Here is a 72,089-nt window from a genome sequence, read left to right as displayed (position 1 = left end):
GCATATTTAAACAGTGACTTAGGTAAAACAAGATTCCCTTTATGCCAAATACCTCCTCTATCTACAGCTCCCATTCTGACCCATTTAGAAACTTATTTACCCACTATGTTATCTTTTTGCTCTTCCTGGCCCCCCTCTAACTTCTCTGCTCTCCCACCTTCAAGGTCTCTGCGGTGCGTGGGAGGGCTCCTCTGTATGTTTCTCATGTTTTCCAAATTTGAACTACATGGGAACTACAAACCCATGGACCCTCTTTTAGAAAAAAAAAAAAATGTCTATGAGCGGCTTTTCTCCAAATTCCTTAATCAATCTATCTTAATCCCAACAATAATCCTAACTCCTCATAGATGTCCTATATTCCTGTTAAATATAATACTATTTAAAAACGTATAATCTAATAGATGCTAACCATATTAAAAATCCTTCCTACGCTAACAAGCCCTCTCCTTGGGGACCCTCAGTATTCTATCTGACAATAACATGGGTTTAATATGTGTTGCAAAGTGTGGAATAAAACTTTGGTCCTGGAAAACAGAGTAAAGCAGAACAAAGCATTCTTATAACCCATCTGGTCCTCTCAGCTATTCTTATCCAGCATCAGGTGGGCACCATGCCACCCTTCACGACAGGGAGAACAAACATACATGGGTCATCCTCAGTCAGTAAATAATACAGGAATTAGGGTCAGAAATCCAGTAACCACCATACCGGTATACTTACCAAACCAGTCTCCCAACCAGGGTGGACAGTCAGACTCCTCTACCCCCGCCATGGTCCTCATCTCAGCAGATAGCCCATTTAAGGCCCTTAGATATACTACCATCTGGACTGGTGTTATTAGGGATATACGTACAACATTGTTCACTGAACATTTTGTAGACTCCCCCCTGACTAGCAAGAAGCATATTCTAAGCAAGTCCATTCTGTATAAGACAGCCACAAATTGTCCCTACCATCAAAACCAGTCTCCGTGCCTCATTGATCAATAGCTGAATAGTCTAACATTAATTACCTGAATGGGATTTTTAGCATAGTGGTGACAGGTTCGGTCCAGGGGTGATAGAGGAGTGTGTCTGGCCCCGGTCCGTCTGAGACCTCCGGTTTTGGCAGTACCTTAATAGAAAACACACCCACCGTGTCTGTCCCGGTCCTTTGTAGTCCGGGGTGCAAGTGCCTGCATCAGAGAGCTTAATAGTTTTGATGGTTAGTAGGATTTCATCACCTTTACAAAGTTCAACAGTGCTCCCAGGTTTCCCCCATATCATGGAAAGCCTATCCACCTTTGTGGGATCCCCTTTCTCCAGTCCCAAAACTGTCCCAAGTTGGTTATCATACGGACACCCTCCCCTATTACACAGGTAATGTCTCCCGTCTTTTGACACTCCTGTAACCGAGTGTTAAAACCAAACAAAAATATCTCAATTTCTTCCCTGCCCTGTTGGCTCAAAATATGTTATCTTCCCCTATTTATTCTCAATGATAAATATGACTTTCTCTCTGTTACAATACCAAATCCCTAATAGCCCATTCAAAAACTTCACAGCTAATGTTATAAGACAGAATCCTGAACCACTTTCTCATTTGCAGTTCAAACAGTAATTCTAACCCTCAACCAAAACTGCTTTATTTCTAATGAATTTACCTTAAAACTAGTAACTCAATATGACCCCATTCATTATACAAATGACTCTCCCCGAGGCTGATCAGACCTTGGGAGCCAGTCATGATAAGGTCAAAAGGTCATACCATATTAGGCATAAAGAACCCTTTATCTTTTGAATAGAAATAGTCACCTGTATAATTCAAAGTTATAATCTAAAGTGAGCCACCACACCCCTAACTATCATTCCCTAATGCTATTTCGAATCAGAAACTCAATAAGTGAACTATAACTAAACCTAATGATAATTCCCCTTTGACTCAAATCATTAATCATAAGTTTTAAACACCGTCTACGGATATGTTTACTTAAATTGTCATGTTTTGTCTTATATTGTCTTGTCATTTTGCTTTCCCTTCTGTTCGTTTTCCCCCTGCTGGTCTTTTTAGGTTCGTTCCCTTTTTTCTCTCTCCCTCCCTCTCTCTCTTCTCTCTATCGTTCCGTTCCTGCTCCCAGCTGTTCCTATTCCCCTAATCAATCATTTAGTCTTTCCACACCTGTTCTGTCATGTTTTGTCATATATTGTCTTGTCATTATGCTTTCCCTTCTGTTCGTTTCCCCCTGCTGGTCTTATTAGGTTCGTTCCCTTTTTCTATCCCTCTCTCTCCCCCCTCCCTCTCTCTCCTCTCTCTATCGTTCCGTTCCTGCTCCCAGCTGTTCCTCATTCTCCTAACTCACTCATTTAGTCTTTTTACACCTGTTCCCTATTTTGTCTTCTGATTAGAGTCCCTATTTCTCCCCTTGTTTTCCACTTCTGTCCTTGTCGGATCCTTGTCTATTGTTCACCGTGCTGTGTCTGTGTATCGCCCTGTCGTGTCGTGTTTCCCTCAGATGCTGCGTGGAGAGCAGGTGTCTGAGTCTGCTAGGTTCAAGTGCCTTCCCGAGGCAACCTGCAGTTCTTGATCGAGTCTCCAGTCTGTTCTCGTCATTACGAGTGGAATTATGTCTTATGTTTGTAGAATTACTTTTCTGGATTAAAGACTCTGTTTTCGCCAAGTCGCTTTTGGGTCCTCATTCACCTGCATAACAGAAGGATCCGACCAAGAATGGACCCAGCGACTATGGATTCTCTCTACTCTACTCTCGAGCTCCAGGGAGCGATGCTCGGCAGACACGAGCAGGAATTGTCTGCTGCTCGGCTTGCCGTTGAGACCCTGGCCGCTCAGGTCTCCGACCTCTCAGGACAGTATCAGAGTCTTCGTCTCGTGCCACCAGCTACTTCCGGGTCTTCCGAGCCTCCGGAACCTAGGGTTAATAACCCACCATGTTATTCTGGGCAGCCCACTGAGTGCCGCTCCTTTCTCACCCAGTGTGATATAGTGTTCTCTCTCCAACCCAACACATACTCAAGAGAGAGCTCGGATTGCCTACGTCATATCACTCCTTACTGGTCGGGCTCGGCAGTGGGGCACAGCTATCTGGGAGGCAAGCGCTGAGTGTACTAACAATTATCTGAACTTTAAAGAGGAGATGATAAGAGTTTTTGATCGCTCAGTTTTTGGGAAAGAAGCTTCCTGGTCCCTGTCTTCCCTATGTCAAGGTAATCGATCCATAACGGATTACTCTATAGAGTTTCGCACTCTTGCTGCCTCCAGTAACTGGAACGAGCAGGCGTTGCTCGCTCGTTTTCTGGAGGGACTCCACGCTAAGGTTAAGGATGAGATTCTCTCTCGGGAGGTTCCATCCAGCGTGGATTCTTTGATTGAACTCGCTATTCGCATTGAACGACGGGTAGATCTTCGTCACCGAGCTCATAGAAGAGAGCTCGCGTTAACTGTGTCTCCCTCTCTCCGACACTACCGTCTTTCCCCACTGACTCAGGTGTTGAGCCCATGCAGCTGGGGGTATTCGCATCTCGACTAAGGAGAGGGAACGGAGAATCACCAACCGCCTCTGTCTCTATTGCGGTTCCGCTGGTCATTTTGTCATTTCATGTCCAGTTAAAGGCCAGAGCTCATCAGTAAGCGGAGGGCGACTGATAAGCGCTACTAGACGGTCCTCTCCGTCAAGTACATGTACTACTTTATCGGTCCATCTACGCTGGACCGGATCGGCAGCTTCCTGCAGTGCATTAATAGACTCTGGGGCAGAGGGCTGTTTTATGGACGAAGCCTGGGCGCGGGAACATGACATTCCTCTCAGACAGTTAGGGAGCCCACGGTCATGTTTGCCTTGGATGGTAGTCCTCTCCCCAGTATATTATGTGAAACACTACCTTTAACCCTCACTGTATCTGGTAACCATAGTGAGACCATTTCTTTTTGATTTTTTGTTCACCTTTTACACCTGTTGTTTTGGGTCATCCCTGGCTAGTGTGTCATAATCCTTCTTTTGATTGGTCTAGTAATTCTATCCTTTCCTGGAACGTTTCTTGTCATGTGAAGTGTTTAATGTCTGCTATTTCTCCTGTTTGTTCTGTCCCCTCTTCTCAGGAGGAACCTGGTGATTTGACAGGAGTGCCGGAGGAGTATCATGGTCTGCGCACGGTCTTCAGTCGGTCCAGAACCAACTCCCTTCCTCCTCACCGGTCGTATGATTGTTGTCCTGTTCTCTTCAAGAAGCGTTTTGCATCCGCTCCTATCCTTGTTGCACCTGACGTCACTAAACCGTTTATTGTTGAGGTTGACGCGTCGGGGGTGGGCGTGGGAGCCATTCTGTCCCAGCGCTCCGATACTGACGATGGGGTCCACCCTTGTGCGTATTTTTCTCATCGCCTGTCACCGTCGGAACGTAACTATGATGTGGCTAACCGCGAACTGCTCGCCATCCGTTTAGCCCTAGGCAAATGGCGACAGTGGTTGGAGGGGGCGACCGTTCCTTTTGTCGTTTGGACTGACCAAAAGAATTTTGAGTACATCCGTTATGCCAAACGACTGAATGCGCGTCATGCTCGTTGGGCGTTGTTTTTCGCTCGTTTCGAGTTCGTTATTTCTTATTGCCCGGGTACTAAGAACACCAAGCCTCATGCTTTATCCCGTCTCTTTAGTTCTTCTGTGGCTTCTACCGATCCCGAGGGGATCCTTCCTGTTGGGCGTGTTGTCGGGTTGACTGTCTGGGGAATTGAGAGACAGGTTAAGCAAGCACTCACGCACACTGCGTCGCCGCGCGCTTGTCCTAGTAACCTTCTTTTCGTTCCTGTTTCTACTCGTCTGGCTGTTCTTCAGTGGGCTCACTCTGCCAAGTTAGCTGGCCATCCCGGCGTTCGGGGTACGCTTGCTTCTATTCGCCAGCGGTTTTGGTGGCCTACTCAGGAGCGTGACACGCGCCGTTTCGTGGCTGCGTGTTCAGACTGCGCGCAGAAGAAGTCTGGTAATTTTTTTCTGCTTCTGCTCCTGGTCTTGCTGGGTCTCAGTCTGTTCCCTGCCATCGCATCTCTCCTGTTCTTGTTCCTGCCCTTGCTGTGTCTCAGTCTGTCCCTAGTTGTTACTCTCCTGGCCTGTTTGGTTCTGTTTGCTCTTAAGCTTTCAGTTCTCTACCCGTGTCTCATTTTTTTTTTAGAGTAGTACCCTAGTTTCCCTTTTTATCGTTTTCCGTTACGGTCCTGAGGAGAGGAGTTGGGTTCTTTCTCGGGACGTGCTGGACCGTTTGTGATCTATGATTTCCTCCGTTGCCGCCAGTGTTCCTCCTCGAGAGCGCCAGGAGGCGCTCGGTGAGTGGGGGGGTACTGTCATGTTTTGTCATATATTGTCTTGTCATTATGCTTTCCCTTCTGTTCGTTTCCCCCTGCTGGTCTTATTAGGTTCGTTCCCTTTTTCTATCCCTCTCTCTCCCCCTCCCTCTCTCTCCTCTCTCTATCGTTCCGTTCCTGCTCCCAGCTGTTCCTCATTCTCCTAACTCACTCATTTAGTCTTTTTACACCTGTTCCCTATTTTGTCTTCTGATTAGAGTCCCTATTTCTCCCCTTGTTTTCCACTTCTGTCCTTGTCGGATCCTTGTCTATTGTTCACCGTGCTGTGTCTGTGTATCGCCCTGTCGTGTCGTGTTTCCCTCAGATGCTGCGTGGAGAGCAGGTGTCTGAGTCTGCTAGGTTCAAGTGCCTTCCCGAGGCAACCTGCAGTTCTTGATCGAGTCTCCAGTCTGTTCTCGTCATTACGAGTGGAATTATGTCTTATGTTTGTAGAATTACTTTTCTGGATTAAAGACTCTGTTTTCGCCAAGTCGCTTTTGGGTCCTCATTCACCTGCATAACATGTTCCCTATCTTTTCCTCTGATTAGAGTCCCTATTTCTCCCCTTGTTTTCCGTTTCTGTCCTGTCGGATCCTTGTATATTGTTCACCGTGCTGTGTCTTTGTCTCGCCCTGTCGTGTCGTGTTTCCCTCAGATGCTGCGTGGTGAGCAGGTGTCTGAGTCTGCTACGGTCAGTGCCTTCCCGAGGCAACCTACAGTTTATGGTCGAGTCTCCAGTCTGTCCTCGTCATTACGAGTGGAATTGTTTTTTATGCTTTGTTTACCGCTCCGAATTGTCTAGGAGTATTGCATATTTCCTTTACTGGAATAAAGACTCTGTTTTCGCCAAGTCGCTTTTGGGTCCTCATTCACCTGCATAACATAAATGACCATGCTACCTTTAGATACAATTAACCCGATAACATTATTATCCAATGCATTACTTTTTCTCTCTGCCGCAAATGTCATACATTTCACAGCGTAATTTAATCCCCGATATTTAATAAATATGCATTCGCATCCTCTCATGGCTCCTTTAATTTACTTATCTTGGGTAACTCTCATCCGTTCCGGAACAAAGAGTTCTATCTAAAACCGCCAGAACACACTGTTCCAGTTTTATCAACCCCTAAAATTGGCCATAACCATTAAACAAATAACCAAAACATTTTTATATCACTTCTGGAAACCTAGATACGATTTGCTCCGTTATCCCCAGTCCCTGGTGACAAAAGTGTCTCGCTAGTGACGTCATCAACAAGCGTTCAACCTCGACTCATATTGGCAACGATTTTCAACTCATTGTAAATAATGGTTGGCTGTCTGTAACAACAGTATTTCGGGTTCGATAAACCAAACCTAATTTATCACCTCTGTTGAACCCTGAATTAGTCTACAACATCAATCAACATCTCTCAATTCGCTAATTTTATAAAAACATTTCGATGGGCATAATGGGCATGAATTATAGTTGTCTCTTTGTTATCATTTAGAATCCATTTTGCTCTAAGTACCTGTCTCGTCTTTGACTTAGAGTGTATTTTTAATTACAACTCTATTCCCAATACATTATTCACTTGTCTAATTACAAACTCAGACCAGCATTAGTGAGTGTACGCCTTTAAAACGTTTACTACAAAAACTAAACCTAATAATTATGATAATCCCCTCACATCGTTTATTTTAAATCCCTTGAGGTATCATGTAACTTATTTTTCTATCTTCGAATTGTCGTCCCACAATATTTTCTACTGTCATTCACTCAAACCACTGTGATTACCGTGCACTGTCCCTTTAAGATAAGACTTTTCATTTGTTCCCCACAATGAGGTCGGAAATCAGATCATTTTTAGAATACGTTACTTTTCGTTCAATTTCACTGGCGTTACCTTAACCAAAAATCAATAATTAGAAAAACAATCACAACTTCTTACGATTACTATTCTCACCTAATTTATAGTCCAAAGCGTTGCACTATATAGCCCCATTTGAGTGTCTAGCAATTCCGTTGCTTGGCTATAGACACAAATCTGCCTGCCTTTGTAAAATATATATTCCCTATTCAGATTGAGTTCAGTTTTGAATTCTAATCATCAGAGTAAACCCAACCAAACTTCTCAACTTACTATACCCTAACATTTAACGTACCATGCTATAACGTCCAGATAGCCCGAAATTGTATCGTATCTCTCCGTTATTCCCTACATTTAAATTACAACCTGTTGACGATTTTTTCGTGGAGTGTTACACTCCCGGGCGAAATGTCCAATTTTGTTACAATTAAAACATCTTGTATTTTTCTTTTGACCCACCTTATTCATTTTCTCGACTTTATTTCCTTCTCTAACTTCATCATACCTCTCTTAGTTTCCGCGGGATCCACATACTTGGGTGGTAATTTCACCGGTTGCTCCAGCACCCGTATTCTTATAATCACAAATTCGTCAACTGGATTATCTCTGCATTGTTGGTATAATCTAGGAAGATATAGTTTGTTATCCTCGCCCCCACTCAATTGGTTAACTTCTCTATCTGCGGGAGCAGAGGGTAGTGTCTCTCGAACCTTGTTAGATTTAATCTCTTTTTCGGCGCGTCCCATTCTCTTTTTGCTTCCGAAAGCCAAACTCCGGCCGTGTATAACCCCTGTTTATTCTACTTTTTCACATTATTACCACATTCCTTATGTATCTGTTTTATAAGGGATTCCAGCTTTTCTACATTTAGACTGCCATCAAAATCGTATTTCTTTTTCCATCTTAGACAGAAATCGATGTTTCTCTTGTCTTTCTGTGCCATGTATCGCTCATCTCCCGTTAGTTCTGGGGCTTCTTTCGAGGCATTCCTCCCCATTCTTAATCTTATGTATCTAGTAGCAATGTTTTTAAACACTTATCTATGCCTTTCTATATCATTTTAAATTATATGTGCGTGCAGTTCTATAAATGTGTAATTTACCGTTACTACTATCCTGTCTACCTATGTGTGTGTTCCTTTAAAAATAATCAGTATGTATTTTCCATCCTGTGAACCGCGTCCATAGAAGACTTTTGATCGGACAATAATATTTCACCCAAAGGATATTCCTTTGGGACTTTCAACGTAAAATGTCTCAAATCTCACTACTCTAGACTAAGTTGACCTCTCCTGTGAACCACGTCTATAGAAGACTTTTGATCGGACAATAATATTTCACCCAAAGGATATTCTTTTGGGACTTTCAATCGTTAATGTCTCGAATCTCACTAATCTAGACTAATCACTTATCATTTGATATTAATTTCTTTCAGCATTGTACAGGTTCATTTATTCTGTTCGCCTAGAATTACCCTGCCTTCTCACCAAGCCTAATTTATCTCACCTTTTTTAACATACCTATCTGCTACTTTCCGCAGTCAGCTTCCCATATACAGATAGACTATCAGGTAAAACTTTATTTAGGTATGTTTATTGAATTATTGGCCATCCTATTTGTACGGAACAAGCGTCCTAATTCTCCAATGCGTACTATATCACTCCTTAATAATCCTTCTGGCTTGCAAGACCAGGCTTTATTAAGCTCTAGTTTATTTGGTGGTAGTGCACCTTACCTCAGGGTCAATTTCGGACCCTGCTTCCTTTTTTATCGATATCCTGGTTAATACCCCCGGTAGAAACCCATTTTATTTGTTCGGGAATATTCAAGCACCTATTATTGATCAAATTCAACTCCTTTATAACATTTGAATCAATAAATATCCTAAATAATCCCTCCCAAATTCGAGAATAAAGGCTACTTTACCTGCTGCCGACTGGGAAAAGCATTGTTCGTTGTATCTAGTCACCCTTCCTGTCCTCCGTGATAATACGCAGGCCTGTTTTAATTTTAACCTCAATTCAGAGGTCAGGTCTTTAGTAAAATGAGTCAAAAACTCGTCCGTGCACGATTTTCAGCGTATTACCTTCAGATAACAGGTAGAGTTGTTTAGATCCGGCTCGAAGGACCAAATTGATAGAGGAATTCTAAATTCCTTTAATGTTTTAATTGCCAATACCAATTAGCACTCATTTCTAATTCATTTAATGAGTTGTAAGTTCATTAATTATGCATGAAGTAGATTGAGACCAGTCTTAAAAGCCAGGTTAAAGAGCGTTTTAATTCCAGAGAGTACTGGCCCATACACAGATTTCCACAGGTTATAAACTCAAAATGACATCATCAGTTTCCCACGATAGCCCCGTTGTTTTTTTGTTTAGGTCCGGAGATGCTTTCTACTCCCCTCATAAACCAGACATTACAACCTGTCTAAAAGATACAGATTTCTCTCAACAATGGAATAAAACCCAAACATTCTTATCTTGTCTGAAAAGCTTTTTCTCCCCCTTGACCTTCCCAAGAGGCACAGACAATCAAATTAGTTCTGCTTACATTTTCAGTAACAGCTTAACCAATAACCTTTACTTTTCATATCATAACATAATAGTATTAGAATAAATGGTTTCTAATCATTAACGAATACATAATTGATCATCTAAACTATATTTTCCACTATCAATGCCCCATTACCTGAGTCAGGAATATCTTCATTTGGAATCAAATTTAGGCTGTTCAAATCAGCTCTGGAAGGAGTTGGGGCTGGAGTGCAATGTGTAAGGTGGTGTCAAGGTGCGCCTGATTTACCTTTGACCTGGACTGAGTGTGAAGTAACCTCCTTCACTTCGTACTGTCCAGTCCACCTGGGTTCCAGCCACTTTCTCTTGTGGACTTTAACCCTCACCCAGTCACCAACCTTTACCTTCAGTGGTGGCGTGTCCCCCGGCAGCTCCCCCTCCTGGACCTTGTGAACCTGGGTAGAGTGTGCTGCAGAGAGAACCGTCAGTTTTTTCACATAATTAGACATTACAATTTGTTGTACATCAAGAGCGGGCATATGACCTCCCTCCCTTGGTGGACCAGGCATGACTCTTACCAGTCACTTTTGCTATCTTAGCTTTCAAAATCTGATTTAGCGTTCCACCAGACCTTAGGACCGGGGGATGGTACACAAAGCTGAATCTGTGTGTTATGCCAAATCTTTCTTCCACCTGTCTCAGGTGTTTGTTAAATGTGAGCCATTTGTCAAATTTGATTTGTCTTGGGATGCCATACCTGGGTATTAGTTTGGTTTGTAGCCACTTAACGACTGACCTAGCATCCTCCTTCACATACCTTAAGGGAAGATTTCGGCAGTACCTGTATGGTTAGTGAGAAAGTCCATATAGCAAATGTACGGTCCCTTACTAGACGTCCGAAATTGTTTGTAAAATTCGCGGACGGCGTCGGGCCGAGCGGCAGGGCCGGACCTACCAGGAAGTCATCAAATGACCTTTGTCAGACATTCGGTTTCCGTTTTACAAAAATAATAAGATTTAGGTCATTTTTCCGCTGTCCCGGAAATTCCCACAAGAGGGCATAAGCAATCATATTGCTATTGGACAAAACATCACGATTCACGACGGGGCATTATCTCGAAAACTGAAAATATTTAGAAGCCGAAACTCGGTGAGCGTAGGGGCGGCATAATGGGCAGTTGGCCCCGAACAAGATGGCGTCTAGGCCTCAACGGTTTTTGAGTTATGGCCATTTATCTGGGATTAAAGGTCCAAAATGAAAATAGAGAAATTATTTTTCCACTTCACGTCAAAGTCAAGGATCCTCCGGTGTCAATAAAAAAAGAACCAGCCATTTATCTATCGTCATTTAAGAGAAATCGTACAACGACACCTTGGTTATGTTCACGGATAGGTGTTTTTTTTCTAAGGTTACAGATCCAGTTGCAGGGTGTTCTTACGAATCTTTTTAAAGTGTGCTGCGGAGCTCTGCGAGATTTCTGTGATTTTCTATGATTTTCTGAAATAACACACACTCACTAAACCCTCCGTAAATAACTCAGTTCTTAACGTAAAGACTGAAAACTCAGGATTCTGTAAAGGCATACCCCAATCATGATATGAGTTTAATTATAGCTTCCTGTGCCAACCAGAAGTGCCTTAAATGGTGTCACAGTGGCAGTTTCCAAGGGTTAAAAAGGTCAGATCTTTTCAAAACTTCATATGTGTGATTAGGCAACCCCCATAAACTGTAAGTCAGTCATTTCTCCCAACAGATATCAAAGAAAAGCTCTCTCTCACACACACACACACAGAAACACACACACAGCAAGGATGGAGTGACAAAGTGCGGTGCTTAAAGACACACAAAGCCTAAAAAGTGGGTTTGGTGTCAATTGGTATCAGTTTGGTGTCAGAATGACATCTAATTGACTGATGGACACTGACTTGCTAGTTGACTTTTGTACATTAGCAATATGTTTAAACGGAGAGGGACCATCACCAAAATGGCATTCTGAAATCAACACAAAAAATTGCATTACCATAGTCTCCAGACTGTGCCGAGTTCAACGAGACGCCCCGCTTGACCGTAGCTCGCTCTGAGTGCAGTGACCTTGAAAAAAAGCAGAACCAAAATGAAGCCTGGCCCTCAATGTCATTTGCTTTTAGGTGACAGTGAGAGAACCGTTAGGGTGAGAAGCACAATTCAACCTCAGGTACGTTCCTAAGGTCCTCCCGATCCGTGCAAGCCTAACCTTGACCGTGTAGCATTAACCCTTAATGGTTAAAAGAAGGTGTTTACTTCAAAGAGTTTGCATTGACTTCTCTCCCCATAGGAATACATTGCCTGCACCCCTAAATTCAACCTGAAGCCTATGTGGGTTATGAATGTCGTATGAACCTGTCTTCGATGACAGTCCATCAGGCCACTACGAGGTATACTTGTGTTGATTCTAAGCTTCCTGGACCAACCGGAAGTGGTTAAAATCACCCTAAAAGTGTATATCCATACCCTGCCTGCAGTTTGATAGACATAGTGCATTCAACCCTGTGTAAATCAGTCAATTCTTAACGTAAGGACTTAACTCAGGATTCTGTAAAAGCATACCCCAGTGAGGATATGTCTTGACTTATAGCTTCCTGTGCCAACCGGAAGTGCCATAATTGGTGTCTCAGGGGCTGTTTCGAGGGGTTAAAAAAGTCAGATCTTTCCAAAACTTCATATGTGTGATTAGGCAACCCCCATGAACTGTAAATCAGTCATTTTTCCCATAAAATTTCAAAGGAAAACTAAATCACACATACACACAGCTTGGAAGTAGGGACCCATTGGGGTGCGTAGAGACATACACTGCCTGCATTAGTTAACCTTGTTGGAACTTTTAAAGAACCGTCAGACAGTGTCTCCTGACCCCTCCTGTCTCAGCCTCCAGTATTTATGCTGCAGTAGTTTATGTGTCGGGGGGCTAGGGTCAGTTTGTTTATCTGGAGTACTTCTCCTGTCCTATTCGGTGTCCTGTGTAAATCTAAGTGTGCGTTCTCTAATTCTCTCCTTCTCTCTTTCTTTCTCTATCTCGGAGGACCTGAGCCCTAGAACCATGCCCCAGGACTACCTGACATGATGACTCCTTGCTGTCCCCAGTCCACCTGGCCATGCTGCTGCTCCAGTTTCAACTGGCCTGGGCCCTAGGACCATGTCCCAGGACTACCTGACATGAGGACTCCTTGCTGTCCCCAGTCCACCTGGCCATGCTCCTGCTCCAGTTTCAACTGTTCTGCCTTACTATTATTCAACCATGCTGGTCATTTATGAACATTTGAACATCTTGGCCACGTTCTGTTATAATCTCCACCTGGCACTGCCAGAAGAGGACTGGCCACCCCACATATGCTCTCTCTAATTCTCTCTTTCTTTCTCTCTCTCGGAGGACCTGAGCCCTAGGACCGTGCCCCAGGACTACCTGACATGATGGCTCCTTGCTGTCCCCAGTCCATCTGACTGTGCTGCTGCTCCAGTTTCAACTGTTCTGCCTTATTATTATTTGACCATGCTGGTCATTTATGAACATTTGAACATCTTGGTCATGTTCTGTTATAATCTCTACCCGGCACAGCCAGAAGAGGACTGGCCACCCCACATAGCCCGGTTCCTCTCTAGGTTTCTTCCTAGGTTTTGGCCTTTCTAGGGAGTTTTTCCTAGCCACCGTGCTTTTACACCTGCTTTTACACCTGCATTGTTTGCTGTTTGGGGTTTTAGGCTGGGTTTCTGTACAGCACTTTGAGATATCAGCTGATGTACGAAGGGCTATATAAATAAATTTGATTTGATTTGATTTGATTTGATTTGATTTAGAGTTCTGAAACTTTAGAATCCTGTTCTAGACCTCAGGTCGATTGTGCGTGGTGAGTTACGTGGCTCTAGACGGTTCTCGGACCGAGAAACAGCTTCGTACATTTGCAATGACTTCAATTCATTTTGACCATTACGAAAATGGCGACATTTAGAAATGTCTCAGAGACACAAGACTAGGTGCATTGCGACCGTCACGGCCCATATAGACAGACCCCAACGTTTCGGTCCGATAGCTCATTCAAGGACCCCGTAGCTAGTCATAGAAAAAAGTTGATTTTCAGCACCAATTAGGGTTTTGCTCGGACACCAAATGACCGATCGAGCCGAAACTTGGGATTCGGGGTCGCCTCAGCTAGGCCTACACGTAACATAAGAAATGGACCCGCAGCTAGAACGTAACATTGTGTTTTATGTTTTTTTTATGGTTTGAACCGAAGGCGTTGTGAATTTTGGGCCAGCTGAGGCGACCCCGAATCCCAAGTTTCAGCTCGATCGGTCATTTGGTGTCCGAGCAAAACCCTAATTGGTGCTGAAAATCAACTTTTTTTTGGCTACTAAACGAGTTGGAAAAAGTGGGTTTAGTGTCAGTTTGTATCAGTTTCGTGTCAGAATGATATCTAATTGACTGATGGACGATGACTTGCTGGTGACTCTTGTCCATTTGCAATATGTTTAAACAGTGAGGTACCATCACCAAAAGTGACATTCTGAAATCAACCCTAACGAGCCATTGAGATGAACCAGAATCACTGCCCAGCCATCCCGAGTTCATCGGGCCAGTCAATTTCACATTCCTGCAGGATTTTTATAGCATGACAAAATCGTGATGGTACATGCCCATTGAACCATATTGCAAATGCACAGTGACTTTGCAAAAGTGAGAAAACATAAACAAATGGACATGATGAAATCAACACAACGAGTGATGGAAAGGTACAACTCTCACTGCTCGACCATCCTGTGTTCATCAGACCAGTCAATTTTTCATTTTTGAGCATGTCAAATTTCTTATGGTAAATGCACATTGAAACATATTGCAAATGCACGTGCATTTGCAATATGATTCTATAGTGTAAAAATATCACCAAATGGACATGATGAAATCAACACAACGAGTGATGGAAAGGAACAACTATCACTGCCCGGCCATCCTGTGTTCCCATAGCGGGCATTAATATCAGAATGACCGGTAAATGCATTCACAACCATATTTTTATTTTTGGGTTACCAGGTGCCTATTTTCAATCACCAGTTGCACAACAATGCGTATCCATCAGAATATTTTAAACAGTCCATAAAGCACTCAGGACTGCCCCCATAGATAGTGGGCCGTAGTAGGGTACTCCCATAGCGGGCATGGATAATAGGAGTCCCGGTAAATGCATTTACAACCATATTTTTTGTTTTGGGTTACCAGTTGCACAATGTTTGCACAAAAAAAATTATATGATAATAAAATTGGACAAAAGTATATTCATACAGTTCTTACACATGTGTAATTGACAAAATAAATCGAAAGAATTTCGAAAAACGGTCCAGAAAGCACTTTTTTAAGGGGTGATAAGTTTTTGACAAAAATTCATTTTTTCAAAATTTTGCTTTTGGACGTTGACTTGGGTTACATTTCCAATATGAAAAACCACGGTGGAGCGGATTCGCCCCCTGTTGAATTTTTAAAGTGTTACAACTGGTAATTGCCATATGGCATTTGCAATACACTTTGCATGAATCAACGCCGAATTGAGTGGTATTGGACAATGTGTATATGGTTTGTCCGATGCCAATGACTTCCCATTCATTTTTGTCCAATACAGGGGGGTATTCCCTTACTGTTGATATTGCTTCTACCCATTTGGAGAACCTATCTATCATAACTAGGAGATAGCGTTTGCCTTTAGATACATTGTCGGGGCCCATGTCGGTGTAATCTATACTAATATCCTGAAAACATGCATTAGGTACTGGGTATGAGCCCATTGGTGTTTTGATATGGTTTCTTTGGGTTGTGGCTGCCACATATGTAGCATTCGTCACAAAATAAGTCAGTTATTTCCTTCATGTGAGGGTGACACCAGATGTGCGAGGCCTTTTGGAGGGTCTTTAGTTTGCCTTCGTGTGTGTGGCCATGTGCTTCTTGTAAGAGTTCTGGGTCCATCAGTGTGGACTGCTCCATGGGCATAGGCTGAGTCTGTATAGATATTCACAGTCTTTCCTTTTCCTCTGATGAGAGCCTGCATCAATCCGATGATTTCAGCTAATTGGGCCGATGCTGGTTGAGGGATGATGGCTGATTGAAGGGTGACATCACGAGGTGAGCTGTTTTTTCAATAGCTTTTGCTACTGCAGCAACGTATCTGGAGCATGTTGTCTGTCCTACCTCAATGTGGTCAAGTTTGGAAGAGTAGTACATCAAGACCCTTCTCTCCCCCTCTTGTTTCTGGAATAGGACGGATGAGATGAATCCTTCCTTTTCAGAAACATCCAAATGGAACTTGTTCTTGTAGTCAGGTGCAGTCAGAGCTGCTGCCGCTGATAGATCTGTTTTCAGGAGTGCTATGGCTGTTGATGCTTCAGCCGTCCACGCCAGGGGTGCATGGAGGTTCCTTGATCGCTACCACCCCCTCTGGGCCACACACAATGGTACAACATCTGATAGGTGGGGTCAGGTGCATCATGTCTTCGTCCCAGTCTTCAGTGTAGGGGCAGTCATCAGTTTCTGTTGCATTGAGTGTGCAATGGATCTCAGCTTGGGGAGTCTTATATGGGTGCAGAGTGTAGATTTGAGCTTTCAGTTGGTTGAACTTAAACTGGATCTGAGGGGTGGCAGGCCCTGTGGGTAGGCATTTTAGCCAGTACACTTCTTGGGTTTCAGACAGTGTGGGCATCGGCAGGAGTGGCATCATCATAATTCTTACTGGGCGATCAGGTGTTGAAGTGGGAGGGTTGGTGGATACTTCCACTCCACTTTCAGTAGTATGTGAGGGAACTTGATAGTAGAATAGGTGCATCCTGTGTCTACCAGGAACTGATGGGGGACACCCTCAACTTCGCACATCATTGTTGGTTCAGCGTGCTGTTGAAAGTGTTTTCTCTCTTCTCCTGCCGTGGGTGGTGGGCATTTTTATGGCCAGGGCATGGTGTTTCCTGCCATACTTTGGAACTGTGGTTGGTTGTAATCTTGCTGTTGCTGCTGCATGTGATTAGGAGAGGGTCCTCCTCTTCCTCTGCCACTTCCTGGTGCTCCTCCTCCTCTTTCTCTCCATTGCTGTTGCTGCGGGGAGAGTGGTTTCCTGCCATCTCTGGCAAAGTGACCGGGAATTCCGCAGTTATAACACTGGTAGTTTCCCCCTCTGTATGGTCCAGTGTAGGGGCCTCGTTGAGCCCGTTGCTGTTGCAGGATATACCGCTGTGGGGGAGGGTATTGGGGTGGTGGGGCTGCCTGCTGTTGGATCGTCTGAGAGACAGTCTGTGCTACGATCTGAGTGATATCTGGCTGCTCCCCTTGGTCTTGAGTTTCTTCTGCAATCATTTGTTTGGGCGTGGTGGCTGCAGACATTTTATCTAATTCGTCTGATAATGTGTATAATGCGCTTATCTAAGTTTTAGTCAGTCCTTTGTGTGGTGTTTATTTCTATCTTTGTATACTTAGCCCGTCCTTGGTCGAAACCAAGGATGTATTCGCGGTGCCGGGACAGACTCAACTCTTGTACCCCACCCTCGTATTCAAAAGATTTATCAGTGTGTGTTGTCAGCTACGTGTGTTTCTCCGGTAGTAATTTGAAATTGTTCAGCGATTTGTTTAGGTATTTTCTAGAAATGATTCGGCGATTTCCTTTTGGAACAATATATTAGTGAATATATGCTGTTCTATAACAATTGTCAGAGTAATTCTAGCTCTGTAGGAAATATAGATAGAATTTCTTAGAAAACTAAAAGTTGTTCTGCGAATTATTTAAATACTTTCTGTAAATAATTCAGTAACTTCCTTTATGAACTTATATCAGTAAATTCCAGCGATTCTATAGCAATTGTCAGAATAATTCTATCTCTTTAGGAAATATGGATAGAATAGAAAAAACCCCAAAATCAGTGTGTAGCTTAGCATCTGTCAATCAAAGTCTGTACTTAGCTCGGCGGCTTATTTAAATACTTTCTAGAAACAATTCAGTAACTTCCTTTTGGAACTTATATTAGTAAATTCAAGAGATTCTATAACAATTGTCAGAATAATTATATCTCTTTAGGAAGTACCAACAGCAGAAAGAGGGAAAACAGAAGCAGTCAATATTTTAGCACTCCGGCTGGGTTAATTCACAGCTCGGCGACTGAACAGTATTTGGCTCAGCGACCGTCAATATTACCCCGTTTATCTATTCACAGTATGGCAATCATTCCCCAACAAATGTTTTCTCTGAATTGGGCACAACAAAATCGCGGAACGTCAAAACTGGTTATATTATGTTATAGTGTGATGTGCAATGGGCACATCATTCCCGATCTCTGTCTCGTGGAACACTAAACTTACATATACTATGTCTATTCGACTACACCTCTAACATAACCAATTAAATAGTCTACAACTTATTTAATAGGATCTTTTTATGCAGATTCAGTCGATCTATTAATTAACTACACCTCTAACACAACCAATTAAACAGTATACCACTTATTTAATAGGATCTTTTACATGCATTAACTACACCTCTAACACAACCAATTAAACAGTATAGCACTTATTTAATAGGATCTTTTACATGCATTAACTACACCTCTAACACAACCAATTAAAATAAATCACGCAATTCATTCACTCAGTTTACATTAATCTCAGTATCCATTATACACTAGAAAACAGCCTCGATTTAACCTCACCTCAAACACAACCTATATATATTATAGGACAGTTTTCTATGCAGATTTCGATTTAACAGGCTCTGCTCACCTTTTAAGTAGAGCGCTCCAATCAGATTTCCTGAGGCAAGACGAATGGCTGTGGACAGGTCACTCTTCCGCCTGATTTTGAGCCGCTGATCTGTTTTGTCCTCTCACACTAACTTATCATAGATCGAATCCAGGAATAACCATCCTCATGCTACCATTTTGTTAGTGTTTCATACTGGAGAGGGAATGCAAATCAACGACGCTGGACAGAGTAGAATCAGGTGTATCAAAAAGGCGGTTTATTGGTCAAAGATATCTTGTCCTGCCGTTTATCGTGCACAGACCTAAGCAATGCGACTCTGTGAAGAGTCAGAATAATTAGGCTGCTCAGCCAGAGTTTACAGCAGAATGTATACACAGAATAATGTAGGTGGAGTCTCGTCGTGTTGGTCTTCTGACTGGTCCTGAAGAGTTTGAGGCGGGCCCTGCTCTAGCCAGAGCAGGAGCCCCATTGGTGCACAGCAAAGTCCTTTGCTCTTGGCACCCGACCAGTAGGGGGGGTAGAGTGTGAGTGTACAGTGCTCATGAAATGTATGTGTGTCAAGGAAGTGTGGATATTGGTAATGTCTTCTTTAAGCTCAGGTGTTTCCTGTCTTTGCAGGAGTGCATGCAAGGGTCAATGTCAGTGAGATAGCTTGGCACTTCTAAGCTCGTTAGTGTTGCAGGCTGCTCTTTGTAGTTTACAGGGGAGTATATTTGCGTGATGGCAGCTGTGTGTCCTTCGGATAATCATGTTATTGCACGTAGGCTCTAAACTTGACTGAGGACACTGGGCCCAAAGTTATCTGAGGGCATCCGGTTTAACCAGAGCTTTGGTCCGCTAGTAACGCTTTATATTAGATTATTTATATAACACCTTCAATCTTCTTCCTTCCTCACAAATCAAGTACACTATGTTTGTAGAACCCGTGTAAGAGAGGTAATCACAGCACTGGACATTATCAAGACGCTTGAATCTGACTTCAACGAGAGCGCTGCAGAAGAGGACCTTCAAGAGGATATACGTTTCCTGACAAAAATGACGCAAGGACAATGGACATTATGAGATGCCGCTGCCGTTTAAGGAAGAAAGACCCAACCTGCCGAACAATAAAACATGTGCAGTTCACCGTCTCAAGTGCCTGGAAAGGAGGCTAAGGAAAAACAAGCAGTACTACAAGGACTACACAGCATTCATGGAAGAGACCATATCTTGTGGAGATGCTGAGAAGGTCTCCAAAGAGGAAATTAACAAGCATCCAGCATGGTACATCCCACACCATGGGGTTTATCACCCACAAAAGAGTGGGAAGATATGAGTGGGTGCAAAATATAACACATAGACAAATGCATAAGATATATAGAATAGTTGAACACTAAAACAGACTACATGAAGGGAAGGTGACACAGGTGCTAGGATAGCTGGACATACCAAGGCCAGAGGGATATACAAAGGAGGGGGTCAGTCAAATGACTAACTGATGACCAATAGACATAGTTCGCATATTTTTAGGACGTAGAGATGCAGAAGGAATAACAGAGAAGACACATAGTCTGTTGCTCTGAGATAAATACACACAAAGGAACATATTGAGCTAAGTGCAGAGCCAAAGCATAGGGCTGTAAAATAGAGGAATGTATAGTATTTTTAGTATAGCTGGACACGCTAGAAACTGAGGAGACACATAATCTGCTGATCTTAGATAATACACAAACAAAAGAATGCATTTAGTTAAGTGCAGGAACAAAGCAAGGGTCTTGTCATCATTATAATCTGATGGAAAGCAGGTATGAGCGTTATTAAGCTGAACAAGCAGGATGCACGGATTGGAATGCAACGTAATTTACATGTGGGATGGGCTCATGCAATATGTGGATAAATACTGGAGCCAGGGCTCTGGAAAAGGTGTGGGTCCCGCGGGGCTCTCCGGCTTGTTATACTGTTGTATTAAAGCCTGATTGATTTCACAAAGTTCTGGTATGCGTTGTATTTGATCCGATTTTCCACTACACTGCTCAGCTAAGTTTCGAGAGACGTCCTTGAATGACCATCTCCTTGGTGGTCCAGAGTTGACAAACACATTGCTGGGCGTCCTTTGTCATTTTCGTAAGGGTCCAGTTGCAATCATGTGTGACGTAGAGCGCATTTTCCACCAGTTTCATGTGAAAGCAGAAGACCAAGATTATCTACGGTTCCTTTGGTGGGAGAACGGAGATCGAGAGTCTCAACCTTCAGTGTATCATATGAAGGTCCACTTGTTCGGCGCAGCTTCATCTCCTGGTTCTGCCAACTATGGTCTCAAACATCTTGCTGCCGAAGGACGACGAAGCTTCAGCGAGAAGTCTATCCAGTTGATAGAAAGGAACTTTTATGTTGATGATGGGTTGACAAGCGTATCGTCTGAAGCTGAAGCGGAGCTGGTGAAAGAAGCAAGAGAGCTTTACAGCATCTGCAAACTTCGGCTGCACAAGTTTATCTCTAACAGCAAGGAAGTTATAGCCATAATTCCCAAGGAAGAACGTGCCGAGGGTGCCAAAGACCTTGATATGGCTCTGGGTGAACCACACATGGAGAGAGCGCTTGGTGTACTGTGGTGTGTCGCATCAGACAAGATCCAGTTTAGAGTAGTTGTCAAGGAACGCCCACTCACAAGAAGAGGAGTGTTGTCTACAGTAGCCTCTGTATATGATCCACTTGGCTTTGTGGCACCCTTTGTCCTGGCAGGGAAGCAGATCTTGCAGCAGATGTGTCGTGACAAGATTGACCGGGATGACCCCCTTCCAGATGACCTAAGTTTCCAGTGGGAATTCTGGCTCCAAGGTCTACAAAACTTGTCTGAAGTAAGGATCCAACGAGGCTACTTGCCATCACGTTTCAAGGAGGTGCAGAGTAATGAGTTTCATCACTTCTCCGACGCTAGTACCTCAAGTTATGGAGAGTGCTCATACCTCAGAACAATCAGCACAGCAGGAGAAGTTCATTGCTCCCTAGTTATGGGGAAGTCGAGAGTCACCGCTTCCAAGGTTACGATCATACCACGACTGGAACTTTCAGCAGCGGCGGTAGCTGTTCGAACAAGTGACATGCTCAAAAGGGAGCTAGAGATACAAGGTCTACAGGAATACTTCTGGACAGACTCGAAGGTAGTTCTTGGCTACATCAACAATGAAGCCAGAAGATTCCACGTCTTTGTAGCTAACCGTATTCAACGCATTAAGCAAAGCATAGATCCCAAACAATGGAGATATGTGACCTCTGAAGAGAATCCTGCAGATCATGCTTCCAGAGGTCTCACATCAGAACAGCTCATGGCTTCCAACTGGTTCACAGGTCCAGACTTTCTTTGACAAGAAGAACTTCCAAAAGGACAAGTCAAGGGGGAAGAGTTCTCAGACAATGATCCAGAGCTACAGAAATCCCTGGTCCATGATACCCAGGCAAAGGAAGAAAGATCCTTACTAGATCACCTTCACATGTTCTCAGACTGGGCAAGAGTGGTAAAAGCTATTGCCAGGCTCAAACGACGTGTCAAAGAAGCCATGGGCTTAAAATTGAGGTCCAGTGAAGCTACAAGCATAGAAGAAAGGAGAGAGGCAGAGCTCACCATTATAAAGATGGTTCAAGAAGCAGCCTTCTCCCATGAGATACACAACCTTAGACACCAGAAAGACATCAAGACCAAAGATAAAGCAAGCAAGTTGCATTTCTGGATGAGCAAGGTATCCTCAGGGTGGGAGGTCGCTTGGCTCATGCAACTCTTCATTCCCATGTGAAGCATCTTGCAATCCTGCCAAGAGATAGTGCTTGACGAGCAGCACTGACAAGTGGCTATCATGAAAGAGTACGACACCAATGGCGTGGAATGACTATCAATGAGCTGCGATGGATCCAAGGATGCAGCAATGCAGTTTCCTCTCACATCTACAAATGTGTGAAATGTAGGAAATTCAGATATGCCAAGGACGGAAGAAGAGAGTTAAAGCGTTATGGGCTCCTACTCCTGCTTGATGACTTAACCACCGACGCTTTTATCAATTCCCTGTGTTCATTCATACGTGGTAATGTTCGTCAAATCAGACGTGATCAAGGCAGCAACTCCATTGGTGCAAGACGCGAGTTTGTGGACGCCCTGAAAGAAATGGATCAAACAGGACTGAAGGAACTTGGATGCGAGTTTATCATGAACACCCTATCTTTAAGTCACAAGTGTTTGGGAAAGACAAATCCGCACGATACGAAGTGTCTTAACATCCATTCTTGATCAGTCAGACGGAAGACTCGACAGCGCTTCTCTGCGTACCTTTCTCTATGAAGTCATGGCAATTTTAAATAGTAGACTCCTAACTAGGGTATATCTGAATGATCCATTAGGTCCAGAACCTCTCACCAAATCATATCTTGACAATGAAGTCCACAGTTATCTTAACGCCACCTGGACAGTTCATCAAGGAAGATCTTTATCTCCGCAAGAGATGGTGCAGAGTACAATTCTTAGCCAATGAATTCTGGACAAGGTGGAAGAAAGAGTACCTCCTAAACCTCCAACACAGACAGAAATGGAATAAAGAGAGAAGAACCGCAAGGATTAATGACATTGTCATCTTGCAAGATGATATTGTACCACGCAACCAGTGGAAATTGGCAAACGTTACAGAAGTGTACCCGGGACAGGATGGACGGGTGAGACGATTCAAGTTACTGATCAGTGCCTCAACCCTGGATGAGAGAGGTAAACACATCACCAAACCGGCCTATCTGGAGAGGCCCGTCCATAAGACAGTCACCCTCCTGGAAGCCGATCAAGAAACATACAGACCCCTTTCACAGAAATCACCAGTGATTGGTGGGAGTGTAACTGACAGTTAACCCTTAAGTCTATGTCGTTGTCCTTTGTTTGAATTGTTTACGTGTTCGCTGTGTGTGGGAAATGATAACACAAGCGTAACTACATAGCTAATACTGTTGTAACGGGGATCCTTATTGTAGCAACACACTTTTGGAGGGAAGGCAATCCCGCACTGTGTTAGCTAAGTTTTCATGTCATCGGGTGTAGTTCATAAAGGTTGAAGCGTGTATGTGAGGATGGTAACGTTATAATAATTAAGGATGAAGTGTGAATTAATGCCAGGAATAATAAATGTGAAGTTTGATTCCTCCCTTCTGTAATAAGCAGCCAATGAGGTATTTTACCATTATTCATGTGTTTAATCTGATACTGTTATAGCACCGGCTAAACTATTTATGTATGTAAGCACTTCAGAGTTATACCAAGCTAATATGTCACTCGTAAGATAAGGAGGATGTAAGAGTGTGCTTAACTGTATTTTTCATTTACTTTATAGTTCTCACGGAAGGTGATAATTCTGACTAAATCTACAGGATAAAGCGGCCAGTTAAAATCAAGGAGCGGTTGTGCTTGTGGTTACCGTAGGGAACTACACTACTCCCTTCACAAAACAGCGCAAACTGGCACTAACCAGAATAGAAACAGGAGTGGGAGGCCCCGGTGCACAACTGAGCAAGAGGACAAGTACAGTACATTAGAGTGTATAGTTTGAGAAACAGACACCTCACAAGTCCTCAACTGGCAGCTTCATTAAATAGTACCCGCAAAACACCAGTCTCAACAGTGAAGAGGTGACTCCGGGATGCTGGCCTTCTAGGCAGAGTTCTTCTGTCCAGTGTCTGTGTACTTTTGCCCATCTTAATCCTTTGTTTTTATTGGCCAGTCTGAGATATGGCTTTTCCTTTGAAACTCTGCCTAGAAGGACAGCATCTCGGAGTGGGGTCAAATTGCCATAGATAAAATGCAATTGTGTTCGTTGTCCGTAGCTTATGCCGCCCATACCATAACCCCACCGCCACCATGGGCACTCGGTTCACAACGTTAACATCAGCAAACCACTCGCCCACACAACGCCATACTCATGGTCTGTGGTTGTGAGGCCGGATGGATGTGGCTTATGATAGAGAAAGGAACATTCAATTCTCTGGCAACAGCTCAGTTGGACATTCTTGCAGTCAGCATGCCAATTGCACTCACCTTCAAAACTTGAGATATCTGTGGCATTGTGTTGTGTGACACATTTTAGAGTGGCCTTTCATTGTCCCCAGCACAAGGTGTACCTGTGTAATGATCCTGCTGTTTAATCAGCTTCTTGATATGCCACAGCTGTCAAGTGGATGGATTATCTTGGCAAAGGAGAAATGCTCACTAGCAGGGATGTAAACAAATTTGTGCACATAGAAAGCTTTTCGTTCGTATGGAAAATGTCTGGGATCTTTTATTTCTGCTCATGAAACATGGAACCAACACTTTACATGATCCGTTTATGTTGTTATTCAGTGGAGATGGAAAACACATCCTAAGAAAGGAGGAAGGAGAAGAGATGAGGAGACGAATCCACTTCAGACTATTTAGCTGTGCCCCTAGGCTCTGGCAAGATGACCAACCATGTGACCCAATTAGCTAATTAATTACCTCAATCGCAGCACCACCCCCATATAAAAGTGCCAGAGAACATGCTACTTATCAACTGTTGTTTTGACTAGGATACTGTCAGTACGTGATAGTTGATGTTGTGTCAACTAGCAGGTGTAGTTTAATAGCTGTTCCTGGCTAGGGTTAGACACTTCTACGGAGCAATGGCTTTTGGGTGTTGGATGGGGTAAGTTTGGTGGTGGGCTTAAATGTTTTGAATAAGTGTTTTGATGCTGGCAACCTTTATTGACCTGTGCTATTGTTTTTCTTACAGAGTATTTGTACTCCTGTCTGTATGGCCTAGTGTAAGATGTTCTGACCTTCCAAGAGGTAAGAAACTTAAATTGAGTCAGCTTAGCCTTTATACAAGCTGTAGAACACTTGTTTGAATTGTTGGTCAGAATCTTTTAGTTTCCACCCTTCAGATTCTCACCTTGTGTGTCTATATAGGGGCCATTGAGACTGCATGCCGGGATCGATACCTGTTGGTAACAACCCAACTCTCATTTGCTGGGAACGAACCTCGCTTTGAAGCGGTTGGTAAGTAGGCTTTTAACGTTAAGTCTGCTGCAAAATGGGTCTGAAACCAGGTTTGGTCAGCTCATGAACTTGGCATCTTAACATGTCTTGGCCAGGGTTTGGTAGCTGGTGCTGACAAGTCTCTCCCTGCAGTATATTTCAGTCTCTCTGTGCCTGTTGGACCACTTAAGAATAAACTGATTTTTATTTAGTATTGGACTTGAGCATATTCAAATCATTTGATATGACCCAGTTCTTTACCCCTATCTAGATTCTGATGGCGTTCACCCCATCACTAAGCAGTATGGGTCAGAGTGTGGCTACATGTTCAGTATCCTCCCTCTGCCTGGCCTTGCTGAACTCAGAGCCTCCTACTTCTCCTGCCACACTGACAACCAGGTTCATATATTTTCTGTGCATTGTGGTCTTTTAAAAGCCACAACCCATGGGCACACTGGTTAAATCAACATTTCAATTACATTGAACCAATGTGGAGTAGCCATTGAGTTGATATCTGTGCCCATGGGAAGGGCTTTTAAACTATATTTTCTAGTTAAATTACTACCAGGTATCTCAGTTGAAGGTCTTGTTTTTGTATCTTAGGATGATGAGGTGTTCACTTTTAGCTTTAACTTGATCACAATTGATGTGAATGGAGTGGAAGCCACCTACTCTGTGAATGCAACCTGCCCCCTCCCTCTACCCTGGTCCCCCAGAGAAGTCAGCTGTGAGGAGAACTATATGGAGGTACTTATGCATGGATCTAGACTGTATCAGGGCTCGTGGAGGTGGGCTTGTGTATTTTTATAGGAGAGTGTTATGTTACCCTGTAGGTGTCAATGAGGAGTGACGTTTCTTGTCTGTCTGGTACAACGGATGCCTGGACTGCTGCCCTTGCTAAAGTAAGCTAAAGGCTATTTGGCAAATTGTCAATTAGATGAGCTCCACCAGTTTGTCCCCAATACCACCATGCATGCCCTGTCTCTTGTTCCCCATCAGGCCCACAGCTCTGCCACGTCTACCTGGCAGGTGATGTTCCAGCAGGAGGGGCAGCAGCTGATTCCCATGTCATTCTCAGAGGCTCGGGAGCTGGGCTACGTGTTCCACCTCACCCAGGGGAGACTGGTGTTCCGCTCACCCTACACACCACGGTCTGTTATGGGGTCTGTCTCCATGGTGAGGATTTAAATGTCATGTTCAATGGCTTCCTTTATCTTGGTTGTCTTCAGGCTTGCTTAATTTGACATTAACGACCTAGACTGGTGGCTGTAATCCAAGAGGGTCTTACATTGCGTAATGTTTAAAACCAGGGTTATGCAGGATGGGAAGGAAGCCACTTATTTAGACTACTGAAATGCCCCTTTTGTACTATTGGCAAGTACACTTCATCCTTTATTCAATTCCAGATCAATGGTTCAGTGGTGGAGGTGGTCCATACTGTTCTCCAGGCAGAGATGGGTGGTTATGATGGTGGACTGGATTGTTGCGTGCAGCACAAGTAAGTTCCAGTGCAATATCAGGTTCCACATTATCATGGTTCAGACCTGAAGGGACTGGCTTGTCTTAAGCAATAGCGATGGCACAGTTAAGCAAATAATACTTTCACCTATGAAGTTATTTCAGATCGGTGAGATGTTTCGATCACTCAGTTGCAGAGGAAGAATTGCTCACAGGGTCTTAACACTTGTAATTTCTTTCCAGATGAAGGGATGTATGATGGGACGGGGCTGGTCTGGCAGACCCCCACGCTGCTGTCCCCGCTGGTCTCTGGCCTCTCTGGTTTGGAGAGCAGCAAGATCTCAATGGGGGTGGATGGGCAGCTCCTGGATGAGCCCATCACAGCAGAGCGAGGCTACAGCCTGGACATAAGTGACACCACTGTCCAGATCAGCATCCCTTTCAACGCTGCCGGAGGATACAGAAAAGTCAGTAGCGTACTAGACTGGCATCTCACCATTCACATGGAGACACTTACCTTGTATTCTGATGCAGAGAAGCTGCAAATGGCTTCAGTCACTCATGTCCTCTGTACACCTTGAATATTCTACTTTGTACCATATAACCTAATGGCAGATGCTTCATAACGGTTTCAACTCTTCCAGAGCTTTGTGATGGGCAACATGTACCATGAATTCTATGTGGTCCATCTCTACTATGAACAAATCTTTCTTGATGACTGTGGTGTGGAGACCAGACTCCGCCTCCACAGGCCCATGAACACACCCCTTCTGATCCAGCACCTCACCATCATTAACGGTAAGTTTTACTAACCTATCCGAAGTGGCTCTTCAGCTCCATGGTCATGATTGCTAACCCTGTTGTCCTTCTCCCACCACAGAAACAGTCCTTGAGGATCGTGTGTTTACTGTTTACCTGGGGAATCTCTCCTACGATGTTGACCTGGTGGCTGTGACGATCAATGGTCACAACTTCACCATACTAGAGGCGAATAAAAGTGGCCTCGTCATAACCATGGTCCCCCAGCCCAATAGTACCCTACATGCCTACATTCTCAGGGTACCATTTGAGGATGCTGTTGTTCACAAGCTGGTAAAGAGAAATACTTATTTTTACTCTAATGAACTGTGGTTTTCCTCAGTATTTCCTCATGGCTTCTTGATAAGGGAATTTATGTTTAATGTAATAAGATTATCTGAATGACATTAAGAGTTATGACTGAAGTATTTCACCCTAATAGTTACAGAAGCTTAGACTATGTGTTTAGACACAATACTAGAATATTGTGGGAACATTGTGTTTGTGTGATAAAGAGGAACTGACAACACATGTATTCTGCCCTTGAGTTGCGTTCCCATGCAAAACTAGACAGATAGCTAACAACTAAGTCTTCAATAAAACTCCCAAGGCGTGACTTTTCTTGAATGAATATATTGAAAACGTTTATGTTGTGAAACTGCAAAATACAGAAAATAATATACTTTAGTGTTCAATTCACACCGACATACTGTAGCTGTACATTAAACTGTAGCTGTACAAAGCACGCGCTAAGGTACCATGCATCTGGCATGATGCCAAACCATATAGCTAATTGTTAACCATATGGTAATTGCTCCTTTCATTACTCTAATAATAACAATCTATGTAGAATAACAAAGCATATTACACTAGAAACAGTAACAAAACTACAGTATTGTATATTTTACAATTCGTTTGCATGACGCATGAGCAAAGTAATACAGCTAACGACATACACAAGGCATTGCAATATGTGAGTAAATGCAACCAACATTGATATGTAAGAAACTCTATCAATAACAAGATGATCATCATTAGCTAAATGCTTGAATCGAACTTACAAACAAATGTTTTTCCAAGGCTGAAGCGTGACAAATAACTACATTGAAAGACCTGCACCGTAGCGTTTGTAGCTGCTTCTATGCGTGCAAAACAAATTCTGAACTTCCCGTTTGCGTTGTCTTTCTAAGTACCAGAAAGCGCCACTAAGGGGCAAATGACACCATTGAACACAATGTAAATCCAATTTAACCATTGTAATAAAATAATCTGTTACCTTCTAACAGGATGGCAGCACAACATGTGTTAGTACTGTGAGACCAAGGACAGGTGAAAGTCCCCCCCCATACACTTGTAGGAGTTATATAGAAGGCTGTGCGCATGATAGGTTTCTTAGCACCTTCTCGTGAATAAAGGACTACCTTTGGCTTAAGCTGAGTCTTTTCCTATTTATAAAACCCAGGGTCTTACAAACCTCGGGAATTGGTCAAAGCTTGATTGTGGTTATAATCATTGGGATAGAAAATTCTCATGACACTTGTTATTGGAAGAGATCCCAGGTTCCTCAACATTTTTCAATGTGTTTTGGGGACCTCGGCTTCACCCCTAATATGTGGATGTAAGATTTGTTTCTAAATGAGTTCATATCCATAGTACTCGCCAGAGGGGCTTCTTCAGTTCTCGTTGGCCATCAACTACACGTTGGTAATCCTGCCTCAAGAGGAGCCCTTCTACTACCTGGCCTCAGTCGTGGCTCAGTTTAATGATGTCTGTAAGTTGACTTGAACTTTATTAAGAGACCTAGGCTGGAAGTGATATTTCTCAGTCTTCCGAGCCTCCTGGTTCTGACCACTGCCTTAACGTGGACACAGCCCAGTGATCTACCACTGTTTACCCCTGTCATTTTGGCACTATTGACTAAACTATTGGGCCGATCTTTTCTTCGTCAGTTCCTCCGGTCTTCAAAGGCGTCTGCAATGAGAAAAGCATCCGTTTCCATATGGACCATAAGCCATTTGACTACCTGTGGGAGGTGGGTGTTGGCCCCTACATTCTGACCACAAATCTGGCAGCCAAGCGGGGCTACATCATGCAGAATGACAGCAAGAGTCTGACCCTGGAAGTGCCCCTCTTCTCTGTTGGCTACACTTATAAGGTGAGATGCTCATTGGTCAAGTGCTTAAATTGGCTTGTCGTTGGCTCAAGTAGGAGTTATAATTATTTAAAATGTACCTTTTGCTTTTTTCCCAGGACATCAATTTGAAGCAGTTCAACGGCTCATTTGAAATTCACTCACGACTTCCTAAGACCTTGGAGGTCAAGAGTTCCTTGGCCAAAGCTTGTCTCTTCCAGACTACTGAGGTCATAGGTAACTACTAGTGCCTCATCTTTGCCTGCAACTTAATTTATTGCCTGACTGTTTAGTGTTAATCGTTCACCTTGTTCTAGCCCAGCTCTAACAACTTTCTCTAGTGTGTTCCACTGAAGGGGTGGTGACAGTGGTTACTGATGTGACTCTGGCCATCCCTGGAGCTGAACCCAATGGAACCTTTCTCCTGGACTCCACCTGCAGGCCTCAAGAGACTGATGACACCAGGGCTCTCTTTAGCTTTGGACTCCACACCTGTGGTACCAGGGTCCAGGTATAACTGTCCAACCCATACAATTTGACTCATTCAAGTGACTGGCCCTACCAGTGACTACTTCAAATAAGTTTGTCAGCATCTAACCTGGTAACCCAGAACTCATCTGGCTTAATTTGTTCAGCTGCATGACTTAGTTCTGGTTACATTTGTCTTAGAATTTGCCCAATCCTGATGCGTCCAAATAAACGCTGGAACTACTGCTGTTATCATTGGTTCAGGCGCAGAATCGGTCCACGAGATCAGCAAGCCGCCATCTCAAACTGTCAACATACAGGCTGAATATTTAAATTAATATTCAGACATTGACTGACAGGTGTCTATATTTCTCACGAGGCCTGACAAGGGAACAGCCATTTAGGTTTTTTTTGGCTTGCAACAGTTTGATATTCAATGAATCATGTTCAGGCTTGTGACATCCTCTTGTCATCTAGGTTGACCATCAGCATGTTACCTACGAAAATGATATCAACATTGAGCACAAGAGCCAATCTGTGAACGCACCAGTCAAAACCAGGGATACTGCCTCTGTGTACGTGACTTCACTGATAATCTACCTCATTGGTTGAATTAAAAATATTTACGTCAGTCATTAACTCCCACTACAGGCACTTGTGGCTTTAATGTTCAGTTCTCTTTTTAGGGTGACAGTTCGGTGTGTCTATCCACTGAGTGACCTATACAAGCTGTTTGCATATTGGCGGTTTGAGGCAGACTCTCCAGGAGTTGGCACCATCTTGACTAGAGAAGCTGTAAAAAGTAAGTGTTCGGTAGTTGTGCAGCTAAAGAGGGTGGTAAAACTGCTACAGCTTTTTAAACCTGACTCTCTGTCCAATCATAGCATTTCAGCCCACCTTTCCACCCACCACCAGAAGACCGTTGACCTCCACAACTACTTCCAACACGGGCCTTAGTCCTGGGAGGGAAATGCCTGGCATCAACCCTAGGGCTAAATACGTCAAAGTCTTCAGCTGGCAAATGAACCAACCTAAAGGAACCACTTAGGCCCAGACCCCAGTCACTCTCCATACAATGGTATGAGATGGAGAGATCTGTTCTACATGTCATATTCCTAGATGAGATCTAGCTTCATTTTATTCTCTCCACAGGAACAAATGAAACCACTGACTGAATCGGGAGTGATTGCGGTGTTTTTGAATATAAATAAGTCTGGTTCTTAATAAAAAATGTCTTCCAAGCTGTACCTTGTCCTGATTGTTATGGGATGTGGCTGCATCCAGTTTGGGGATTATATCACAAGTGAGGACTTTGTTTGGTAACTAAGTTGGCTAGGTAAAGTCTTTGTGTGCGACGCATTTGAATATCTTTCATCTCAGTCACTTACGACACATGTTGGCCTTTAAGGGGTGATCAGCAATTCTAACTGTGGCCACCCTGCCACTTTTGGTCAACTGCTGCAGGATGGGGCCTGAATCTAAGCACACAGATCCATAAACTGCATTTTGGCAGCAAGGTGTGACCATGTTGAGGCTAGTTTTACTAGAAATGGATTAAAGCAAGCTCGTGGCATTACGCTATATTAGTCCAAATCAATGGGTAACTACAGATGACTCCTACTCATCCTAGAACTTAAAGCCTCTGTAGACAGAACAATATAAGGCTATTGCTGCTTTTTTTTACCATGCTGTTTAAATGTCTGAATTCAAAGGGTGTTAGAATGAGTGGCTGACCACTTGGTTATGCCTATAATTTAAGGCTCATACACTGTCGAGTTATACACATTTTACCTGGATGCTGTTAACATGTACCCCAATTTTGACCTTACACAACACACTGCATCAGCCAGTGTCAAGTTGTGTGACTGAAATGCTAAATTGTAATTCGTCCCATCAGAATGTGGCATAGGTCTAGATTACACTACGACAGTTGGCACAAGTCATATCCTGGTAGAAGTGATTCAGCCACTTAATCTTTAAAGTTGACGGTGGTCCAGCTTGTTCATTGATGGAAGTGTCATTAACAGGCTATTTCAGTGTCAGCTTAGATTTGATAATCAGAATCACATTTGACTGGTCAAATTGCTCCAGACAACTAGCCTTCAGCTAGACATCAATGCTCATCCAACAATGGTAGGCCTATAGTTTACTTTTGGGTGGAAGCATTTGATTATCCAATGGCATAGGCCTATTTTTGGATTTGTGTACACAACTATTCTCACAGCGAGCCATGTGACCGACATTTTCATAGCTCCAGGAATCGTATATTATATTTCCTAATTCTAAATTTAATTACAAAACAATGTAATGAAAGGTTTTGTCACATGATCGGTGAAAACGCCACGCATTCAACTCATGACTGATGGACAGCTCAAGAACTAGGGTGTCGACGTTTGATTGAACTCGTATATTTAATGTCGGCTACCTGTTTTGCATGTGTTTGTGTAAAATTGCCTCTGCTGAGAGAGTAGGCAGTTTACCCACTTTCAGACAAATATATTGTGGGTTTAGGGACTGAAAATGAACAAGTATAAATAACATTAAGTGTTGGTCACATGTTTCATGAGTTGAAATAAAAGATCCCTGAAATGTTCCATACACAACTTATTTCTCACGTTTTGTGCACAAATGTATCTTACCAGTTAGTGAGCATTTTAACTTTGCTGAGATAATCCATCCACCTGGCATGTCAAGAAGCTGATTAAACCGCTGGGGATAAAAGGCCACTAAATGGTGTAGTTTTGTCAACACAATGCCACAGATGTCTCAAGTTATGAGGGAGTGTGCAATTTGCATGATTGCAGGAATGTCCACCAGAGCTGTTGCAAGACAATTACATTTTCATGTCTCTACCATAAGCCGCGTTCAACGTCGTTTTACAGAATTTGGCAGTTCGTCCAACCGGCCTCACAACCGCAGACCACGTGTAACCACGCCAGCCGTGACCTCCGGCTTCTTCATCTGCAGGATCATCTGAGACCAGCTACCCGGACAGCTGATGAAACTGTGGGTTTAGACAACTGAAGAATTTCTGCACAAACTGTCAAATACAATCTCAGGGAAGATCATCTGTATGCTTCACCAGGGTCTTGACCTGGCTGCAGTGTGGCATTGTAACCAACTTCAGTGGGCAAATGCTCACTTTCAATGGCCACTGGCAGGCTGGAGATGTGTGCTTTACAAGGATTAATCCAGGTTTCAAATGAACCGGGCAGATGGTAGACATCTTGTGGGTGAGAGGTTTGCTGATGTCAACAGAGTGGCCATGGGGTTATGGTATGGGCAGGCATAAACTACGGACAATGAACACAATTGTATTATATCAATGGTAATTTCAATGTGCAGAGATACTGTGACGAGCTCCCGAGGCCCATTGTCGTGCCATTCATCAGCCGCCATCCCCCCGTGTTTCAGCATGGTCATGCACGGCCCAATGTCGCAAGGATCTGTAGCCAATTTATGGAAGCTGAAAATGTCCCGTTTCTTCCTTGGCCTGCATACATGTTTGGGATGCTTTGGATCGACATGTAAGACGGCGTGTTTCAGTTCCCTCCAATATCCAGCAACTTCGCACAGCCATTGTGGAGAAGTGGGACAACATTCCACAGGCCACAATCAACAGCCAGATCAACTATATGAGATGTGTCGCACCGCATGAGGCATATGGTGGTCACACCAGAAACTGATGGGTTTGCTGATTCACGCTCCTACTTTTTTAAAGGCATCTGTGAACAACAGATGCATATCTGAATTTATGTGAAATCCATAGATTAGGGACTAATTCATTTATTTCAATGGACTGGATTCCTTATATGGGGCGGTTGCAAGTTCAAATCCCCGAGCTGACAAGGTACAAATCTGTCCTTCTGCCCCTGAACAGGCAGTTGTAACCCACTGTTCCCTAGTAGGCCCTCATTGAAAATAAGAATTTGTCTTAAAACCTCATAAGCCCACCCGACACGCAGGCGTCCCATCTAGCCATCAGGAAATGCAAATGCACCACGCCAAATGCTAATAGCACTCGTTAAAACTCAAACGTTAATTAAAACACACATGCAGGGTACTGAATTAAAGCTACACTCGTTGTGAATCTAGCCAACAAGTCAGAATTTTAAAATGCTTTTCGGCGAAAACATGAGAAGCTATTATCTGATAGCATGCAACACCCCGAAATACCTGAAGGGGACGTAAACAATATAATTAGCATAGACGGCGCTACACAAAACGCAGAAATAAAATATAAAACATTCATTACCTTTAACAAGCTTCTTTGTTGGCACTCCTATATGTCCCATAAACATCACTATTGGGTCTTTTTTTTCGATTAAATCGGTCCATATATACCCAAAATATCGATCTATGAAGAGTGTATGATCCAGAAAAAACACAGTTTTAAAACGCAACGTCATTTTTTTAAATTAAAAAAGTTGACGATAAACTTTCACAAAACACTTCGAAATACTTTTGTAATCCAACTTTAGGTGTTAGTAAACGTTAATAATCTATCAAATTGATCACGGGCGATGTGTATTCAATAGCTCCATGTCTTTAAATCATGGTCGGAAATCTCTCTTCCAAAACATCCTGTCGGAGACCGGAAGGAATGGGGTCTCTCTTCCTCGTTTGACCAAGGAAGATGCCAAGACTGGCGACATTGTGTGGAAGCTGTAGGACTTGTAATCTCGGCCCCATCTAATTTGCTGTGCCATAGACAATACATGCAGGTGGCGCATTTATATTTTTTCCACTTTTTGGTGATCAGTTTTCCTTCTGTTATAGTCACAGCCGTGATTTAAACAGTTTTAGAAACGTCAGAGTGTTTTCTATCCACACATACTAATCATATGCATATACTATATTCCTGGCATGAGTAGCAGGATGCTGAAATGTTGCGCGATTTTTAACAGAATGTTCGAAAAAAGTAAGCCCTAAGCTTAAGTGGTTTTAACTGACTTGCATAGTTAAATAAAGGTCAAATAAAATGTTCAAAAAAATATGAACTGTAACTCGGTAAAATCTTTGAAATCATTGCATGTTGGGTTTATATTTTGGTTCAGTATAGAACCATAGATCAGTACCTCTGTGATGTGCTCACAGCTAACTTCTCTGGAGATTAGGGCAGAGGAGACCAGGTGTTAGATATGGTGTAGCTTGTCTCCACTGTTGTTAGTCATGAACAAGTTGAAGTTAAAGCTTGTCCTCCTAAGAGGGTAGAAAAGCATTTTTTTAATGGTGTGGTTGGAAGCCCATGGGCTTATAGAAAACCACACCTCAACAAAAACTATACACAATATATACACTACCGTTCAAAGATTTGGGGTCAACAGCGCCGACAGAGATGGCCGCCTCGCTTCACATTCCTAGGAAACTATGCAGTTTTTTGTTTTTTTACGTGTTATTTCTTACATTAGTACCCCAGGTCATCTTGGCTTCCGGTTTGGAGCGAGTGGTCGCATCGGCGCTTCGCTCCCGCAGGTAGTATAACTTTTTACATTTCATTATATTTCATTATAGCACAACGGTTTGATTTGTCTAATCTTAGCAATTTCTTCTCAGCTAGCTACATAGCCGTCTTTGTATCAAAGATAATTGCGTAACTATCGTATTTCGCCATCCTAACGTAGTCTTCACTAGCCAGCTAGCTAACGTCCACTGATTAGCTGCACTGGGAAAACTATTACACTCAACTGAACGACTTGATCAGTGTAGTGTTAGCTAGCTACATAGCTGTCTTTGCTGTCTTCGTATCTTCGTTCCAAGATAATTGTGTTGTTTAGGTTTAGAGTGTGTAGTCTTAGAGTGATTATCTTAATTTACCGAGGTTAGCTAGCCAGCTATTTGTCGTCCTTAACGTAGGAGACTCTGCTAGCTAGCCAACAGCTTGCCAACGCTAGCCAACGTCTTCTGAATAGAACTCAACAACCCGGTCGCATTCACAGGTAGTATCACATTTTCATTTCATTTCATTACAGTACAACGGTTTGATTTGTTTGATCGTAGCTAGCTACATAGCTAGCTACATAGCCGTCTTTGTATCAAAGATAATTGTGTAGCCTAGAGCGATTTTCTAGGTTAGCTAGCCAGCTATTGTCGTTCTTTTAACGCAACGTAACGTAAACAACACTACTAGCTAGCCAGCTAGCCCCCGAATAGCAGCACTGTAGAAACTATTACACTCAACGGAACGACTTGATTAGTGTAGTGTCAACAACGCACCCACTGCCAGCTAGCCTACTTCAGCAGTACTGTATCATTTTAATCATTTTAGTCAATAAGATTCTTGCTACGTAGCTTAACTTTCTGAACATTCGAGACGTGTACTCCACTTGTCATTCCAATCTCCTTTGCATTAGCGTAGCCTCTTCTGTAGCCTGTTAACTATGTGTCTGTTTATCCCTGTTCTCTCCTCTCTGCACAGACCATACAAACGCTCCACACCGCGTGGCCGCGGCCACCCTAATCTGGTGGTCCCAGCGCGCACGACCCACGTGGAGTTCCAGGTCTCCGGTAGCCTCTGGAATTGCCGATCTGCGGTCAACAAGGCAGAGTTCATCTCAGCCTATGCCTCCTCCAGTCCCTCGACTTCTTGGCACTAACGGAAACATGGATCACCACAGACAACACTGCTACTCCTACTGCTCTCTCTTCGTCCGCCCACGTGTTCTCGCACACCCCGAGAGCTTCTGGTCAGCGGGGTGGTGGCACCGGGATCCTCATCTCTCCCAAGTGGTCATTCCTCTTTCTCCCCTTACCCATCTGTCTATCGCCTCCTTTGAATTCCATGCTGTCACAGTTACCAGCCCTTTCAAGCTTAACATCCTTATCATTTATCGCCCTCCAGGTTCCCTCGGAGAGTTCATCAATGAGCTTGATGCCTTGATAAGCTCCTTTCCTGAGGACGGCTCACCTCTCACAGTTCTGGGCGACTTTAACCTCCCCACGTCTACCTTTGACTCATTCCTCTCTGCCTCCTTCTTTCCACTCCTCTCCTCTTTTGACCTCACCCTCTCACCTTCCCCCTACTCACAAGGCAGGCAATACGCTCGACCTCATCTTTACTAGATGCTGTTCTTCCACTAACCTCATTGCAACTCCCCTCCAAGTCTCCGACCACTACCTTGTATCCTTTTCCCTCTCGCTCTCATCCAACACCTCCCACACTGCCCCTACTCGGATGGTATCGCGCCGTCCCAACCTTCGCTCTCTCTCCCCCGCTACTCTCTCCTCTTCCATCCTATCATCTCTTCCCTCCGCTCAAACCTTCTCCAACCTATCTCCTGATTCTGCCTCCTCAACCCTCCTCTCCTCCCTCTCTGCATCCTTTGACTCTCTATGTCCCCTATCCTCCAGGCCGGCTCGGTCCTCCCTCCCGCTCCGTGGCTCGATGACTCATTGCGAGCTCACAGAACAGGGCTCCGGGCAGCCGAGCGGAAATGGAGGAAAACTCGCCTCCCTGCGGACCTGGCATCCTTTCACTCCCTCCTCTCTACATTTTCCTCCTCTGTCTCTGCTGCTAAAGCCACTTTCTACCACGCTAAATTCCAAGCATCTGCCTCTAACCCTAGGAAGCTCTTTGCCACCTTCTCCTCCCTCCTGAATCCTCCTCCCCTCCCCCTCCTCCCTCTCTGCAGACGACTTCGTCAACCATTTTGAAAAGAAGGTCGACGACATCCGATCCTCGTTTGCTAAGTCAAACGACACCGCCGGTTCTGCTCACACTGCCCTACCCTGTGCTCTGACCTCTTTCTCCCCTCTCTCTCCAGATGAAATCTCGTGTCTTGTGACGGCCGGCCGCCCAACAACCTGCCCGTTTGACCCTATCCCCTCCCCTCTTCTCCAGACCATTTCCGGAGACCTTCTCCCTTACCTCACCTCGCTCATCAACTCATCACTGACCGCTGGCTACGTCCCTTCCGTCTTCAAGAGAGCGAGAGTTGCACCCCTTCTGAAAAAACCTACACTCGATCCCTCCGATGTCAACAATTACAGACCAGTATCCCTTCTTTCTTTTCTCTCCAAAACTCTTGAACGTGCCGTCCTTGGCCAGCTCTCCCGCTATCTCTCTCTGAATGACCTTCTTGATCCAAATCAGTCAGGTTTCAAGACTAGTCATTCAACTGAGACTGCTCTCCTCTGTATCACGGAGGCGCTCCGCACTGCTAAAGCTAACTCTCTCTCCTCTGCTCTCATCCTTCTAGATCTATCGGCTGCCTTCGATACTGTGAACCATCAGATCCTCCTCTCCACCCTCTCCGAGTTGGGCATCTCCGGCGCGGCCCACGCTTGGATTGCGTCCTACCTGACAGGTCGCTCCTACCAGGTGGCGTGTCGAGAATCTGTCTCCTCACCACGCGCTCTCACCACTGGTGTCCCCCAGGGCTCTGTTCTAGGCCCTCTACTATTCTCGCTATACACCAAGTCACTTGGCTCAGTCATAACCTCACATGGTCTCTCCTATCATTGCTATGCAGACGACACACAACTAATCTTCTCCTTTCCCCCTTCTGATGACCAGGTGGCGAATCGCATCTCTGCATGTCTGGCAGACATATCAGTGTGGATGACGGATCACCACCTCAAGCTGAACCTCGGCAAGACGGAGCTGCTCTTCCTCCCGGGGAAGGACTGCCCGTTCCATGATCTCGCCATCACGGTTGACAACTCCATTGTGTCCTCCTCCCAGAGCGCTAAGAACCTTGGTGTGATCCTGGACAACACCCTGTCGTTCTCAACCAACATCAAGGCGGTGGCCCGTTCCTGTAGGTTCATGCTCTACAACATCCGCAGAGTACGACCCTGCCTCACACAGGAAGCGGCACAGGTCCTAATCCAGGCACTTGTCATCTCCCGTCTGGATTACTGCAACTCGCTGTTGGCTGGGCTCCCTGCCTGTGCCATTAAACCCTTCAACTCATCCAGAACGCCGCAGCCCGTCTGGTGTTCAACCTTCCCAAGTTCTCTCACGTCACCCCGCTCCTCCGTTCTCTCCACTGGCTTCCAGTTGAAGCTCGCATCCGCTACAAGACCATGGTGCTTGCCTACGGAGCTGTGAGGGGAACGGCACCTCAGTACCTCCAGGCTCTGATCAGACCCTACACCCAAACAAGGGCACTGCGTTCATCCACCTCTGGCCTGCTCGCCTCCCTACCACTGAGGAAGTACAGCTCCCACTCAGCCCAGTCAAAACTGTTCGCTGCTCTGGCCCCCCAATGGTGGAACAAACTCCCTCACGACGCCACGACAGCGGAGTCAATCACCACCTTCCGGAGACACCTGAAACCCTACCTCTTTAAGGAATACCTAGGATAGGATAAGTATTCCCTCCCCCCCCTTTAAGATTTAGATGTCCTATTGTAAAGTGACTGTTCCACTGGATGTCATAAGGTGAATGCACCAATTTGTAAGTCGCTCTGGATAAGAGCGTCTGCTAAATGACTTAAATGTAAATGTAATCTTAGGTTTCATTACATACAGTCGAGAAGAACTACTGAATATAAGAGCAGCGTCAACTCACCATCAGTACGACCAAGAATATGACTTTCGCGAAGCGGATCCTGTGTTCTGCTTTTCACCCAGGACAACGGAATGGATCCCAGCCGGCGACCCAAAAAAACGACTTCGTAAAAGAGGGAAACGAAGCGGTCTTCTGGTCAGACTCCGGAGACGGGCACATCGTGCACCACTCCCCAGTATACTTCTCGCCAATGTCCAGTCTCCCTCCTCATTCCAGAGGGACATCAAGAGACTGTAACGTTCTTTGCTTCACGGAAACATGGCTCACTGGAGAGACGCTATCGGAGTCGGTGCAGCCAGCTGGTTTCTCCACGCATCGCGCCGACAGAAACAAACATCTTTCTGGTAAGAAGAGGGGCGGGGGCGTATGCCTTATGGCTAACGAGACGTGGTGTGGTCACAAAAACATACAGAAACTCAAGTCCTTCTGTTCACCTGATTTAGAATTCCTCACAATCAAATGTTGACCGCATTATCTACCAAGGGAATTCTCTTCGATTATAATCACAGCCGTATATATTCCCCCCCAAGCAGACACATCGATGGCTCTGAACAAACTTTATTTGACTCTTTGCAAACTGGAATCCATACATCCTGAGGCTGCATTCATTGTAGCTGGGGATTTTAACAAGGCTAATCTGAAAACAAGACTCCCTAAATTGTATCAGAATATCGATTGCGCAACCAGGGCTGGCAAAACCTTGGATCATTGCTATTCTAACTTCCGCGACGCATATAAGGCCCTACCCTGCCCTCCTTTTGGAAAAGCTGACCACGACTCCATTTTGTTGATCCCTGCCTACAGACAGAAACTAAAACAAGAAGCTCCCACGCTTAGGTCTGTCCAATGCTGGTCCGACCAATCTGATTCCACACTCCAAGACTGCTTCCATCACGTGGACTGGGATATGTTTCGTATTGCGTCAGACAACAACATTGACGAATACGCTGATTCGGTGTGCGAGTTCATTAGAACGTGCGTTGAAGGTGTTGTTCCCATAGCAACGATTAAAACATTCCAAAACCAGAAACCGTGGATTGATGGCAGCATTCGCGTGAAACTTAAAGCGCAAACCACTGCTTTTAATCAGGGCAAGGTGACCAGAAACATGACCGAATACAAACAGTGTAGCTATTCCCTCAGCAAGGCAATCAAACAAGCTAAGCGTCAGTATAGAGAAAAAGTAGAATCTCAATTCAACGGCAATAGGTATGTGGCAGGGTCTACAGTCAATCACGGATTACAAAAAGGAAACCAGCCCCGTCACGGACCAGGATATCTTGCTCCCAGGCAGACTAAATAACTTTTTTGCCCGCTTTGAGGACAATACAGTGCCACTGACACAGCCTGCAACCAAAACATGCGGCCTCTCCGGAACTACGTAGCTAATACTGTTGTAACGGGATCCTTACATACCTTAAGGGAAGATTTCGGCAGTACCTGTATGGTTAGTGAGAAAGTCCATATTGCAAATGTACGGTCCCTTACTAGACGTCCGAAATCGTTTGTAAAATTCGCGGACGGCGTCGGGCCGAGCGGCAGGGCCGGACCTACCAGGAAGTCATCAAATGAACTTTGTCGGACATTCGGTTTCCGTTTTACAAAAATAATAGGATTTAGGTCATTTTTCCGATGTCCCGGAAATTCCCACAAGAGGGCATAAGCAATCATATTGCTATTGGACAAAACATCACGATTCACGACGGGGCCTTATCTCGAAAACTGAAAATATTTAGAAGCCGAAACTCGGTGAGCGTAGGGGCGGCATAATGGGCAGTTGGCCCCGAACAAGATGGCGTCTAGGCCTCAACGGTTTTTGAGTTATGGCCATTTATCTGGGATTAAAGGTCCAAAATGAAAATAGAGAAATTATTTTTCCACTTCACGTCAAAGTCAAGGAGCCTCCTGTGTCAATAAAAAAAGAACCAGCCATTTATCTATCGTCATTTAAGAGAAATCGTACAACGACACCTTGGTGATGTTCACGGATAGGTGTTTTTTTTCAACTGTTACAGATCCAGTTGCAGGGTGTTCTTACGAATCTTTTTAAAGTGTGCTGCGGAGCTCTGCGAGATTTCTGTGATTTTCTATGATTTTCTGAAATAACACACACTCACTAAACCCTCCGTAAATAACTCAGTTCTTAACGTAAAGACTTAAAACTCAGGATTCTGTAAAGGCATACCCCAATCATGATATGAGTTTATTTATAGCTTCCTGTGCCAACCGGAAGTGCCTTTAATGGTGTCACAGTGGCAGTTTCCATGGGTTAAAAAGGTCAGATCTTTTCAAAACTTCATATGTGTGACTAGGTAACCCTCATGAACTGTAAATCAGTCATTTCTCCCAACAGATGTCAAATAAAATCTCTCACACGCACACACAGCAAGGATGGAGTGAAAAGTGCGGTTCTCAAAGACACAGAGAGCAGGCAATGGCATAAACATAATCTCTAGGCCGTGCCGAGTTCAACGAGATATCCCGCTTGACCGTAGCTCGCTCGGTCTAAGCGCAGCGACCATTAGAAAATTAGGCCCAAAATGAAGCCTGCCCCACAACGTCATTTGCTTTTGGATGACAGTGAGAGAACCGTTAGGGTGAGAAGCACAATTCGACCTCAGGTATGTTCCTAAGGTACTTCCGATCCGTGCAAGCCTAACGTTGACTGTGTGGCATTAACCCTTAATAGTTAAAAGAAGGTGTTTACTTCAAAGAGTTTGCATTGACTTCTCTCCCCATAGGAATACATTGCCTTTACCCCTAAATTCAACCTGAAGTCTATATGGGTTATGAATGCCGTATGAACCTGTCTTTGGTAACAGTCCATCAGGCCAGTATGAGGTCTACCTGTGTTGATTCTAAGCTTCCTGGACCAACCGGAAGTGGTTAAAATCACCCTAAAAGTGTTTTTCCATTACCTGCCTGCAGTTTGATAGACATAGTGCATTCAACCCTGTGTAAATCAGTCAATTCTTAACGTAAGGACTTAAAACTCAGGATACTGTAAAAGCATAGCCCAGTGAGGATATGTGTTGACTTATAGCTTCCTGTGCCAACCGGAAGTGCCTTAATTGGTGTCTCAGGGGCTGTTTCGAGGGGTTAAAAAAGTCAGATCTGTCCAAAACTTCATATGTGTGATTAGGCAACCCCCATGAACTGTAAATCAGTCATTTTTCCCATAAAATTTCAAAGGAAAACTAAATCACACAGACACACAACTTGGAAGGAGGGACGTATTGGGGTTTGTAGAGACAGACAGTGCCTCCAATAGTTAGCTTTGTTCGAGCTAAAAAAGAACCGTCAGACCTAGAGTTCCGAAACTTTAGAAACCTGTTCTAGACCTCGGGTCGATAGTGCGTGGTGAGTTAGGTGGCTCTAGAAGGTTCTCGGACCGAGAAATAGCCTCGTACATTTGCAATGACTTCAATTCATTTTGACCATTACGAAAATGGCGAAATTTAGAAAAGTCTCAGAGACACAAGACTAGGTGCATTGAAACCGGCTCGGCCCATAGAGACGGACCCCAAAGTTTCGGTCCGATAGCTCATTCAAGGACCCCATAGCAAGGCATGGAAAAAAGTGGATTTTCAGCACCAATTAGGGTTTTACTCGGGCACCGAAGGACCTATCGAGCCGAAACTCGGGATTCGGGGTCGCCTCACATAAGCCTTCACATAATGTCTGACCTGGACCCGCAGCTAGAATGTAACTATGTGTTTTACGTTTTTATTATGTTTTAAACTAATGGCGCTGTGAATTATGGGCCTGCTCTGACATATGTGATAGTTGGCTTCTAAATGAGTTGGAAAAAGTGGGTTTGGTGTCAATTGGTATCAGTTTGGTGTCAGAATGACATCTAATTGACTGGTGGACACTGACTTGCTAGTTGACTTTTGTACATTAGCAATATGTTTAAACGGAGAGGGACCATCACCAAAATGGCATTCTGAAATCAACAAAAAAAATGGCATCACCATAGTCTCCAGGCTGTGCAGAGTTCAACGAGACGCCCCGCTTGACCGTAGCTCGCTCTGAGTGCAGCGACCTTGAAAAAAAGAAGGCGCAAAAGGAAGGCTGGCCCTCAATGTCATTTGCTTTTGGGTGACAGTGAGAGAACCGTTAGGGTGAGAAGCACAATTCGACATCAGGTACGTTCCCGAGGTCCTCCCAATCAGTGCAAGCCTAACGTTGACCGTGTGGCATTAACCCTTAACAGTTAAAAGAAGGTGTTTACTTCAAACAGTTTGCATTGACTTCTCTCCCCATAGGAATACATTGCCTGCACCTCTAAATTCAACCTGAGGCCTATGTGGGTTATGAATGCCTTATGAACCTGTCTTCTATGACAGTCCATCAGACCACTATGAGGTCTACCTGTGTCGATTCTAAGCTTCCTGGAGCAACCGGAAGTGGTTAGATTGACCCAAAAGGAGTTTTGATGTACATAACCTTCAAAGGTGAAAATGACTGCATTCAACACTGTGTAGATCATAGATCAGTCAATTCTTAACTTAAAGACTTAAAACTCAGGATTCTGTAAGTGTTTATGCCAATCAAGACATGTGTTTACTTATAGCTTCCTGTGCCAACCGGAAGTGCCTTTAATTGGGTCACACTGTCTGTTGTGTAGGGTTAGAAAAGTCACATCTCTCCAAAACTTCATATGTGTGACCAGGTAACCCTCCTAAACTGTAAATCAGTCATTTCTCCCAGCAGATGTCAAAGAAAAGCTCTCACACACACACACAGCAAGGATGGAGTGAAAAAGTGCGGTTCTCAAAGACACAGAGAGCAGGCAATGGCATAAACATAATGTCTAGGCCGTGCCGAGTTCAACGAGATATCCCGCTTGACCGTAGCTCGCTCGGTCTGAGCGCAGCGACCATTAGAAAAGTAGGCCCAAAATGAAGCCTGCCCCACAACATCATTTGCTTTTGGGTGACAGTGAGAGAACCGTTAGGGTGAGAAGCACAATTCGACCTCAGGTACGTTCCCGAGGTCCTCCCGATCCGTGCAAGCCTAACCTTGACCGTGTGGCATTAACCCTTAACAGTTAAAAGAAGGTGTTTACTTCAAAGAGTTTGCATTGACTTCTCTCCCCATAGGAATACATTGCCTGCACCCCTAAATTCAACCTGAAGTCTATATGGGTTATGAATGCCGTATGAACCTGTCTTTGATAACAGTCCATCAAGACAGTATGAGGTCTACCTGTGTTGATTCTAGGCTTCCTGGACCAACCGGAAGTGGTTAAAATCACCCTAAAAGTGTTTTTCCATTACCTGCCTGCAGTTTGATAGACATAGTGCATTCAACCCTGTGTAAATCAGTCAATTCTTAACGTAAGGACTTAAAACTCAGGATTCTGTAAAAGCATAGCCCAGTGAGGATATGTGTTGACTTATAGCTTCCTGTGCCAACCGGAAGTGCCTTAATTGGTGTCTCAGGGGCTGTTTCGAGGGGTTAAAAAAGTCAGATCTGTCCAAAACTTCATATGTGTGATTAGGCAACCCCATGAACTGTAAATCAGTCATTTTTCCCATAAAATTTCAAAGGAAAACTAAATCACACAGACACACAACTTGGAAGGAGGGACGTATTGGGGTTTGTAGAGACAGACAGTGCCTCCAATAGTTAGCTTTGTTCAAGCTAAAAAAGAACCGTCAGACCTAGAGTTCCGAAACTTTAGAATCCTGTTCTAGACCTCAGGTCGATAGTGCGTGGTGAGTTACGTGGCTCTAGACGGTTCTCGGACCGAGAAACAGCTTCGTACATTTGCAATGACTTCAATTCATTTGGACCATTACGAAAATGGCGACATTTAGAAATGTCTCCGAGACACAAGACTAGGTGCATTGCGACCGTGTCGGCCCATATAGACAGACCCCAACGTTTCTGTCCGATAGCTCATTCAAGGACCCCGTAGCAAGTCATGGAAAAAAGTGGATTTTCAGCACCAATTAGGGTTTTGCTCGGACACCAAATGACCGATCGAGCTGAAACTTGGGATTCGGGGTCGCCTCAGCTAGGCCTACACGTAACATAAGAAATGGACCCGCAGCTAGAACGTAACTATGTGTTTTATGGTTTTTTCATGGTTTGAACCAAAGGCGTTGTGAATTTTGGGCCAGCTCTGAAGTGTGTGATAGTTGGCTACTAAACAGGTTGGAAAAAGTGGGTTTAGTGTCAGTTTGTATCAGTTTGGTGTCAGAATGATATCTAATTGACTGATGGACGGTGACTTGCTGGTGACTCTTGTCCATTTGCAATATGTTTAAACAGTGAGGTACCATCACCAAAAGTGACATTCTGAAATCAACCCTAACGAGCCATTGAGATGAACCAGAATCACTGCCCAGCCATCCCGAGTTCATCGGGCCAGTCAATTTCACATTCCTGCAGGATTTTTATAGCATGACAAATTTGTGATGGTACCTGCCCATTGAACCATATTGCAAATGCACAGTGACTTTGCAAAAGTGAGAAAACATAAACAAATGGACATGATGAAATCAACACAACGAGTGATGGAAAGGTACAACTCTCACTGCTCGGCCATCCTGTGTTCATCAGGCCAGTCAATTTAGCATTTTTGAGCATGTCAAATTTCATATGGTAATTGTCCATTGAACCATATTGCAAATGCACGTGCACTTGCAATATGATTCTATAGTGAAAAAACATCACCTAACGGAGATGATGAAATCAACACAACGAGTGATGGAAATGTACAACTATCACTGCTCGGCCATCCTGTGTTCCCATAGCGAGCATTAATATCAGAATGACCGGTAAATGCATTTACAAGCATATTTTTTGGGGGGTTACCAGGTGCCTATTTTCAATCACCAGTTGCACAACATGCGTATCCATCAGAATATTTTAAACAGTCCATAAAGCACTCAGGACGGACCCCATAGATAGAGGGCCGTAGTAGGGTACTCCCATAGCGGGCATGGACAATAGGAGTCCCGGTAAATGCATTTACAACCATATTTTTATTTTTGGGTTACCAGTTGCACAACAATGCACGTACATTTGCAATATGATTCTATAGTGAAAAAACATCACCAAATGGACATGATGAAATCAACACAACGAGTGATGAAAAGGAACAACTATCACTGCCAGGCCATCCTGTGTTCATCAGGCCAGTCAATTTCACATTCCTGCAGGATTTTTATAGCATGACAAATTCGTGATGGTACCTGCCCATTGAACCATATTGCAAATGCACAGTGACTTTGCAAAAGTGAGAAAACATCACCTAATGTTCATGATGAAATCAACACAACGAGTGATGGAAATGTACAACTATCACTGCTCGGCCATCCTGTGTTCATCAGACCAGTCAATTTTGCATTTTTGAGCATGTCAAATTTCATATGGTAAATGCACATTGAAACATATTGCAAATGCACGTGCACTTACAATATGATTCTATAGTGAAAAAAAATCACCTAATGGAGATAATGAAATCAACACAACGAGTGATGGAAATGTACAACTATCACTGCTCAGCCATCCTGTGTTCATCAGACCAGTCAATTTTGCATTTTTGAGCATGTCAAATTTCATATGGTAAATGCACATTGAAACATATTGCAAATGCACGTGCACTTACAATATGATTCTATAGTGAAAAAACATCACCTAATGGACATGATGAAATCAACACAACGAGTGATGGAAATGTACAACTATCACTGCTCGGCCATCCTGTGTTCATCAGACCAGTCAATTTTGCATTTTTGAGCATGTCAAATTTCATATGGTAAATGCACATTGAAACATATTGCAAATGCACGTGCACTTACAATATGATTCTATAGTGAAATAAAATCACCTAACGGAGATAATGAAATCAACACAACGAGTGATGGAAATGTACAACTATCACTGCTCGGCCATCCTGTGTTCATCAGACCAGTCAATTTTGCATTTTTGAGCATGTCAAATTTCATATGGTAAATGCACATTGAAACATATTGCAAATGCACGTGCACTTACAATATGATTCTATAGTGAAAAAACATCACCTAATGGACATGATGAAATCAACACAACGAGTGATGGAAATGTACAACTATCACTGCCCAGCCATCCCGAGTTCATCGGGCCAGTCAATTTCACATTCCTGCAGGATTTTTATAGCATGACAAATTCGTGATGGTACCTGCCCATTGAACCATATTGCAAATGCACAGTGACTTTGCAAAAGTGAGAAAACATAAACAAATGGACATGATGAAGTCAACAGAACGAGCGATGGAAAGGAGCAACTATCACTGTCAGGCCATCCCGAGTTCATCTGGCCAGTCAATTTTGCATTTCTGCAGGATTTTTGAGCATGTCAAATTTCATATGGTAATTGTCCATTGAACCATATTGCAAATGCACGTGCACTTGCAATATGATTCTATAGTGAAAAAACATCACCTAACGGAGATGATGAAATCAACACAACGAGTGATGGAAATGTACAACTATCACTGCTCGGCCATCCTGTGTTCCCATAGCGAGCATTAATATCAGAATGACCGGTAAATGCATTTACAAGCATATTTTTTGGGGGGTTACCAGGTGCCTATTTTCAATCACCAGTTGCACAACATGCGTATCCATCAGAATATTTTAAACAGTCCATAAAGCACTCAGGACGGACCCCATAGATAGAGGGCCGTAGTAGGGTACTCCCATAGCGGGCATGTTATGCAGGTGAATGAGGACCCAAAAGCGACTTGGCGAAAACAGAGTCTTTATTCCAGTAAAGGAAATAGGCAATACTCCTAGACAAATCAGAGCAGAAAACAAAACATAAAGAACTAATTCCACTCGTAGTGACGAGGACAGACTGGAGACTCGACCATAAACTGTAGGTTGCCTCGGGAGGGCACCGACCGTAGCAGACTCAGACACCTGCTCACACGCAGCATCTGCGGGAAACAAATCAAATCAAATCAAATCAAATTTATTTATATAGCCATTCGTACGTCAGCTGATATCTCAAAGTGCTGTACAGAAACCCAGCCTAAAACCCCAAACAGCAAACAATGCAGGTGTAAAAGCACGGTGGCTAGGAAAAACTCCCTAGAAAGGCCAAAACCTAGGAAGAAACCTAGAGAGGAACCGGGCTATGTGGGGTGGCCAGTCCTCTTCTGGCTGTGCCGGGTAGAGATTATAACAGAACATGACCAAGATGTTCAAATGTTCATAAATGACCAGCATGGTCAAATAATAATAAGGCAGAACAGTTGAAACTGGAGCAGCAGCACAGTCAGGTGGACTGGGGACAGCAAGGAGCCATCATGTCAGGTAGTCCTGGGGCACGGTCCTAGGGCTCAGGTCCTCCGAGAGAGAGAAAGAAAGAGAGAATTAGAGAGAGCATATGTGGGGTGGCCAGTCCTCTTCCGGCTGTGCCGGGTGGAGATTATAACAGAACGTGGCCAAGATGTTCAAATGTTCATAAATGACCAGCATGGTTGAATAATAGTAAGGCAGAACAGTTGAAACTGGAGCAGGAGCATGGCCAGGTGGACTGGGGACAGCAAGGAGTCCTCATGTCAGGTAGTCCTGGGACATGGTCCTAGGGCCCAGGCCAGTTGAAACTGGAGCAGCAGCATGGCCAGGTGGACTGGGGACAGCAAGGAGTCATCATGTCAGGTAGTCCTGGGGCATGGTTCTAGGGCTCAGGTCCTCCGAGAGAGAGAAAGAAAGAGAGAAGGAGAGAATTAGAGAACGCACACTTAGATTTACACAGGACACCGAATAGGACAGGAGAAGTACTCCAGATAAACAAACTGACCCTAGCCCCCGACACATAAACTACTGCAGCATAAATACTGGAGGCTGAGACAGGACACAGACACGACAGGCTGAGACAAGACACGACAGGGCGAGACAAAGACACAGCACGGCGAACAATATACAAGGATCCGACAGGACAGAAACGGAAGACAAGGGGAGAAATAGGGACTCTAATCAGAGGGCAAGATAGGGAACAGGTGTGGAAAGACTAAATGAGTGAGTAGGAGAATGAGGAACAGCTGGGAGCAGGAACGGAACGATAGAGAGAGGAGAGAGAGGGAGGGAGAGAGAGAGGGATAGAAAAAGGGAACGAACCTAATAAGACCAGCAGGGGGAAACGAACAGAAGGGAAAGCATAATGACAAGACAATATAAGACAAAACATGACAGGGCATGGACAATAGGAGTCCCGGTAAATGCATTTACAACCATATTTTTATTTTTGGGTTACCAGTTGCACAACAATGCACGTACATTTGCAATATGATTCTATAGTGAAAAAACATCACCAAATGGACATGATGAAATCAACACAACGAGTGATGAAAAGGAACAACTATCACTGCCAGGCCATCCTGTGTTCATCAGGCCAGTCAATTTCACATTCCTGCAGGATTTTTATAGCATGACAAATTCGTGATGGTACCTGCCCATTGAACCATATTGCAAATGCACAGTGACTTTGCAAAAGTGAGAAAACATCACCTAATGTTCATGATGAAATCAACACAACGAGTGATGGAAATGTACAACTATCACTGCTCGGCCATCCTGTGTTCATCAGACCAGTCAATTTGGCATTTTTGAGCATGTCAAATTTCATATGGTAAATGCACATTGAAACATATTGCAAATGCACGTGCACTTACAATATGATTCTATAGTGAAAAAACATCACCTAATGGACATGATGAAATCAACACAACGAGTGATGGAAATGTACAACTATCACTGCTCGGCCATCCTGTGTTCATCAGACCAGTCAATTTGGCATTTTTGAGCATGTCAAATTTCATATGGTAAATGCACATTGAAACATATTGCAAATGCACGTGCACTTACAATATGATTCTATAGTGAAAAAACATCACCTAACGGAGATGATGAAATCAACACAACGAGTGATGGAAATGTACAACTATCACTGCTCGGCCATCCTGTGTTCATCAGACCAGTCAATTTTGCATTTTTGAGCATGTCAAATTTCATATGGTAAATGCACATTGAAACATATTGCAAATGCACGTGCACTTACAATATGATTCTATAGTGAAAAACATCACCTAACGGAGATGATGAAATCAACACAACGAGTGATGGAAATGTACAACTATCACTGCTCGGCCATCCTGTGTTCATCAGACCAGTCAATTTTGCATTTTTGAGCATGTCAAATTTCATATGGTAAATGCACATTGAAACATATTGCAAATGCACGTGCACTTACAATATGATTCTATAGTGAAAAAACATCACCTAATGGAGATAATGAAATCAACACAACGAGTGATGGAAATGTACAACTATCACTGCTCAGCCATCCTGTGTTCATCAGACCAGTCAATTTTGCATTTTTGAGCATGTCAAATTTCATATGGTAAATACACATTGAAACATATTGCAAATGCACGTGCACTTACAATATGATTCTATAGTGAAAAAACATCACCTAACGGAGATGATGAAATCAACACAACGAGTGATGGAAATGTACAACTATCACTGCTCGGCCATCCTGTGTTCATCAGACCAGTCAATTTTGCATTTTTGAGCATGTCAAATTTCATATGGTAAATGCACATTGAAACATATTGCAAATGCACGTGCACTTACAATATGATTCTATAGTGAAATAAAATCACCTAACGGAGATGATGAAATCAACACAACGAGTGATGGAAATGTACAACTATCACTGCTCGGCCATCCTGTGTTCATCAGACCAGTCAATTTAGCATTTTTGAGCATGTCAAATTTCATATGGTAAATGCACATTGAAACAAAACAATCAATTTTGCATTTCTGCAGGATTTTTGAGCATGTCAAATTTCTTATGGCATTTGGCCCACAAAAAAATTCCTTATGCACAATTTTTAAAAAAATATTTAAAAAATATGATAATAAAATTGGACAAAAGTATATTCATACAGTTCTTACACATGTGTAATTGACAAAAAAATCGAAAGAATTTCAAAAAACGGTCCAGAAAGCACTTTTTTTAAGGGTGTGTGAAGTTTTTTAAAAATTTTGACATTTCTGACTTCTGACTTTTGACTTCCTATGAAATCATATTGAAATTGGACAAAACATATTCCTTATGCGCATGTAAAAAAAAAAAATTATGATAATAAAATTGGACAAAAGTATATTCATACAGTTCTTACACATGTGTAATTGACAAAATAAAATCGAAAGAATTTCAAAAAACGGTCCAGAAAGCACTTTTTTTAGGGTGTGTGAAGTTTTTTACAAAATTATGACATTTTTGACTTTTGACTTTTGACTTCCTATGAAATCATATTGAAATTGAACAAAACATATTCCTTATGCGCATGTAAAAAAAAAAAATATGATAATAAAATTGGACAATAGTATATTCATACAGTTCTTACACATGTGTAATTGACAAAAAATCGAAAGAATTTCGAAAAACGGTCCAGAAAGCACTTTTTTAAGGGGTGATAAGTTTTTGACAAAAATTTCATTTTTTCAAAATTTTGCTTTTGGACGTTGACTTGGGTTACATTTCCAATATGAAAAACCCCGGTGGAGCGCATTCGCCCCCTGTTGAATTTTTAAAGTGTTACAACTGGCAATTGCCATATGGCATTTGTAATACACTTTGCATGAATCAACACCGAATTGGGTGGTATTGGCCAATGTGTATATGGTTTGTCCGATGCCAATGACTTGCCATTCATTTTTGTCCAATACAGGGGGGTATTCCCTTACTGTAGCAACACACTTTTGGAGGGAAGGCAATCCCGCGATGTGTTGGCTAAATTTTCATGTCATCGGGTGTAGTTCCTAAAGGTTGAAGCGTGTATGTTAGGATGGTAACGTTATAATAATTAAGGATGAAGTGTGAATTCATGCCAGGAATAATAAATGTGAAGTTTGATTTCCTCCCTTCTGTAATAAGCAGCTAATGAGGTGTTTGTTCAAGCCTTTGTTACAAGCATTATACATGTTTATACCACGTACCTGTCACGAATACCACCGAAGGTGGCTCCCCTTCCTGTTCAGGTGGCGCTCGGCAGTGGTCGTCGCCGGTCTACTAACTGCCACCGATCCCTTTTTCCTTTTCGTTTGTTTTTGTCTAATTGTTTTCACCTGTTCCTTGTTGGGGTTTTGGGATGGGTGTTATTTAAGTTAGTTTAGCCCGCTGGTGTTTGTGCAGGCTTGTGGTTATTCCACATCAGTGGTGTTTGTGTTCATTTGGGTTTTCGCTGTCCGGTATTTTAGTAACAGTGGGTTTGGGTTTTGTTGCGCCTGAGTTTTGGGCTTCACCCATGTTTGTCCCTGTTACTGTGCTTGAGGACATCAAAGCGTTTTTTCCCGTCTACCTTCTGCTCTCTGCGTCTGACTCCACACCCATCACTATCCCGACGTTACAGTACTAAGGTTTAAATTACAGTGAATTAAAGAGTTATGGGCTCCTGCTCACTTGCATGGGCTCTCGAGCAGTTCACATTGAAATGCTTGATGACTTAACCAACGACACTTTTATCAATTCCCTGCTTTCATTCATACGTGGTAATGTTCGTCAAATCAGACGTGATCAAGGCAGCAACTTCATTGGTGCAAGACGCGAGTTTGTGGACGCCCTGAAAGAAATGGATCAAACAGGACTGAAGGAACTTGGATGCGAGTTTATCATGAACACCCCGTCTTTAAGTCACATGGTTGGTGTTTGGGAAAGACAAATTTACATTTACATTTAAGTCACTTAGCAGACGCTCTTATCCAGAGCGACTTACAACCGCACGATACGAAGTGTCTTAACATCCATTCTTGATCAGTCAGACGGAAGACTCGACAGCGCTTCTCTGCGTACCTTTCTCTATGAAGTCATGGCGATTTTAAATAGTAGACTCCTAACTACGGAATATCTGAATGATTCATTAGGTCCAGAACCTCTCACGCCAAATCATATCTTGACAATGAAGTCCACAGTTATCTTACCGCCACCTGGACAGTTCATCAAGGAAGATCTTTATCTCCGCAAGAGATGGTGCAGAGTACAATTCTTAGCCAATGAATTCTGGACAAGGTGGAAGAAAGAGTACCTCCTAAACCTCCAACACAGACAGAAATGGAATAAAGAGAGAAGAGCCGCAAGGATTAATGACATTGTCATCTTGCAAGATGATATTGTACCACGCAACCAGTGGAAATTGGCAAACGTTACAGAAGTGTACCCGGGACAGGATGGCCGGGTGAGAAGATTCAAGTTACTGATTAGTTACTCAACCCTGGATGAGAGAGGTAAACGCATCACCAAACTCACCTATCTGGAGAGGCCCTGTCGTGGAAAATCGGTTCAAATACGCCGCTTTCCAGAACTTTGTGAAATCAATAGGCTTTTAATATAAAAGTATCGCAAGCCGGAGTGGTCCGCGGAACACACACTTTTTCAGAGCACCCGCTCTGATTTTATACACATACAACATCAGTCCATCCCACATGCAAATGCAGTTACATCCCAATCCGTACATCCTGCTTGTTCAGCCCAATAACGCCCATATCTGCTTTCCGTCAGATTATAATGATGACAAGACCCTTGCTTTGACCTAAAAATAATATACGTCCCTCTATCCTATGGCCTATGCTTTGACCCTGTAATTAACATATTACATTCAACTCCATGTGTTCCTTTGTATGTGTGTATTTTATCTCGTATCAGCAGACTGTGTGTCTCCTCTAGTTTTAGTGTGTCCAGCTGTCCTGGAGCCCATGTGTCGCCTTCTCTTCATGTGGTTGTCTAAGATCAGCAGACTATGCGTCTGCATTTTTAGTGTTTCCAGCTGTCCTATACATTTATGGCCTCCTCTGGTCTCCTCTCCTATTGTAACGGCGTTCGTCTGTTGAATGAAGAGAGTCAGACCGAAATGCAGCGTGTAGGTTACTCATGACTTTAATGAAAGTACCGCGGTACATGAAATAACTGAACTAAATACAAAAACAACAAACGGAAAATGAAACCTATTACAGCCTATCTGGTGAACACTACACATAGACAGGAACAAACACCCACAAAATACAACGCGAACTCAGGCTACCTAAATACGGTTCCCAATCAGAGACAACGACAAGCACCTGACTCTGATTGAGAATCGCCTCAGGCAGCCAAGCCTAACTAGACACACCCCTAATCAGCCGCGATCCCAAATATTACAAACCCCAATGCGAAACTCAACATATAAACCCATGTCACACCCTGGCCTACCCAAACATATAACAAAAACACAAAATACAATGACCAAGGCGTGACAGAACCCCCCCCCCCCCTAAGGTGCGGACTCCCGGACGCACCTCAAGAGCATAGGGAGGATCCGGGTGGGCATCTGTCCATGGTGGCGGTTCTGGCTCGGGACGTGGACCCCACTCCATTAATGTCCTAGTTCCTCCCCTTAGCGTCCTAGGATCATCCACCTTCTCCGCCGACCATGGCCTAATAGTCCTCACCCAGATCCCCACATAACTGAGGGGCAGTTCGGGACAGAGGGGCAGCTCGGGACAGAGGGGCAGCTCGGGACAGAGGGGCATCTCGGGACAGAGGGACAGCTCGGGACAGAGGGGCAGCCCGGGACAGCGGGGCAGCTTGGGATAGAGGGGCAGCTCAGGACCGAAGCAGCCCGGGACTGAGGGGAAGCCCGGTACTGAGGGGAAGCCCAGTACTGAGATGAAGCTCAGGGAGGTAGTAGGCTCCGGTAAATCCTGGCTGGCTGGTGGAACTGGATGATTCAGGTTGTCTGGCCGATCTAGAAGATCTTGGCAGACTGGCACTTCTGGCAGATCCAGGCAGACTGGCGACGCTGGACCAACTGGCGGCGCTGGGCAGACTGGCGGCGCTGGGCAGACTGGTGGCACTGGGCAGACTGGTGGCGCTGGACAGACTGGCGGCGCTGGGCAGACTGGCGGCGCTGGGCAGACTGGTGGCACTGGGCAGACTGGCGGAGCTGGCGGCACTGGGCAGACTGGCGGCGTTGGGCAGACTGGGAGCACTGGGCAGACTGGGAGCACTGGCGGCGCTGGGCAGACTGGGAGCACTGGGCAGACTGGGAGCACTGGCGGCGCTGGGCAGACTGGGAGCACTGGCGGAGCTGGGCAGACTGGGAGCACTGGCCGCGCTGGGCAGACTGGGAGCACTGGCCGCGCTCGGCAGACTGGGAGCACTGGCCGCGCTCGGCAGACTGGGAGCACTGGCCGCGCGGGGCAGACTGGGAGCACTGGCCGCGCGGGGCAGACTGGGAGCACTGGCCGCGCGGGGCAGACTGGGAGCACTGGCCGCGCTGGGCAGACTGGGAGCACTGGCCGCGCTGGGCAGACTGGGAGCACTGGCGGCGCTGGACAGACTGGAAGCACTGGCGGCGCTGGACAGACAGGAGACTCCGGCAGGGCAGGAGAGGAGAAAGGCTCTGGCTGCGCTAAACAGGCGGGAGACTCCGGCAGCGCAGGAGGGGAGAAAAGCGCTGGCTGCGCTGAACAGGCGAGGCGCACTGGAGGCCTGGTGCGTGGTGCTGGAGCTGGTGGTACTGGATCGAGGACACCCACAGGAAGCCTGGTGCGGGGAGCTGCTACCGGAGGACTGGTGTGTAGAGGTGGCTCTGGATAGACCGGACCGTGCAGGCGCACTGGAGCTCTTGAGCACCGAGCCTGCCCAAGCTTACCTGGCTCGATGCCCACTCTAGCCCGGCCAATAGGAAGGGCTGGTATGTGCCGCACCTGGCTCTGCACCCGCACTGGAAACACAGTGCGCTCCATAGCATAACACGGTGCCTGCCCGGTCTCTCTAGCCCAACTGGGAGCACAGGGAGTTTGCGCAGGTCTCCTACCTGGCATAACTATTCTCCCTTCTAGCCCCCCCCCCAATAATTTTTTGGGGCTGTTTTTCCGGCTTCCTTGCCAACCGTGTTCCCTCGTATCGTCGGCTCCTATCTCCCGCTGCCTCTGCTCTCCTTAGTGCCTCCACCTGTTCCCATGGGAGGCGATCTCTTCCGGCCAATATCTCCTCCCAAGTGTAACAACCTTTACCATCCAACACGTCTTCCCATGTCCATTCTCCGAATAATTCATCCTCCCTTTGCTGCTCCAGCTGTCGCTGCCTGTTTAAACCAGCGTTTTAGCCGGCGTGTCTTTTTCTTTGACTCGATTCGCCTGTAGCCCTCTTCGCACTGCTGAAGCGAATCCCAGGCAGGCTCCTGCACTCGCTCTGGGTCGGCCGCCCACCTGTCGATTTCCCCCCACGTCGTATACTCCATGCCTCTACCGTCCATAACGTCCTCCTTTAGCTCCTGCCAGTTTACACACTGCTCGGTCTGTGAGTGGTGGGTGTTTCTGTAACGGCGTTCGTCTGTTGAATGAAGAGAGTCAGACCGAAATGCAGCGTGTAGGTTACTCATGACTTTAATGAAAGTATCGCGGTACATGAAATAACTTAACTAAATACAAAAACAACAAACGGAACGTGAAACCTATTACAGCCTATCTGTTGAACACTACACAGAGACAGGAACAAACACCCACAAAATACAACGAGAACTCAGGCTACCTAAATACGGTTCCCAATCAGAGACAACGACAAGCACCTGACTCTGATTGAGAATCGCCTCAGGCAGCCAAGCCTAACTAGACACACCCCTAATCAGCCGCGATCCCAAATATTACAAACCCCAATGCGAAACACAACATATAAACCCATGTCACACCTTGGCCTACCCAAACATATAACAAAAACACAAAATACAATGACCAAGGCGTGACACCTATACAATAGACAATGTATTTTATCAGAATGGGAAATGAACTCTATAAGTGTATCTCTCTCTTGTGTTACAGTATTTATGTTCCTCCATATATGTACATAATTTCTCCCATAGCCCGCCCATAAGACAGTCACCCTCCTGGAAGCCGATCAAGAAACATGCAGACCCCTTTCACAGAAATCACCGGTGATTGGTGGGAGTGTAACTGACAGTTAACCTGTAAGTCTATGTCGTTGTTTGAATTGTTTACGTGTCCGCTGTGTGGGGGAAATGATAAGACAAGCGGAACTACATAGCTAATACTGTTGTAACAGGGATCCTTATTGTAGCAACACACTTTTGGAGGGAAGGCAATCCCGCACTGTGTTAGTTAAGTTTTCATGTCATCGGGTGTAGTTCATAAAGGTTGAAGCGTGTATGTTAGGATGGTAACGTTATAATAATTAAGGATGAAGTGTGAATTAATGCCAGGAATAATACATGTGAGGTTTGATTCCTCCCTTCTGTAAAAAGCAGCCAATGAGGTATTTTACCATTATTCATGTGTTTAATCTGATACTGATATAGCACCGGCTAAACTATTTATGTATGTAAGCACTTCAGAGTTATACCAAGCTAATATGTCACTCGTCAGATAAGGAGAATGTAAGAGTGTGCTTAATTGTATTTTTCATTTACTTTATAGTTCCCACGGAAGGTGATAATTCTGACTAAATCTAAAGAATAAAGCGGCCAGTTCAAATCAAGGAGCGGTTGTGCTCGTGGTTACTGGAGGGAGCTACAGTACTCCCTTCACAAAACAGCGCAAACCTGCACTAACCAGAATAGAAACAGGAGTGGGAGGCCCCGGTGCACAACTGAGCAAGAGGACAAGTACAGTACATTAGAGTATATAGTTTGAGAAACAGACACCTCACAAGTCCTCAACTGGCAAATTCATTAAATAGTACCCGCAAAACACCAGTCTCAACAGTGAAGAGGCGACTCCGGGATGCTGGCCTTCTAGGCAGAGTTCTTCTGTCCAGTGTCTGTGTTCTTTTTCCCATCTTAATCTTTTCTTTTTATTGGCCAGTCTGAGATATGGCTTTTCCTTTGAAACTGTGCCTAGAAGGACAGCATCCCGGAGTGGGGTCAAATTGCCATAGATAAAATGCAATTGTGTTCGTTGTCCGTAGCTTATCCCGCCCATACCATAACCCCACAGCCACCATGGGCAGTCGGTTCACAACGTTAACATCAGCAAACCACTCACCCACACAACGCCTTACTCATGGTCTGTGGTTGTGGGGCCGGATGGATGCGGCTTATGGTAGAGAAATTAACATTCAATTCTCTGGCAACAGCTCTGGTGGACATTCTTGCAGTCAGCATGCCAATTGCACTCCTTCAAAACTTGAGATATCTGTGGCATTGTGTTGTGTGACCTTTCATTGTCCCCAGCACAAGGTGTACCTGTGTAATGATCATGCTGTTTAATCAGCTTCTTGATATGCCACAGCTGTCAAGTGGATGGATTATCTTGGCAAAGGAGAAATGCTCACTAACAGGGATGTAAACAAATTTGTGCACAAAGTTTGATAGAAATAAGCTTTTCGTTCGTATGGAAAATGTCTGGGATCTTTTATTTCTGCTCATGAAACATGGAACCAACACTTTACATGATCCGTTTATGTTGTTATTCAGTGGAGATGGAAAACACATCCTAAGAAAGGAGGAAGGAGAAGAGATGAGGAGACGAATCCACTTCAGACTATTTAGCTGCGCCCTAGGCTCTGGCAAGATGACCAACCATGTGACCCAATTAGCTAATTAATTACCTCAATCACAGCACCACCCCCATATAAAAGTACCAGAGAACATGCTACTTATCAACTGTTGTTTTGACTAGGATACTGTCAGTACGTGATAGTTGATGTTGTGTCAACTAGCAGGTGTAGTTTAATAGCTGTTCCTGGCTAGGGTTAGACACTTCTACGGAGCAATGGCTTTTGGGTGTTGGATGGGGTAAGTTTGGTGGTGGGCTTAAATGTTTTGAATAAGTGTTTTGATGCTGGCAACCTTTATTGACCTGTGCTATTGTTTTTCTTACAGAGTATTTGTACTCCTGTCTGTATGGCCTAGTGTAAGATGTTCTGACCTTCCAAGAGGTAAGAAACTTAAATTGAGTCAGCTTAGCCTTTATACAAGCTGTAGAACACTTGTTTGAATTGTTGGTCAGAATCTTTTAGTTTCCACCCTTCAGATTCTCACCTTGTGTGTCTATATAGGGGCCATTGAGACTGCATGCCGGGATCGATACCTGTTGGTAACAACCCAACTCTCATTTGCTGGGAACGAACCTCGCTTTGAAGCGGTTGGTAAGTAGGCTTTTAACGTTAAGTCTGCTGCAAAATGGGTCTGAAACCAGGTTTGGTCAGCTCATGAACTTGGCATCTTAACATGTCTTGGCCAGGGTTTGGTAGCTGGTGCTGACAAGTCTCTCCCTGCAGTATATTTCAGTCTCTCTGTGCCTGTTGGACCACTTAAGAATAAACTGATTTTTATTTAGTATTGGACTTGAGCATATTCAAATCATTTGATATGACCCAGTTCTTTACCCCTATCTAGATTCTGATGGCGTTCACCCCATCACTAAGCAGTATGGGTCAGAGTGTGGCTACATGTTCAGTATCCTCCCTCTGCCTGGCCTTGCTGAACTCAGAGCCTCCTACTTCTCCTGCCACACTGACAACCAGGTTCATATATTTTCTGTGCATTGTGGTCTTTTAAAAGCCACAACCCATGGGCACACTGGTTAAATCAACATTTCAATTACATTGAACCAATGTGGAGTAGCCATTGAGTTGATATCTGTGCCCATGGGAAGGGCTTTTAAACTATATTTTCTAGTTAAATTACTACCAGGTATCTCAGTTGAAGGTCTTGTTTTTGTATCTTAGGATGATGAGGTGTTCACTTTTAGCTTTAACTTGATCACAATTGATGTGAATGGAGTGGAAGCCACCTACTCTGTGAATGCAACCTGCCCCCTCCCTCTACCCTGGTCCCCCAGAGAAGTCAGCTGTGAGGAGAACTATATGGAGGTACTTATGCATGGATCTAGACTGTATCAGGGCTCGTGGAGGTGGGCTTGTGTATTTTTATAGGAGAGTGTTATGTTACCCTGTAGGTGTCAATGAGGAGTGACGTTTCTTGTCTGTCTGGTACAACGGATGCCTGGACTGCTGCCCTTGCTAAAGTAAGCTAAAGGCTATTTGGCAAATTGTCAATTAGATGAGCTCCACCAGTTTGTCCCCAATACCACCATGCATGCCCTGTCTCTTGTTCCCCATCAGGCCCACAGCTCTGCCACGTCTACCTGGCAGGTGATGTTCCAGCAGGAGGGGCAGCAGCTGATTCCCATGTCATTCTCAGAGGCTCGGGAGCTGGGCTACGTGTTCCACCTCACCCAGGGAGACTGGTGTTCCGCTCACCCTACACACCACGGTCTGTTATGGGGTCTGTCTCCATGGTGAGGATTTAAATGTCATGTTCAATGGCTTCCTTTATCTTGGTTGTCTTCAGGCTTGCTTAATTTGACATTAACGACCTAGACTGGTGGCTGTAATCCAAGAGGGTCTTACATTGCGTAATGTTTAAAACCAGGGTTATGCAGGATGGGAAGGAAGCCACTTATTTAGACTACTGAAATGCCCCTTTTGTACTATTGGCAAGTACACTTCATCCTTTATTCAATTCCAGATCAATGGTTCAGTGGTGGAGGTGGTCCATACTGTTCTCCAGGCAGAGATGGGTGGTTATGATGGTGGACTGGATTGTTGCGTGCAGCACAAGTAAGTTCCAGTGCAATATCAGGTTCCACATTATCATGGTTCAGACCTGAAGGGACTGGCTTGTCTTAAGCAATAGCGATGGCACAGTTAAGCAAATAATACTTTCACCTATGAAGTTATTTCAGATCGGTGAGATGTTTCGATCACTCAGTTGCAGAGGAAGAATTGCTCACAGGGTCTTAACACTTGTAATTTCTTTCCAGATGAAGGGATGTATGATGGGACGGGGCTGGTCTGGCAGACCCCACGCTGCTGTCCCCGCTGGTCTCTGGCCTCTCTGGTTTGGAGAGCAGCAAGATCTCAATGGGGGTGGATGGGCAGCTCCTGGATGAGCCCATCACAGCAGAGCGAGGCTACAGCCTGGACATAAGTGACACCACTGTCCAGATCAGCATCCCTTTCAACGCTGCCGGAGGATACAGAAAAGTCAGTAGCGTACTAGACTGGCATCTCACCATTCACATGGAGACACTTACCTTGTATTCTGATGCAGAGAAGCTGCAAATGGCTTCAGTCACTCATGTCCTCTGTACACCTTGAATATTCTACTTTGTACCATATAACCTAATGGCAGATGCTTCATAACGGTTTCAACTCTTCCAGAGCTTTGTGATGGGCAACATGTACCATGAATTCTATGTGGTCCATCTCTACTATGAACAAATCTTTCTTGATGACTGTGGTGTGGAGACCAGACTCCGCCTCCACAGGCCCATGAACACACCCCTTCTGATCCAGCACCTCACCATCATTAACGGTAAGTTTTACTAACCTATCCGAAGTGGCTCTTCAGCTCCATGGTCATGATTGCTAACCCTGTTGTCCTTCTCCCACCACAGAAACAGTCCTTGAGGATCGTGTGTTTACTGTTTACCTGGGGAATCTCTCCTACGATGTTGACCTGGTGGCTGTGACGATCAATGGTCACAACTTCACCATACTAGAGGCGAATAAAAGTGGCCTCGTCATAACCATGGTCCCCCAGCCCAATAGTACCCTACATGCCTACATTCTCAGGGTACCATTTGAGGATGCTGTTGTTCACAAGCTGGTAAAGAGAAATACTTATTTTTACTCTAATGAACTGTGGTTTTCCTCAGTATTTCCTCATGGCTTCTTGATAAGGGAATTTATGTTTAATGTAATAAGATTATCTGAATGACATTAAGAGTTATGACTGAAGTATTTCACCCTAATAGTTACAGAAGCTTAGACTATGTGTTTAGACACAATACTAGAATATTGTGGGAACATTGTGTTTGTGTGATAAAGAGGAACTGACAACACATGTATTCTGCCCTTGAGTTGCGTTCCCATGCAAAACTAGACAGATAGCTAACAACTAAGTCTTCAATAAAACTCCCAAGGCGTGACTTTTCTTGAATGAATATATTGAAAACGTTTATGTTGTGAAACTGCAAAATACAGAAAATAATATACTTTAGTGTTCAATTCACACCGACATACTGTAGCTGTACATTAAACTGTAGCTGTACAAAGCACGCGCTAAGGTACCATGCATCTGGCATGATGCCAAACCATATAGCTAATTGTTAACCATATGGTAATTGCTCCTTTCATTACTCTAATAATAACAATCTATGTAGAATAACAAAGCATATTACACTAGAAACAGTAACAAAACTACAGTATTGTATATTTTACAATTCGTTTGCATGACACATGAGCAAAGTAATACAGCTAACGACATACACAAGGCATTGCAATATGTGAGTAAATGCAACCAACATTGATATGTAAGAAACTCTATCAATAACAAGATGATCATCATTAGCTAAATGCTTGAATCGAACTTACAAACAAATGTTTTTCCAAGGCTGAAGCGTGACAAATAACTACATTGAAAGACCTGCACCGTAGCGTTTGTAGCTGCTTCTATGCGTGCAAAACAAATTCTGAACTTCCCGTTTGCGTTGTCTTTCTAAGTACCAGAAAGCGCCACTAAGGGGCAAATGACACCATTGAACACAATGTAAATCCAATTTAACCATTGTAATAAAATAATCTGTTACCTTCTAACAGGATGGCAGCACAACATGTGTTAGTACTGTGAGACCAAGGACAGGTGAAAGTCCCCCCCCCCCAGGGAGGAACATACACTTGTAGGAGTTATATAGAAGGCTGTGCGCATGATAGGTTTCTTAGCACCTTCTCGTGAATAAAGGACTACCTTTGGCTTAAGCTGAGTCTTTTCCTATTTATAAAACCCAGGGTCTTACAAACCTCGGGAATTGGTCAAAGCTTGATTGTGGTTATAATCATTGGGATAGAAAATTCTCATGACACTTGTTATTGGAAGAGATCCCAGGTTCCTCAACATTTTTCAATGTGTTTTGGGGACCTCGGATTCACCCCTAATATGTGGATGTAAGATTTGTTTCTAAATGAGTTCATATCCATAGTACTCGCCAGAGGGGCTTCTTCAGTTCTCGTTGGCCATCAACTACACGTTGGTAATCCTGCCTCAAGAGGAGCCCTTCTACTACCTGGCCTCAGTCGTGGCTCAGTTTAATGATGTCTGTAAGTTGACTTGAACTTTATTAAGAGACCTAGGCTGGAAGTGATATTTCTCAGTCTTCCGAGCCTCCTGGTTCTGACCACTGCCTTAACGTGGACACAGCCCAGTGATCTACCACTGTTTACCCCTGTCATTTTGGCACTATTGACTAAACTATTGGGCCGATCTTTTCTTCGTCAGTTCCTCCGGTCTTCAAAGGCGTCTGCAATGAGAAAAGCATCCGTTTCCATATGGACCATAAGCCATTTGACTACCTGTGGGAGGTGGGTGTTGGCCCCTACATTCTGACCACAAATCTGGCAGCCAAGCGGGGCTACATCATGCAGAATGACAGCAAGAGTCTGACCCTGGAAGTGCCCCTCTTCTCTGTTGGCTACACTTATAAGGTGAGATGCTCATTGGTCAAGTGCTTAAATTGGCTTGTCGTTGGCTCAAGTAGGAGTTATAATTATTTAAAATGTACCTTTTGCTTTTTTCCCAGGACATCAATTTGAAGCAGTTCAACGGCTCATTTGAAATTCACTCACGACTTCCTAAGACCTTGGAGGTCAAGAGTTCCTTGGCCAAAGCTTGTCTCTTCCAGACTACTGAGGTCATAGGTAACTACTAGTGCCTCATCTTTGCCTGCAACTTAATTTATTGCCTGACTGTTTAGTGTTAATCGTTCACCTTGTTCTAGCCCAGCTCTAACAACTTTCTCTAGTGTGTTCCACTGAAGGGGTGGTGACAGTGGTTACTGATGTGACTCTGGCCATCCCTGGAGCTGAACCCAATGGAACCTTTCTCCTGGACTCCACCTGCAGGCCTCAAGAGACTGATGACACCAGGGCTCTCTTTAGCTTTGGACTCCACACCTGTGGTACCAGGGTCCAGGTATAACTGTCCAACCCATACAATTTGACTCATTCAAGTGACTGGCCCTACCAGTGACTACTTCAAATAAGTTTGTCAGCATCTAACCTGGTAACCCAGAACTCATCTGGCTTAATTTGTTCAGCTGCATGACTTAGTTCTGGTTACATTTGTCTTAGAATTTGCCCAATCCTGATGCGTCCAAATAAACGCTGGAACTACTGCTGTTATCATTGGTTCAGGCGCAGAATCGGTCCACGAGATCAGCAAGCCGCCATCTCAAACTGTCAACATACAGGCTGAATATTTAAATTAATATTCAGACATTGACTGACAGGTGTCTATATTTCTCACGAGGCCTGACAAGGGAACAGCCATTTAGTTTTTTTTGGCTTGCAACAGTTTGATATTCAATGAATCATGTTCAGGCTTGTGACATCCTCTTGTCATCTAGGTTGACCATCAGCATGTTACCTACGAAAATGATATCAACATTGAGCACAAGAGCCAATCTGTGAACGCACCAGTCAAAACCAGGGATACTGCCTCTGTGTACGTGACTTCACTGATAATCTACCTCATTGGTTGAATTAAAAATATTTACGTCAGTCATTAACTCCCACTACAGGCACTTGTGGCTTTAATGTTCAGTTCTCTTTTTAGGGTGACAGTTCGGTGTGTCTATCCACTGAGTGACCTATACAAGCTGTTTGCATATTGGCGGTTTGAGGCAGACTCTCCAGGAGTTGGCACCATCTTGACTAGAGAAGCTGTAAAAAGTAAGTGTTCGGTAGTTGTGCAGCTAAAGAGGGTGGTAAAACTGCTACAGCTTTTTAAACCTGACTCTCTGTCCAATCATAGCATTTCAGCCCACCTTTCCACCCACCACCAGAAGACCGTTGACCTCCACAACTACTTCCAACACGGGCCTTAGTCCTGGGAGGGAAATGCCTGGCATCAACCCTAGGGCTAAATACGTCAAAGTCTTCAGCTGGCAAATGAACCAACCTAAAGGAACCACTTAGGCCCAGACCCCAGTCACTCTCCATACAATGGTATGAGATGGAGAGATCTGTTCTACATGTCATATTCCTAGATGAGATCTAGCTTCATTTTATTCTCTCCACAGGAACAAATGAAACCACTGACTGAATCGGGAGTGATTGCGGTGTTTTTGAATATAAATAAGTCTGGTTCTTAATAAAAAATGTCTTCCAAGCTGTACCTTGTCCTGATTGTTATGGGATGTGGCTGCATCCAGTTTGGGGATTATATCACAAGTGAGGACTTTGTTTGGTAACTAAGTTGGCTAGGTAAAGTCTTTGTGTGCGACGCATTTGAATATCTTTCATCTCAGTCACTTACGACACATGTTGGCCTTTAAGGGGTGATCAGCAATTCTAACTGTGGCCACCCTGCCACTTTTGGTCAACTGCTGCAGGATGGGGCCTGAATCTAAGCACACAGATCCATAAACTGCATTTTGGCAGCAAGGTGTGACCATGTTGAGGCTAGTTTTACTAGAAATGGATTAAAGCAAGCTCGTGGCATTACGCTATATTAGTCCAAATCAATGGGTAACTACAGATGACTCCTACTCATCCTAGAACTTAAAGCCTCTGTAGACAGAACAATATAAGGCTATTGCTGCTTTTTTTTACCATGCTGTTTAAATGTCTGAATTCAAAGGGTGTTAGAATGAGTGGCTGACCACTTGGTTATGCCTATAATTTAAGGCTCATACACTGTCGAGTTATACACATTTTACCTGGATGCTGTTAACATGTACCCCAATTTTGACCTTACACAACACACTGCATCAGCCAGTGTCAAGTTGTGTGACTGAAATGCTAAATTGTAATTCGTCCCATCAGAATGTGGCATAGGTCTAGATTACACTACGACAGTTGGCACAAGTCATATCCTGGTAGAAGTGATTCAGCCACTTAATCTTTAAAGTTGACGGTGGTCCAGCTTGTTCATTGATGGAAGTGTCATTAACAGGCTATTTCAGTGTCAGCTTAGATTTGATAATCAGAATCACATTTGACTGGTCAAATTGCTCCAGACAACTAGCCTTCAGCTAGACATCAATGCTCATCCAACAATGGTAGGCCTATAGTTTACTTTTGGGTGGAAGCATTTGATTATCCAATGGCATAGGCCTATTTTTGGATTTGTGTACACAACTATTCTCACAGCGAGCCATGTGACCGACATTTTCATAGCTCCAGGAATCGTTCCACCATTGGGGGCCAGGGCAGCGAACAGTAAGTTATATTTCCTAATTCTAAATTTAATTACAAAACAATGTAATGAAAGGTTTTGTCACATGATCGGTGAAAACGCCACGCATTCAACTCATGACTGATGGACAGCTCAAGAACTAGGGTGTCGACGTTTGATTGAACTCGTATATTTAATGTCGGCTACCTGTTTTGCATGTGTTTGTGTAAAATTGCCTCTGCTGAGAGAGTAGGCAGTTTACCCACTTTCAGACAAATATATTGTGGGTTTAGGGACTGAAAATGAACAAGTATAAATAACATTAAGTGTTGGTCACATGTTTCATGAGTTGAAATAAAAGATCCCTGAAATGTTCCATACACAACTTATTTCTCACGTTTTGTGCACAAATGTATCTTACCAGTTAGTGAGCATTTTAACTTTGCTGAGATAATCCATCCACCTGGCATGTCAAGAAGCTGATTAAACCGCTGGGGATAAAAGGCCACTAAATGGTGTAGTTTTGTCAACACAATGCCACAGATGTCTCAAGTTATGAGGGAGTGTGCAATTTGCATGATTGCAGGAACGTCCACCAGAGCTGTTGCAAGACAATTACATTTTCATGTCTCTACCATAAGCCGCGTTCAACGTCGTTTTACAGAATTTGGCAGTTCGTCCAACCGGCCTCACAACCGCAGACCACGTGTAACCACGCCAGCCGTGACCTCCGGCTTCTTCATCTGCAGGATCATCTGAGACCAGCTACCCGGACAGCTGATGAAACTGTGGGTTTAGACAACTGAAGAATTTCTGCACAAACTGTCAGATACAATCTCAGGGAAGATCATCTGTATGCTTCACCAGGGTCTTGACCTGGCTGCAGTGTGGCATTGTAACCAACTTCAGTGGGCAAATGCTCACTTTCAATGGCCACTGGCAGGCTGGAGATGTGTGCTTTACAAGGATTAATCCAGGTTTCAAATGAACCGGGCAGATGGTAGACATCTTGTGGGTGAGAGGTTTGCTGATGTCAACAGAGTGGCCATGGGGTTATGGTATGGGCAGGCATAAACTACGGACAATGAACACAATTGTATTATATCAATGGTAATGTCGCACCGCATGAGGCATATGGTGGTCACACCAGAAACTGATGGGTTTGCTGATTCACGCTCCTACTTTTTTAAAGGCATCTGTGAACAACAGATGCATATCTGAATTTATGTGAAATCCATAGATTAGGGACTAATTCATTTATTTCAATGGACTGGATTCCTTATATGGGGCGGTTGCAAGTTCAAATCCCCGAGCTGACAAGGTACAAATCTGTCCTTCTGCCCCTGAACAGGCAGTTGTAACCCACTGTTCCCTAGTAGGCCCTCATTGAAAATAAGAATTTGTCTTAAAACCTCATAAGCCCACCCGACACGCAGGCGTCCCATCTAGCCATCAGGAAATGCAAATGCACCACGCCAAATGCTAATAGCACTCGTTAAAACTCAAACGTAATTAAAACACACATGCAGGGTACTGAATTAAAGTTACACTCGTTGTGAATCTAGCCAACAAGTCAGAATTTTAAAATGCTTTTCGGCGAAAACATGAGAAGCTATTATCTGATAGCATGCAACACCCCGAAATACCTGAAGGGGACGTAAACAATATAATTAGCATAGACGGCGCTACACAAAACGCAGAAATAAAATATAAAACATTCATTACCTTTAACAAGCTTCTTTGTTGGCACTCCTATATGTCCCATAAACATCACTATTGGGTCTTTTTTCCGATTAAATCGGTCCATATATACCCAAAATATCGATCTATGAAGAGTGTATGATCCAGAAAAAACACAGTTTTAAAACGCAACGTCATTTTTTTAAATTAAAAAAGTCGACGATAAACTTTCACAAAACACTTCGAAATACTTTTGTAATCCAACTTTAGGTGTTAGTAAACGTTAATAATCTATCAAATTGATCACGGGCGATGTGTATTCAATAGCTCCACGTCTTTAAATCATGGTCGGAAATCTCTCTTCCAAAACATCCTGTCGGAGACCGGAAGGAATGGGGTCTCTCTTCCTCGTTTGACCAAGGAAGATGCCAAGACTGGCGACATTGTGTGGAAGCTGTAGGACTTGTAATCTCGGCCCCATCTAATTTGCTGTGCCATAGACAATACATGCAGGTGGCGCATTTATATTTTTTCCACTTTTTGGTGATCAGTTTTCCTTCTGTTATAGTCACAGCCGTGATTTAAACAGTTTTAGAAACGTCAGAGTGTTTTCTATCCACACATACTAATCATATGCATATACTATATTCCTGGCATGAGTAGCAGGATGCTGAAATGTTGCGCGATTTTTAACAGAATGTTCGAAAAAAGTAAGCCCTAAGCTTAAGTGGTTTTAACTGACTTGCATAGTTAAATAAAGGTCAAATAAAATGTTCAAAAAAATATGAACTGTAACTCGGTAAAATCTTTGAAATCATTGCATGTTGGGTTTATATTTTGGTTCAGTATAGAACCATAGATCAGTACCTCTGTGATGTGCTCACAGCTAACTTCTCTGGAGATTAGGGCAGAGGAGACCAGGTGTTAGATATGGTGTAGCTTGTCTCCACTGTTGTTAGTCATGAACAAGTTGAAGTTAAAGCTTGTCCTCCTAAGAGGGTAGAAAAGCATTTTTTTAATGGTGTGGTTGGAAGCCCATGGGCTTATAGAAAACCACACCTCAACAAAAACTATACACAATATATACACTACCGTTCAAAGATTTGGGGTCAACAGCGCCGACAGAGATGGCCGCCTCGCTTCACATTCCTAGGAAACTATGCAGTTTTTTGTTTTTTTTACGTGTTATTTCTTACATTAGTACCCCAGGTCATCTTAGGTTTCATTACATACAGTCGAGAAGAACTACTGAATATAAGAGCAGCGTCAACTCACCATCAGTACGACCAAGAATATGACTTTCGCGAAGCGGATCCTGTGTTCTGCTTTTCACCCAGGACAACGGAATGGATCCCAGCCGGCGACCCAAAAAAACGACTTCGTAAAAGAGGGAAACGAAGCGGTCTTCTGGTCAGACTCCGGAGACGGGCACATCGTGCACCACTCCCCAGTATACTTCTCGCCAATGTCCAGTCTCCCTCCTCATTCCAGAGGGACATCAAGAGACTGTAACGTTCTTTGCTTCACGGAAACATGGCTCACTGGAGAGACGCTATCGGAGTCGGTGCAGCCAGCTGGTTTCTCCACGCATCGCGCCGACAGAAACAAACATCTTTCTGGTAAGAAGAGGGGCGGGGGCGTATGCCTTATGGCTAACGAGACGTGGTGTGGTCACAAAAACATACAGAAACTCAAGTCCTTCTGTTCACCTGATTTAGAATTCCTCACAATCAAATGTTGACCGCATTATCTACCAAGGGAATTCTCTTCGATTATAATCACAGCCGTATATATTCCCCCCCAAGCAGACACATCGATGGCTCTGAACAAACTTTATTTGACTCTTTGCAAACTGGAATCCATACATCCTGAGGCTGCATTCATTGTAGCTGGGGATTTTAACAAGGCTAATCTGAAAACAAGACTCCCTAAATTGTATCAGCATATCGATTGCGCAACCAGGGCTGGCAAAACCTTGGATCATTGCTATTCTAACTTCCGCGACGCATATAAGGCCCTACCCCGCCCTCCTTTTGGAAAAGCTGACCACGACTCCATTTTGTTGATTCCTGCCTACAGACAGAAACTAAAACAAGAAGCTCCCACGCTTAGGTCTGTCCAATGCTGGTCCGACCAATCTGATTCCACACTCCAAGACTGCTTCCATCACGTGGACTGGGATATGTTTCGTATTGCGTCAGACAACAACATTGACGAATACGCTGATTCGGTGTGCGAGTTCATTAGAACGTGCGTTGAAGGTGTTGTTCCCATAGCAACGATTAAAACATTCCCAAACCAGAAACCGTGGATTGATGGCAGCATTCGCGTGAAACTTAAAGCGCAAACCACTGCTTTTAATCAGGGCAAGGTGACCAGAAACATGACCGAATACAAACAGTGTAGCTATTCCCTCAGCAAGGCAATCAAACAAGCTAAGCGTCAGTATAGAGAAAAAGTAGAATCTCAATTCAACGGCAATAGGTATGTGGCAGGGTCTACAGTCAATCACGGATTACAAAAAGGAAACCAGCCCCGTCACGGACCAGGATATCTTGCTCCCAGGCAGACTAAATAACTTTTTTGCCCGCTTTGAGGACAATACAGTGCCACTGACACAGCCTGCAACCAAAACATGCGGCCTCTCCGGAACTACGTAGCTAATACTGTTGTAACGGGATCCTTACATACCTTAAGGGAAGATTTCGGCAGTACCTGTATGGTTAGTGAGAAAGTCCATATTGCAAATGTACGGTCCCTTACTAGACGTCCGAAATCGTTTGTAAAATTCGCGGACGGCGTCGGGCCGAGCGGCAGGGCCGGACCTACCAGGAAGTCATCAAATGAACTTTGTCGGACATTCGGTTTCCGTTTTACAAAAATAATAAGATTTAGGTCATTTTTCCGATGTCCCGGAAATTCCCACAAGAGGGCATAAGCAATCATATTGCTATTGGACAAAACATCACGATTCACAACGGGGCCTTATCTCGAAAACTGAAAATATTTAGAAGCCGAAACTCGGTGAGCGTAGGGGCGGCATAATGGGCAGTTGGCCCCGAACAAGATGGCGTCTAGGCCTCAACGGTTTTTGAGTTATGGCCATTTATCTGGGATTAAAGGTCCAAAATGAAAATAGAGAAATTATTTTTCCACTTCACGTCAAAGTCAAGGAGCCTCCTGTGTCAATAAAAAAAGAACCAGCCATTTATCTATCGTCATTTAAGAGAAATTGTACAACGACATCTTGGTGATGTTCACGGATAGGTGTTTTTTTTTTCTTCAACTGTTACAGATCCAGTTGCAGGGTGTTCTTACGAATCTTTTTAAAGTGTGCTGCGGAGCTC

The 72,089-nt window shown here is 44.1% G+C and overlaps 2 pseudogenes; both read left to right on the top strand.

Annotated features, from left to right (window-relative positions):
* Positions 1 to 24,973: 24,973 nt before the first annotated feature.
* On the top strand, positions 24,974 to 31,548 carry LOC124014438 (annotated as a pseudogene).
* Positions 31,549 to 59,478: 27,930 nt separating this feature from the next.
* On the top strand, positions 59,479 to 66,058 carry LOC124013854 (annotated as a pseudogene).
* The last annotated feature ends 6,031 nt before the right edge of the window (positions 66,059 to 72,089 follow it).

This window comes from Oncorhynchus gorbuscha, linkage group LG25, assembly GCF_021184085.1.
Source record: "Oncorhynchus gorbuscha isolate QuinsamMale2020 ecotype Even-year linkage group LG25, OgorEven_v1.0, whole genome shotgun sequence".
NCBI classification, from domain to species: Eukaryota; Metazoa; Chordata; class Actinopteri; order Salmoniformes; family Salmonidae; genus Oncorhynchus; species Oncorhynchus gorbuscha.
Note: the sequence above shows the minus strand (reverse complement) of the source record. Positions and strands in the feature narration are given on the sequence as shown.